Source organism: Salvia hispanica, chromosome 1, assembly GCF_029641045.1.
Source record: "Salvia hispanica isolate PSC_SH4W2 chromosome 1, Shi_PSC_v1, whole genome shotgun sequence".
In the NCBI taxonomy this organism is placed as follows: Eukaryota; Viridiplantae; Streptophyta; class Magnoliopsida; order Lamiales; family Lamiaceae; genus Salvia; species Salvia hispanica.
In genome coordinates, this window is record NC_142692.1 from 18,851,604 (window position 1) to 18,923,692 (window position 72,089).

At 37.7% G+C, this 72,089-nt stretch overlaps 2 protein-coding genes across 2 annotated transcripts; both read right to left on the minus strand.

The window, feature by feature from the left end:
• Positions 1–25,302: 25,302 nt before the first annotated feature.
• LOC125219558 (transcription factor MYB48-like) lies at positions 25,303–26,545 on the minus strand. Its single transcript, XM_048121568.2, has 3 exons — positions 26,287–26,545; positions 26,061–26,190; positions 25,303–25,847 (listed from the first exon to the last, which is right to left on the minus strand). Exons 1-3 carry the CDS (start codon positions 26,405–26,407, stop codon positions 25,415–25,417), a joined length of 684 nt encoding a protein of 227 aa, XP_047977525.2. The 5' UTR covers positions 26,408–26,545; the 3' UTR covers positions 25,303–25,414.
• Positions 26,546–41,985: 15,440 nt separating this feature from the next.
• On the minus strand, positions 41,986–43,357 carry LOC148933386 (uncharacterized). The gene is made up of 3 exons (XM_089059876.1): positions 43,340–43,357; positions 42,164–43,201; positions 41,986–42,081 (listed from the first exon to the last, which is right to left on the minus strand). Exons 1-3 carry the CDS (start codon positions 43,355–43,357, stop codon positions 41,986–41,988), a joined length of 1,152 nt encoding a protein of 383 aa, XP_088916002.1.
• Between the last annotated feature and the right edge of the window lie 28,732 nt (positions 43,358–72,089).

Here is a 72,089-nt window from a genome sequence, read left to right on the forward strand (position 1 = left end):
CAGCGAGCAGGTGGCGGACCGCCGAAGCACATGCGGCGGTCGCCACGAAGAGGTCAGAACCTACGAAAAATTTTCAACGCACAAAAATTAAACTAAAACCAAAAATACTTAAAATTAAAGCAAAAATTGGCGAAAACATAAAAATAAATTGCCTCAAAGTATCCAAAAATATGGTACAAATGCTCATTTAAAGTCATTGAGCTTGACTTCTTCAATCTTGAGGAGGAGGGAAACGGGCGTTGAGGTCGTCGAATGCACCAATAAGATAGGCGATGTCGCCACTCATTGTTTGGCGTTCTTGTCGAGCCTCGGTAGCCATCTGGTGGAGCTCTTCAATCTCACGACGGTGATGCACGTCTTCAAGCCTTTGTTGCTCCCAAAATTGTTGCTCCGCCGTGCGCCAATCGCCTTGAGCCGTCCATCCTTGGCGGTTGTAGGCGTTCTCCCTTTGTTGTTCCGCCCAACGGGTGTCCCAAGTGTTGGACACGTTTTGCATGTAGGAGTAAATATCTCCTAGTTGGGCGGAGGTATTTGCTTGAAACTCCTCATCGGGATTCGGCCTTCCACGGCGGCGGTTTGATCTAGTCCGGCGGCGATGTCCCTCGACTTCCTCCTCTTCTTCTTCTTCTTGGCGGTGTTGGGTCATGGCTCGGTGGAGGTACCGCAAAACCGGGTTGCGGATTGAGGAAGACTTGGCATAGCCCGCGGCATGCTCGTGCTCATTCTTCATCGCACCCCAAATCTCATCAAAGTCATAATCATTGTCGATCTCGGGGTTGGGGTTGAAGCAATGGAAGATTCCGCAAAGATCCTCCATTGTGAGCGAGTGCCATCGGTTGCCTAGGCGGAAATCGATGCTAAGCGGGATGTTTTGCCGGCGATCCTTTGTGATCTTCAACGAGCTTAGGAACTCAAGAGTATACTTCCTAAAAGACGACCACTTCCTCTCGAACATGTATCGAAGGCCGTTCCCGTCACCAACGTCACACAATGCCCAAAAGTCCTCCGCGATCCCCAAAGTTTGAAGAGGGAAATCGTGGGGGTACCTTGAGGGCGCCGTCTCTCGCGCTGACAACTTCTTCCACATAACCTTTTGCTATTCCGAGGCAAGGCTAATGACATAGTTCTTCGCGTTCTCGGGCTTTCGCTTTGATCCCATGTTCCTACAAACGAAAAGTACAATACTTAAATGGTATACCAACAATGAGAAATCAAAGGTTCTCCCAAACTTGCACTCTTATAAGCAATACCAATGAATCAACATGTAAGTGCAAGCTTAGGTGTACAAAACTTCCTAGATGGTAGCATGGAAACATGTAGAACATAAACATCCAAACTAGGAAACACAAATCCATCCCCCAACGTGAATTCATCCCCCATGCACTGACGTATCAACAATAAATCAATACATATCAACAATCTCTATAGGATACTCAAGTATTGCAACTCATGGAAATAATAATAGCCTCACAATGCTATGAATATGATTGCAACATAAGAACAAGTATAAAAAAGAAGGAATCACTATTCACAAAGCTACAAAACTATCACCAAAACACAATATCACCGTGGAAATTCACAAAAAAACATACACAATCATCCCCCATCGCAAAATAAGAGTTTTCACCGAACAATTCATCCAAAACATGCTTAAATCCATGGAAGAAGTAGAGCAAAACTCAGAAATTTAGTTAGGAATCATACCTTGTGTTGAGTGAGAATTGGAGAAGAAGAACTCTAAACTTGGAAAGAATTGAGAGAATGAGAGTGTGGGTGTGTGAAATTGGTGATTTATAAAGGTGGGGGTAGTGTGCAAGGAAGGAATTTGAGAAGGAATGAGAGAAAGAAGGGAAAACTTACCTTTTAAACTTGCAATCCCGTCTCTGGACTGTGCGCGGCGGTCGCCCCATACTGCACGGCGGGCCGCCGCACGGGTCGTTTAAAATAGCGTTTCCCGGCGGGCCGCCGCGGCCTGTTCAGCGGTTCCTTCGGCCCGCCCTAAGCCTGCCCTAGGCCCGACCTGACCTGCACATGTGGAAACACGTGCGGTGACCGCCACGCGTTAATTTTTTTTTTTTTAAACATAAAACGAAAATAAAGAAAATAACAAAACAAATAAATTTGGGTTGCCTCCCAACAAGCGCTTTTGTTTTTAGTCGTTAGCTCGACTTGGAGTGTCCCACTAATTGGGCGGATCAGCGACCCGAGTGTAGAAAATGGGCATAGCGAGCAACTTGGTTCCTAGCTTCTTCCACCACTTTTATTTCCCCTTATTTGTTTTGATAACATAAACCTCGGGGTCCTCCTTGGGTGCTTTCTTCCTCTTTTGCTTCTTTTTCTGCGGAGTAGAAGTAGAGGGATTAGTATCGTCCTTATTGGGAGAGCGTCTTACCTCGTTGATAATGTAAATAGTGGAGGTAGTATGATCCTCCACTTCAAAGGGGTCTTGAGGTTTGGTCAAATTCATGACCATGACTGCCCTACACTGCCGCTCCATCTTCGCCCTCTTTTCTTCCTCAAACTTGAGCATCTCGCTCTCGATCTTATTGGTAGACTGGCTATAGTTATCGCTAATTGTGATCTCGCCACGACCTACATCAATCAAAGCTTTGCAAGTAGCAAGAAAATCCTTCTCTAAGATTAGATGGACGTTCTTGTCTACTTTCATGTCAAGCACAATAAAATCGGCGGGGAAAATAAAATCGTCGACTTTCACTAGGATATCCTCAATCATACCAACGGTTTTTATGGACGAGTTATCAGTCAACCTGAGTGTTATGTCTGAAGTTATCGGCCAACCTGAGTGCCACTAGTACTTTAGTGGTATGAGATTGATGGAAGATCCTAAGTCGCATAGGGCCTTGTCAACCTTTCCCTCTCCAATCTGGCATCGGATATTGAATTGGCCCGGATCTCTCTGTTTCACTGCCTTCTCCTTTTGGATGATCTCGCTGCAATGATGTGGTAGCTTAAGGTCGGCTTTCTCTTCCTCATCACCGCCTCCCTTAGTAGCTTTGCTTACTTAGGTATTTCCTGCAACGATTCAACTAGAGGAATGTTAGTATGGACCTTACAAAACATGTTCGAAAAATCTTTGAACTGCTCTTCAAGCTTAAACTTCCTCTTCGGTTGGAAAGGTAGCACAATCCCATTGTGCCGCATGAGTCCTTTTTGAGTGGGCGCTTCTGCCTTGTCTGTGGCGGCCCACCGTGGTTTGTGTGGCGGCCCGCCGGGGACTGGGCAGACTCCAGTTTTCTGCTTTGCCACCCACTTCTTGTTGATATCATCCACTCGTGCAACTTCCTTTGCCCTGTCCTCATCCAACTTCTTTTGGATTTGCTCCATTTGAGTATTGATGTTGGCTATGGCAGTTGAGATCGTGTTTATTCCCTGCTCGAGGTTGTTTATTCTAGCTTCAACCACTCTGATCTTGGTGTCATTGACTTTCCTGTCTTGCGTGATTACTTCCAAGATCCTTGTGATCCCTTGGTCATACTTCTCCTCCTTCTTGGCTGTCTCAACTCCTCCTCCCTTGCTAACGTTAAATCCTGCGGGGGGTTGCAAGTAATTATTGTTAGAGTAAGAGAGATTAGGATGAGGTCGGTTTGCATTATAATTTTTGAAATTACCGCCCCCTGATTAGGGCAGTAATTGTTGTTGTAATTTCTATTGGAACCGCCTCCTTGCATGTAGTTGATTTACTCCACTATCGGGGCAGGCGTTTCGGGTTTAGAGACCGCTATGATGGAGGTAGGTGGAATCGGATCTTCCTTCCTCGACGTATCCATTTGGTCCACCCTAACTCTTAACTCGGCCAATTCCTTCGCAAAAGAGCTTTCCTCGGCCTCCTCAATTGCAGCTATCCTCTTCATGCTTTGCCTTTCTTTCGACCATCCTCTGCTATTGGTGGCGAATTCCTCTATCACCGCCATGGCTTCCTCACTTGACTTCCTCAAGAATCCTCCATTTACACCCGAATCAAGTATAGCACAAATCTTCTCATTAAATCCATTATAAAGGATTCCTATCTGATGATCCACGGTGAAACCATGGTTGGGGCACTTTCGGAGAAGAGCTTTGAAACGAGCGAACGCCTCGTAGAGGGGCTTGTCATGGCCTTGGATAAACTGGAAAATCTCACTCTTGAGCTTCAAGATTGTGCCTGGCGGGTAGTACTTGTCGAGGAAGGCAGCTACAATGTCCTTCCATGCGGAGACCTTTTCTACGGGCATGCATTCAAATCACTCTTTAGCAGAATCAGTTAATGAAAAGGGAAAGAGTCTTACCCTTATGGCGTCGTCGTCGACACCGTTTAACTTGAGAGTGTTTGAGATCTCCACAAATTTAGAGAGATGACGATTGGCATCCTCTGTAGCTCTACCTGCAAAAGGAGTTTGCTCGACCCTTTGGATAAGAGGCATGCGTAACTCGAAATTGTTAGCATCAATACGAGGTCCCTCGGGAAAAGTAATCACATTCCTATGATCGAACATGTTCATCACGGGTTGTATCTCCCTGGTCTTCTTTTCCAAGGCCTCGCGGGCTGCCCTTTCTGCATCTCTCTCGTCCATCAACAACTTGACCATCTCCTGCAATTTCTCGAGTTCCGTTTTGTCAGCCATCGTTCCTGATCCTTTTTCACTCCTTATTTTCCTACGAGTTCTTTCAAGTTCTAAATCAAGCGGTTCTAGGCTGTGCTTCCCAGAGCGCGTTCGCATACACAACCTGCAAGAACCAAAAACAAAAACAAAATAAAACTAAAAAGAAAAAAAAACTAAAAACAATGAAATTCCAAAGTAGTAAAATTATCTGTTTGACGATATCACTCCAAAGTGAATTGTATTCCCCGGCAATTGCGCCAAAAACTTGATGCACTTTTTATTAGCACTAAATAAACCTGCAAGTATACAGATTATATATAGTATAGCTAAAGGTTAGTACCAGATATCGAACACGGGGAAGGCAAACACAAAGTGTCTATCCTCTACTAATACTCAATTACTATCTGGAAAAACGAAAAGATTGTGGAAAACTTTTGAAAACTAAAAACAATAAAAGCATAGAACAACTAAGAGCAATTAAAACACGGAGAAATACAATAGAGATAAGGGAATCCCAGGGATGTGCTTTCACAGTTATGGTTATACAAAATTCCAACTACAATACCCTAGCACAGTTTATACTTTGGAAGGACGAGTCACCTAGCTTATGCTCATGCGATACAAACGTTGATTACAAAGTTAGGGTTGTCAATCCTAACACGTAACTCCAAAAAGCTCCTAAGACCCTTGAAAAGTCCCCACTCTCAATTAACAGTGCCGTTTTAAGGGGAGCTAACTGTAGCGTCTATTAAGTGGATCTAACTCGCTAGAACTCTGTCACAGTTATGAAGCAAGTTATATTAAATCATACACGATTGTGTCACTCAATCATGCAGCATCAAAACTACTTAGGGAAGAAACAAAGTAAAAACAAAACGGATATTAAATAGAAAAAGGAATTTGTATAACCAAAGTCGTTACTAACACATCCCTAGAATCCTATGAGTTTAGTTACACATAATTGAATAAGCTAAAAACATAGATTGAAGGTAAGAAAAACTGAACATAAAACTAAAGCAAATAAAACCCGTAGGTTGAATCCTTGTCGTTCTTGATGTTCTTGAAATCCTTATCCAACTCCTTGCACAAGTGAAGTACTCTATGCTCTTGATCTCTATGAAGTATTTTACAAGTAGAAGCTCTCTCTTTTTGATGAAGCTTGAGGTCTTATTTATAGGGGAAAGCCAATCCTTGTTGTAGAAGGAAAAGATCTCCAAAATATGGTAAATCTGGGCGCAAATCTAGGGCTTCTCGGATTCGCCGCCTTTCTCCGGCAGGCCGCCGCACCTTGGCCGGCGGTCGCCGCGTTGGACTCCAGAGAGTCTGTTCCCTCGGCGGCGGACCGCCGCACGACTTCCGGTGGTCGCCGGGCGAGACTTCTCTTTCAAGCGTATTTTTCCGAGGCGGACCGCTGCATTGATCTGCCCGCCGGGCGCCGTCTGACTCCAGATTTCCAGATTCTGCGTTTTGGCTCCCTTTTTCTGCTCAATTATGCACGTTTCTCACAAAACACGTCAAAATACCAAAATAGACAAAATATGCAAATAATGGACGTGTAGAGTGACTTTGACAACAAAAACGGACTAAATAATGACCTTAAAATAGTGCAAAATCCGAGCGTATCAGCGTGTGAGTGAAATGGAATGGAATGGCGATTCCTTAGAGCATCCACAATAGAACGGACTAGCCGGCACACTAGCACTAGGATTAGCCAAAAACACCGTCTGCCACGACATTAGGACTACCACTGCATAATAGTGAACTACCACTAGGACATCCCAACAAACAAAATCACAAATTTAAAAATATGGTATTAAAATTTCGACACGAATACTATATAAAATGAAACCATTTTATATAAATTTTAAAAAACATACATAATCAAAATAATAATAAAAATTTAATAAATACAATTCAACAAAAAAACAACGATATCCACAAATTACATTATAAATATCAACGTGCGCTCCTCCGCGCCCACAACTCTTCAATTAAATCCTTCTGGAGTCGAATATGGGCTTCCCCACCGTTACCACCCACACCACTACCACCCGCATCAGCCATTTCCAAATGTAGAGAGAAATGTGGAGTGAGAGAAGAGAAACTCGTTAATACAAGTGGTGCAAATGAAAATAAGTGCAACGGGCTGTATATATAGAGTTTTGAATTTTTTTTTTTAAAATCGCTAGTCCGTCGGGAGCCCACAATAGCGGACTAACGCACGGACTAGCGCCATATCCGACGGACGAGAGGTCGTCCATCACGCTAGTCCGTCAACCGCTAGCCGGTCGCAATAGTGGACTAGTGCGCAAACTAGCGGCTAGTCCGCACGCTAGTCCACTATTGTGGATGCTCTTAGAGCACTCACTATGGTTGGCCGATGGAGAGGCCTTCCCAATTGGCCCACCACTGCGTCGGAGAGGCCGTCGATCGACCCCCTCACCTATCCCTCATATGGCCGATGTATCGGCTCATGCCAATGAGGAGGGCCATTTGATCGGTCCTCCATTGTGGAGCAAGGGCCGATCATCGGTCCTCTCATTATATTTTTTTTTTGTTATTTTTTTTCACATTTTTTATAATTTCCCTATATAAACATCCACTTCCTATCATTTTCAATCATTCCTCCAGTTGACTGATGGGGACATGGAGGGTGATGTAAGAATTTCCAGCTACGCTCAGCTGCATAAGTTCTACAAGCTATATCAAGCTGAACCAGATGATCGTGTCAAGACGGACAATTGGAAAACTATCAGTAGGATCAAGAAACAGCTGGGGTTGCATTTTGATGACGACGACGTTAGAGTCTTTTCTGTGTTTTTCATCAGTGATCATTTCTATGTTTTTATTTGTATTTTTGTTTGTTATTTTCTGTTTTTTTTTTAAATGTAGACTTTTTTTAATTTGCATCCCGTTGTATTCTATTTTCCTATATTATAATACAAAGAAGATTTGCGTATTAATATTTTTTGAATTTAAATTTATTTAATTTGATAACATATTAAATATAGAAGTGCTAAAAAAGTTAAAATAAAATAATGATGGCATGGAAATGAAATGGAAAAGGATAGGCCCTCTGGGAAGGCCCTTCCATTGCAGGGAGATCGGCTCTTTCAAAAAATGATGATGTGGAAATAATAAAAAAAGAAGGGCCTTCTAGGAGAGCCCAACCATTGCTAATACTCTTAGTTAAATGGATGTAATGGCTATTCCCAAGTGGAATGGAATGATGCTTCCTAAGAGAAAAATATATCAAGCAAATGATTGGAATGGAGGTAGGAATCATTCCATTCCTCCATACTAAGTAGGGCATAATGCTTTGTATATTGCATGGATTTTATATCAATAAATAATACTCCCTTCGTCCCACAAAAGATGTCACACTTTCCTTTTTAGTTTGTCCCACAAAAGATGTCACATTTCCCTTTTTGGAAAAATTTCTCTCACATGAATATAAAAATTATATTTTCTCTCTCCATTTAACACACCAAACAAAACCTCCTAAAATCTCGTGCCGTCCCACAAGTGTGACATCTTTTGTGGGACGGACGGAGTACTCCATTTATTATTTTTTCAGCCAATTATATCAAATTCATAAGTTCCTGCTTTATGTTCATTTATACACATGAATATGCGTGACTTCTTTTCTAATGGACTCGCAATCAAACCCATTTACTAAGAGCTATTAAGTCAACAAGTTATATGTTGTGATTTTTAGGGTGCAATTTATGTACACAAAACAAGTTCTAATAGCCTAAAAATACTCTTTGCTAGTTTACAGAAGTGCAGTGCAGTATAAAAGTTGTCTACCCCACAGAAGGAGATTGCTAAAATAATTAAACCTGTCTAAAAAACAGTAAATTTGTTTGATTTTTTTGGGTTTGAGAAGAGACAGAGAGTGAAGCACTGAATGAGAAAGCAAAATGCAAGAGAAACACAATAGAGAGGAAAGACTACTCTTAGCTTGTTTTGGATCACTTGTTCACATGAATCCTAATGTCTATTTACTTTCCATTATTTATCGGGATCGAGTTGATTTTACGCTCTCACGCAGTTGATCACTGGACGTCTCCTAGGCTCTACTCACCATCCCCTCGCTCCTACAGTCACATAGTAAGCTCGGGTTTGGTTTCTAAAAATATTCAACACATAAGATCCAGACCGAGCTATCCCCTGATCAGTGTTAGCCTGGGTTTTTTTTTTTATTTATGTTAGGTCCCTACTCCAAGTTAAAGAGACATTGAAGTTAAGGCCTTTATCGGATTAAGTTTGATAGCAAATTCCAACAAGGATAGAAATAAAGGGACAAATAAGAGCCAAAACATGGAAATCTATCAAAACATAGTCATGGATTCATATTTACAAGCTCCCCTAACAAACTTGAAGTAATCCCTAAAATCTAGTCACTCATTGTGGGCAACAATACAATATGAAGAGTAAATGCTACCGTATGAGGCTTGATTTTAGGTGGAAGAGGGCTTGATCTTCTCTCTTCTTCCAAAATGTCTCTCAGTGATGTGGATCCATGTATTTTGTGATCCATTTCCCAAGAATTTACCCAATTTGTAGGTGATTGATCTAATATTTTTGTGAAGTAGATTTTCTATTGTATCAATAATGGAAACCCAACAAGAAATAGGAAACTAAGATAAACAAAGAAGGAAATAGCATTGGATATGGTGGAAATTGAGATACATAGTCATTGATGAGGCAAGCTAAGACACTTACAACATACTAACATGCATCCATGGCTAGATCTTCAAGGAAACCACAAACCTTGAAGCATACCTCTACTTGATCCATACTTCACTAAGAATTGATGAACCAAGCAACCTAAATCTAGGAATTGGATAGGAAACCCTCTTCAAGAGGAACAAATCTCTCAAGCATATAATTCAGCAAAAACCTAAAGAAAAGAAATGACATCAAGAGGTATTTATACTATGGGTCCAAAAATAGAAGGTTGGCCCACAAAATCTAAAAATTCGGCATAATCGCCCGGTCGGGCTTTTTCACATGCCAAAATGCCCGGCCCGGGCGATTTTCACAAGCGAAACGCCCGGTCGGGCGTTTTTCCCGAAGCTCCCGGCCTTCTCTGCGCGACTTCCGTAAAACCGCCATAACTCCCTCATTCGGACTCCGATTGGGATGTGCAAGATACCCACGCGAAGCTGTTTCCAAGACGAAGACAATGGTGGTAGCTTCATAGCTTTCGGATGTCATCTCAATAGGAAGATTTCCAGTTGAATCCAACTGGTCGGCCCTCGTTCTTCAGCACGATCCTCAACTTTGGCTCATCCGTCCTCCTAGGCTCCTCCCGCTTGGACTTTTGAATGAAAGTTGCGAGTCCATCCCGAAGCCGCCTCGTCATGGCTCTCGTCATGGGTCCAACACGTGAGGTCGTATCACTCAGGCTCTAATTGCCCTTCAACATTCGTCTCCAGCCGCCTCTCCTGCTGTGGAAGTCGTGCCCTAGCTATTTAGATTGTTAGGGCTCAATAACAGACCCAGTAACATTTGCCCGCCGGGCATTTTTTTGGCTCAGAAATCGCCCTACCACAGGTTTTTTGTATCGCGATATGCACCCAAATTGTTTGGTCAGGCAATTTTCGCATGACCGCACGTTTTTTCATTGTAATGCGCAGTCTTCGTAAAACAGTCATATCTTCTTCTACCGGACTCCGATTGAGGCGTGCGAGGTATCCACGCAAAGCTCTTTCGAAGATGAATACAATGGTGGCCTTATAAAAGTATTTGAAGTTAATCTTGGAGGGATGAATATGTTCAGATTTGGACATCTTTTTCTTTTTCCTCTCCCTTAGAGCTTAGTCTTTTGTCCTACAATATATCAAATTGACCCCATTTTTCACCTGAAATGGAGACAATTTAGTAGTGGAATGAAAAGTCCTATTGTATGCAAATTCGGCAATAGGTAGACACTCCTCCCAAGACATATTATTCTCAAATACTAGAGCACGAAGGAGGGTTCCTAAGGACCTATTCACTACTTCCGTTTGTCCATCCGTTTGGGGATGAGCGGTAGTAGAAAAAAGAAGCTTGGTTCCAAGACTTCCCCAAAGGGTCTTCCAAAAGAAACTCAAGAATTTGACATCCCTATCACTTACAATTGTTTTTGGAATCCCATGCAATTTGACCACCTCCTTAAAAAACAAGTTTGCAATGAATTTAGCATCATTCGTCTTCCTACATGGAATGAAATGAGCCATCTTGGAGAACCTATCTACCACTACCAAAATGCTATCATTCTTCCTAGAAGACATGGGTAGGCCTAGCACGAAATCCATGGAAATGTCCACCCAAGGTTGTGTAGGTATAGGTAAAGGAGTATAAAGCCCAAAGTTACTAGACTTAGACTTGGCTTGCCTACACTCTATGCATTGACCACAAAATTTCTCAACATGTTTCTTCATACAAGGCCAAGAGAAATGTTCACTCAAAATGTCAAAAGTTTTTGACACCCCAAAGTGCCCCATCAAGCCTCCAAATTGAGATTCCTTAATCAACAAGTCACGAAGAGAGCAATTAGGAATGCAAAGCTTATTCTCTTTATACAAGTAACCATCCATCCTATAATATTTATCAAAAGATCCTTTTTCACATGCTTCAAAAATAGTGGCAAATTCGTGATCATGTCTATATAAGTCCTTAATGAACTCAAAGCCAACATACTTTGAAGCACACACAACAAGCACTTGTTTTCTCACATGCATCACATGATTATCAATCAAGACATCATCACTTGAAAGAGCATGAGGCTTCCTAGAAAGGGCATCGGCAACAACATTTTCCTTCCCCTTCTTATATTTGATCACATAAGGGAAAGTTTCTAGAAAAGCACTCCACTTAGCATGTCTTTTATCAAGTTTATGTTGTCCCCCTAGGAACTTAATGGATTCATGGTCGGTGTGTATTACAAACTCCCTATGCATGAGGTAATGTTGCCAATTCTCTAAACACCTCACTATAGCATACAACTCCTTGTCATATGTGGGGTAGTTTAATTGGGCTTGGCCAAGCTTTTCGGAAAAATAGGCTATGGGCTTCCCCTCTTGCATGAGCACTCCTCCTACCCCCACTCCACTAGCATCACACTCTAGCTCAAAAGTCTTGTCAAAATTGGGAAGGGCTAACAAAGGAGCATGAGTAAGGTCATTTTTTAAGGTGTTAAAAGCTCTTTCTTGCTCCTCTCCCCACTTAAACTCCACATTCTTTTTCACAAGGTGATTAAGGGGAGATGCCTTAGTAGAAAAATCTCTCACAAACCTCCTATAGAAGCTTGCAAGACCATGGAAAGATCGAACTTCACTCACACTCTTGGGTGTAGGCCACTCCCTAATCGCCTTCACTTTCTCCTCATCTACTTTCACACCATCCCTCCCCACAACGAATCCAAGAAAAACAACCTCATCAACACAAAAAGTGCATTTGGATAACTTGGCATATAAGGCATGCATTCTCAATACTTCAAGCACATCCCTAAGATGATTAGCATGCTCTTCTACACTCTTACTATAAATCAAGATATCATCAAAATACACCACCACAAATTTTCCAATGAAAGGACGAAGCACATGATTCATCAAACGCATGAAAGTGGAAGGAGCATTAGTCAATCCAAAAGGCATAACAAGCCATTCATATAAGCCAAATTTGGTTTTAAAAGCGGTTTTCCATTCATCCCCTTCTTTCATGCGAATTTGGTGGTACCCACTTGCTAAATCAATTTTGGAGAAACAATGAGAGCCACATAGATCCTCAAGCATATCATCTAACCTAGGTATAGGGTGCATATACTTAATGGTGATCTTATTGATGGCTCTACAATCCACGCACATTCTCCAAGTTCCATCCTTCTTAGGTACCAAAATAACGGGGACGACACAAGGTGAGAGAGATTCTCGAATCAAACCTTTGGCAAGGAGTCCCTCGACTTGCCTTTGAAGTTCTTGAGTCTCCTTTGGGTTTGCTTTATATGCCGCCCGGTTGGGAAGAGAGGATCCCGGTACAAAATCAATTTGGTGCTCAATCCCTCTCACGGGTGGGAGCTTGTTTGGAAGCTCGTCCGGGAAGACATCCTTGAAACCTTGCAAAACACTTTTAATCAACAAAGGACAAGGATTAGTGTTAGTATTTAAACATAAATCATTCCGGACCATGAGGAGAATGGTTGAACGGCTTTTTAGTGCCCACCCAAGGTCAGGAGTCCTAGCTAACAAGCAACCTTTTCCCTCCCTTGCTTGTGGTTTTTCTTGTTTAGGTACTTTATTTTTACTCTCACCACCCCCACTCTCACTTGGCTTTTTTAGCTCACCCTCACTCACAAGCCTTTTCTCTCTATCCATTTCCCTTTCCCTTTGTAGATGTTGGTGTGCCTCAAACACATCCTTAGGTAAGAGGGGCTTCAACCTAACCTTCAAACCATTCACCATGTAGAAATATTCATTGGTGAAACCATTCTTATACACCCTCCTATCAAACTCCCAAGGCCTTCCCAACAACACATGACAAGCCGTCATTGCAATGATATCACACATCACCTCATCCTCAAAGACACCATTCTTCAAAGGAACGAGACATTGATCCTTCACTTTTAGCTCCCCGGACTCCCCTAGCCATTGAAGCTTGTAAGGATTGGGGTGTTTGTCAACCTTCAACCCCAACTTGGCCACCAATTGTTCACTCACCACATTAGCACAACTACCTCCATCAATAATCACCAAACAAGTTTTAGAGTATACCTTGCAATTCATATGGAAGATGTTGCACCTTTGTTCTTTATGCTCCTCAAGATCGGGTTGTACATTGAGCATCCTTAGCATCACTAAGGATTTTGACCCCTCATCCTCTTCTTCTCCACTAGAATATGACATTCGTGGCTCTACACTCGCCTCCTTGTCTTCTACCACCACGTCTTCCTCATCCTCACTATATACGCTACCATCTTGCCCAATAACCATGACTCTTTGGTTGGGGCACTCACGAGCATAGTGACCATAGCCCTTACACTTGAAGCATTGTACCTTGCTACTCTCCGTTGAGGAAGGGCTCTTGGTAACTTGTGGACTTGAGCTTGGAGATCCCTTGTATGGTGCTTTGCCTTGAGTAATAGGTGAGCTCTCCATCTTTTTGGAAGGGGTACTCCACTTGTTTCCTCCCATCCCGGTTTGACTAGAAGCCACTCTTGCCTTGCTAAGAGCCACCTCTTTACCTTGCCTCTCAAAAGTCTCGGCAAAACTTAGTACTTCCCCCAATGTGATTCCCCTCAAAGCCTCAATTTGGACTTTATGCTTCAAGGACGTGTTGAGACCATGGATGAAACGGTCTTGAGTGGTTTCCTCCGATTCATTTACTCCAATCTTGTTCATCAAAGCAAGAAGTTCATAGTAGTAATCCATCACACTCATGGATCCTTGCCTTAGGTCTTGAAGCTCCCCACGAAGCTTGAGATAATAGGACCTCGGTACAAAGGACTCCTTCATGATTCAGCACAACTCATCCCATGATCGCACCTCTCCCATCCTAGCTATCCTCCTCTTTCTCAACACATCATTCCACCAAGTGTTAGCATTACCCCTAAATTCGGCCAAAGCAATCTTCACCTTATCTCCCTCGGAATAGTTGTGGAGGGAAAAGATTTTCTCCACTTGAGATTCCCACTCCAAGTAGGCTTCGGGATCGAACTTTCCATGGAATTCGGGAAGGTTGTGTTTCAAGGTCTTGGACGGATCATCAAACCTTGGTCGGGGCTCCTCCTCATAATACCTATCCCTCCTAAATCTATCCCCATAAGGCTCCATCCCTCTATATTGATTTCCTCCTCCATAGCGACCATACCCCCCATTTCCTCCTCCCCCTCGCCTATTGTCTCCATCCCCCCCCCCTCCCCCCCAAACCTTCCATTCTCCAAATTGTTAACCCTATCCCGAACATTCCCTCCTTGCCACCCTTCATACTCCTCCTCTTCAACATTTTCCTCCGGGACCTCATTAGGCACAAAATTGCCCATAGGAGTGGGAGGCCTCGTCCCCCGCTCTCCCTTCCAAGTGTTGAACTCCTCAAATAAAGTGTTTTGGGCGGCAAGCATGCGGGCTTCGGATTCTTTTGATTGAGCAATGGATTCTTTTGCTCGCACATCCATTTGGATCATCATCTCTTGTTTGAATTCCTTCATCATACGGGCATCATGCTCACAAGATCCCCATCGGGTATAGGGTGAGTCATGCTTGTTTCCTCCCCCTCCGCACTTGTCCCCGCCATTTTGTTGGACCGGGTACGAGGAGGCATAGAGTAAGTACCTACAAATCAAACAAACACTAGGAACTGGTCCTAGAGGTTAGTAATAAAAGAAAGTAGAATTTAAGAAGATGAACTCAACCTTGATGTCCCAAACCCCCCTCAAATCACTCCCCAATAACTCTCGACGACGGCTTAGAATATTGTGAGAAAGGTGGATTCACTCACACTCACAACTCCAATTCCAAGATTTAAGTGCTTGAGGTGGATCAATCAAGGTATACTCCTTGGTCAACAAAATCAAGAAGACAAAGCCATAAACACATATTACCAAGATGCAAGTCAAAGAAAAACAAACAAGGGGTGACACTTTTGCTGAAATTTGGTTGATCTTTATGATTTTTTTTGGTATTGATTCCCGCGCCCAATTTGGATGAATTTTGGTGGATAGATTCCCAAACAAGTCTAGATCAAGGGAAAAATGGCCATATACAGTCAGATTTGATGATTGGATATGTTTTGTATGGTTTTCCCCAACTATGCCAAAACAGGGCAATATTGTTAATCTCCACGGTTAACTAGGCAAACGAAGGAATTTTTTGATGAAAATTTTCAGGTACGTAGGTCACATAACATAGATCATACACACCAAATTTCAGCTTAATCTAAGCACAATTGATCAATCCGATCATCCCAACAAAACAGAGCAAAAACAAAGGACAATAACCCAACCCAAAGCAACAATAGATCAAACACCTAGTGGGTACTAGGCTCTAGATACCAAATGATGTGGATCCATGTATTTTGTGATCCATTTCCCAAGAATTTACCCAATTTGTAGGTGATTGATCTAATATTTTTGTGAAGTAGATTTTCTATTGTATCAATAATGGCAACCCAACAAGAAATAGGAAACTAAGATAAACAAAGAAGGAAATAGCATTGGATATGGTGGAAATTGAGATACATAGTCATTGATGAGGCAAGCTAAGACACTTACAACATACTAACATGCATCCATGGCTAGGAAACCACAAACCTTGAAGCATACCTCTACTTGATCCATACTTCACTAAGAATTGATGAACCAAGCAACCTAAATCTAGGAATTGGATAGGAAACCCTCTTCAAGAGGAACAAATCTCTCAAGCATATAATTCAGCAAAAACCTAAAGAAAAGAAATGACATCAAGAGGTATTTATACTATGGGTCCAAAAATAGAAGGTTGGCCCACAAAATCTAAAAATTCGGCATAATCGCCCGGTCGGGCGTTTTTCACATGCCAAAATGCCCGGCCCGGGCGTTTTCCCTGTCCCCGGGTGATTTTCACAAGCGAAACGCCCGGTCGGGCGTTTTTCCCGAAGCTCCCGGCCTTCTCTGCGCGACTTCCGTAAAACCGCCATAACTCCCTCATTCGGACTCCGATTGGGATGTGCAAGATACCCACGCGAAGCTGTTTCCAAGACGAAGACAATGGTGGTAGTTTCATAGCTTTAGGATGTCATCTCAATAGGAAGATTTCCAGTTGAATCCAACTGGTCGGCCCTCGTTCTTCAGCACAATCCTCAACTTTGGCTCATCCGTCCTCCTAGGCTCCTCCCGCTTGGACTTTTGAATGAAAGTTGCGAGTCCATCCCGAAGCCGCCTCGTCATGGGTCCAACACGTGAGGTCGTATCACTCAGGCTCTAATTGCCCTTCAACATTCGTCTCCAGCCGCCTCTCCTGCTGTGGAAGTCGTGCCCTAGCTATTTAGATTGTTAGGGCTCAATAACAGACCCAGTAACATTTGCCCGCCGGGCATTTTTTTGGCTCAGAAATCGCCCTACCACAGGTTTTTTGTATCGCGATATGCACCCAAATTGTTTGGTCAGGCAATTTTCGCATGACCGCGCGTTTTTTCATTGTAATGCGCAGTCTTCGTAAAACAGTCATATCTTCTTCTACCGGACTCCGATTGAGGCGTGCGAGGTATCCACGCAAAGCTCTTTCGAAGATGAATACAATGGTGGCCTTATAAAAGTATTTGAAGTTAATCTTGGAGGGATGAATATGTTCAGATTTGGACATCTTTTTCTTTTTCCTCTCCCTTAGAGCTTAGTCTTTTGTCCTACAATATATCAAAATGACCCCATTTTTCACCTGAAAAAGTTTTTTATAATAATGTAATAAAGGACTATAATTTGATTCACATCAAATGCCCCCAAACACACGTTAAACAATTTAGCACTCTCTAGACCTCTATGATCATTCCTCTCACATCACGCAAACCCACACGAGCCCTCAAAACTTATTGGATTGACCCTGCATTCACTTGCAAACCACCTAAGAGCTTGTCACTCCACTACACCAATCTATGCTCGGGTAGTTGATACGCTCGGATTTTGCACCGTTTTAAGGCCATTATTTGGTCCGTTTTTTATGTCAAAGTCACTTTACACGTCCATTAATTGCATAATTTGTCTATTTTGGTATTTTGACGTGTTTTGTGATAAATGTGCATAATTGAGCCGAAAAAGGGAGCCAAAACGCCAAGTTTGGAAATCTAGAGTCAGACGGCGACCGGCGACGGCCGCGGATGTGTGCGGCAACCACCGGCGCTCGGCGGGCAGATCAACGCAGCGGTCAGCCTCGGAAAAATGTGCTTGGAAGAGAAGTCTCGTCCTGCGGCGGTCCGCAGCCGAGGGAACAGACTCTCTGGACTCCAACGCGGCGACCGCCGGCCAAGGTGCGGCGGCCCGCCGGAGAAAGGCGGTGAATCCGAGAAGCCCTAGATTTGCGTCCAGTTTTACCATATTTTGGAGATTTTTTTCCTTCTACAACAAGTCATGGCTTTCCCCTATAAATAAGACCTCAAGCTTCATCAAAAGAGAGAACTTCCAATTGCAAAAATACTTCATAGAGATCAAGACCTAGAGTACTTCATTGGTGCAAGGAGTTGGAGAAGGATTTCAAGAACATCAAGAACGACAAGGATTCAACCTACGGGTTTTATTTACTTTAGTTTTATGTTCAAATTGTCTTCCATTCAATCTATGTTTTTAGCTTATTCAAGTATGTGTAACTAAACTCATAGGATTATAGGGATGTGTTAGTAACGACTTTGGTTATACAAGTTCCGTTTTCTATTTAATATCCGTTTTGTTTATACTTTGTTTCTTCCCTAAGTTAATCTTGATGCTTCATGATTGAGTGACACAATCGTGTATGATTTATTATAACTTGCTTCATAACTGTGACAAAGTTCTAGCGAGTTAGATCCACTTAGTAGACACTACAGTTAGCTTCCCTTAAAACGGCATTGTTAATTGAGAGTGAGGACTTTTGAAGGGTCTTAGGAGATTTTTGGAGTTACGTGTTAGGATTGACAACCCTAATCTTGTAATCAACGTTTGTATCGCATGAGCATAAGCTAGGTGACTCGTTCTATCAAAGTAATAACTGTGCTAGGATATTGTAGTTGAAATTTTGTATAACCATAACTGTGAACACACATCCCTGGAATTCCCTTATCTCTATTGTCTTTCTCCTGATTTATTTGCTTTTAGTTGATCTATGCTTTTTATTGCTTTTAGTTTTTCAAAAGTTTTCAAAACCCAAATGTTTTTGCAGATAATAATTGAGTCTTAGTAGAGGATAGACACTTTGTGTTCGTCTTCCCCGTGTTCGATATCCGGTACTAACCTTTAGCTATACTATATATACTCTGTATACTTGCATGTTTATTTAGTGCTAATAAAAAGTGCATCAGTAGTGCCTAGAGAGTCTCAAATCATCGTAACTAGATCGCCAAAAGGAGTTCTTTCGTAGATTCTATTTTTAAAGGTACTTACGGTGTTTCCCCCAAACATAAAAATAACTTACTATTGGGGTTTGATGCCCCTTGCATAGTGGAAGTCATGCATAAACAAATAAATCATATGGATCTATTTGACCAATTATGGGATCAATTAACCACATGTTAAACAATTAATTGCATGTTATAACGCACATAAATTCATGCTTAAGGAAATTTAAACCCTAATTCATGAATTTCCTACGGATTAGAATTACCGATCTAATTCTCCAAAGAATAGACGATTGCTTGCGCCTTCTCCACGTGATGTTCTTCATACTCAACCACGAACCTTCTAATTTGTATCCCGAACTCAGATTATGACCTTCAGTGGGCAAAGCTTGTCAGAATCGAAAATGGCTTGATTAGAAAGAAGACAGATATTCAGTTCTTGAGAGAACTAAAAATATCGTTCAGTCCAGATGAGGGGGAACGAAATTTTGAGCTTAATTATTAATTAATCTACCTTCTAATCTCCTTTTATATAGAGTTATGATGAGCTAGATTAGGGATCCATGGAGGTTGGACTCGGGCCAAACCTGTTGGTCTTTTACTAATTAAATTGAGCCCCAATTTAATACAAGCACAAACAAAATATTATTATCATCCACCATAGTATAATAATATTGACTGTCCGTCCAATCCCAAATTATGAGTAATCTGGGCTTTACCTCTTTAATTTATTATTTCCGTGTTTAAGATATAAATATCCATTAATTAATTTAAGTATGCTATTTGACTTTAATTAATTAATATCTTTTTCCAAGAAGAAGGCTCATGGTGTCAAAAGAAGGGTAATTTAGTATAGGCTCAGACAAGGTTGCTAAGGGATGCCCTTACAATGAGATTGGTTCAGATAGTTCGAAAAACTTTGTCCAACTGGTTATTCCTATTGCCTTTAGTCCTCACTAGCATATGTCATTTCCCTCTTAGCATCAAGTGGCAGCCACTCTACTTCTCTGTGTAGTAGAAAGTGTTATACTCTGGCTTTTAACTCACATTTAGAGGGCTTCACAGTTGGTTTAAATATTCTGATATCAACCTATTTAGAATGAGGGGTCTCACAAATCAACATGCAATTTTCTCTTCATTCACTCTTGCTAAGGGTTTTAAGCCTTTCATATTTTCCAGTTCTTACATGCTTCCCTAACACACCTTGGACAGATACACCAGTTGATTCGACATGCTTCGCTCAAATGACCTACCAACTGACCTATCAACTGATCAATTCATGATTCGACATGCTTTGTTCAAATGATCAAGGTAATTAACAGGTTCAGCAAGCAAACATAATTAAGTCAAGTCGTGCTTCTATCCACATACTCCACACTACTCCCCCCCTCTCACTTTATCTCTGCTTGCCCTCAAGCTTGCACGATAAAGATTGTAACTTCATGTTGCCTCTCATTCCATAAGTTGCTAATAAATATAACGTCTCTACTATAATGAAATTTCTCCGGGAAACCATGCATCTTAACAGCTATATCGATGAACAGAGGCACCACTCACGATACATCAAAGCTCGGTGGCAAGGCTCTATGAACTTACTTAAAGAGACGATCCACCAGTACAATCACAACCATATTTTGATGAATCATGACCCAAATCATATTTTGAATCGATAATGGTTATAGCATGCCTAAATATATACAAAGTTGTTTAATTGTTCATAGGCTGATGTGAATTCGGGAAACGCCAAACCAATAGAAGGAGTGAAGGTATATAATGAGTTAAACCGGAGATGGGGTCTAATTCAAATCATTCGTTGCCTGCCAAGACAACGTCAAAATTCCCTTATCTTATCACCATTATCTTCATCTTCGAAAAATAGTCACGTGGGTATCTCGCACGCCTCAATCAGAGCCTAGATAAAGAAGTTATGGTCGTTTGACGAAGGCTGCGTGCAGTAGTGCAAATCCAGCGACCGACTAGGTTCGAAAGCAAGGCATGTGAATCTGGCGACCCACCAGCTGCCTACAGGATTTTTGAAGCATTTCACCAGTAGATCGCCAGCTTCGAGCCCATACCAACCTGGCGAACCGCCCAAATTTTCCGAGGCATGTTTTGGCGTGTGTTTTTAGCTTTTTTTGAACTATTTTCCCACCCTAGTATAAATACTACACTGGGGTTTGTCCTTGGGCAGCTTGAATGATATTTGTAAGTAAAAAGACTCCATTTTGGAGCACCCATCTTCATTTTTAAAGATTTATCAAAATTCCTTTGTGGTTTGATTCCAATCTAATATCGGGCTTAGGTTGAATGTAAAGTATGCTTTACTATTCTTGTGTTGCTAGTTTTGTGGATCCATTAGATTTTTGCTTTGGTGAAAGTTACTTTGGATTGTCTTCATTGTATTGTAGAAGGTCCATAGGTTCCAAGCGTCTATTTGAAATCATAACACCTTCATCTTTTTTCTCTTCCACCTTTATTATTATTTCATTTCTTGTTTGGTTTGCTGTGTTATTGAAATGTTTGCAAGAGCTAGTTCGGGATAAACATATGTGTCTTGAATCCACAAGATTCACATTATGGGCGTCAGCCATGCTACCACTGATTCAATTTTAGTCGAATTTACGCGAAGCTCTCCTGCCGAAATTATACAACCCAAATAGTCAATAGTTTCCACACCAAAGGAGAACTTGGATTGTTTAACATATATAATAATTCCGCGATCAATATCAACAATATTGTCCAGAGATGATCAACATGGTTGCCAAGTGAATCCGAATTGATTAATACTCTCTCTGTCCCAAGAAAGTTAAGTCACTTCTTTTTTGCACTCGTTTTAAAAAAATCATAATAAATAGTTAGAGTGGGTTATAGTAAAGTTAAAACGAGAATACTGTAGATAAGAGTTTTCTTTACATTATTCTCGCTTTTACTTTACTATTTATCTACGTTAACACATTTTTTTTTAAAATGAGTGCAAAAAAGAAGTGATTCAACTTTCTTGGGACATAGGGAGTATATCATAAAATAATACAATCACGAGCTTACGCAAGAATGGTCAAAATATGTTATTCATTGCCACTTGGAAAGTTGATGGCGGATTGGTGAGGCCCAACAACATCGCGAAAAATTCAAAGTGTCCATCGTGAGAAAAGCAAGTTGGTGAACATCATGTTTTCGGATTTGATGATATCCCCGAGTGTAGGTCCAACGTAGAGAACCCGCGAGCCTCATGAAGTTCATCAAAAAACTCATTTTTCGTTCGGATTAGGAAATGATCCAATATTGTGGCTTCGTATATTAGAGTTTGTATACTAGAATCACCTTTTGAGTGATTGAATACTGTAAAAACTCTTATTTTATTTTCCAAGGAATAATGCAGATTATTTTTGTCATAATGTTGTTATGTTTTACATATGGATGTTTATATATTTAAATGTATAAGAACTTAACAAAGTCTAAGTCTTTGTTTTAGTAGACCAGTTGTGGGCGTCGTCCACTTTAAGGTAAAACGGTTAGTTCTGAACAAAGAAAAAAAATAATTTCACAACCCAGATAGGCCTAGACAACCTATCGTGAAAGGTTGCAATATCAGTTCGCATATTTCTAAACCTTACTAAAATAAGATGACATTGGTGTGGTACAACACTGAATGGATCAAAACAACGAGACGTGTCTTTATGCTATCTACTGAAAGATGAGGTCTTGATAAATATTTATTTCTTAATATATACTCCCTCCGTCCCATTTAAAATGAAACGTTTTCCTTTTTGGGCTGCCCCATTAAAAATGAAACGTTTCCTTAAATGGAAACAATTTTCTCTCTACTTTTTCATCTCTCTTACTTTACACTCTCTTCATTAACTCACAAAACAACACTACATAAAATCCCGTGCCAATTTCCAAATGTTTCATTTTAAGTGGCACGGAGGGAGTATATATTAGTATTGAGCATACGATATTGATTATGCACTACTTTGTCTTATCAAATGGTGCGGGTTTTTCGCAACCCAATAATCCTAATATCTTGGTGATTAATATCTAGCAGTGCTAGGATCGTTATTATGTTGAATCGTGCGCAATGTGAGTCTCATTTGATAATGTCCACAAGAGGAGCTCGGAACAATCAGAACCAAGCTAGTTGGAGTTTAATTACTCTATGAATAATAAATAAGCGTTTCATGCTAATTCCACTCTTGGGATTAACAAGATGTTAATTAATTAAGTCCATAGCAACCATTAATTAATTAATGGACATTTATATCTTAAGCGCGGGAAATGAAAGTCAAAATGGAAACTCAGATTACTTGTAATTTCGGATTTGGATGGGCAGGTCAATATTACTTATGTAGTGGTTGTTCGTAATATTCCAATTAAATCTTGTATTAAATTGTGGGTTCAATTTAATTAGTTAAAAGCTAATTGGGGAAGGCCATATCCAAAACACCGTCCCCCTCTCCTCCTTAATATAAATAGGAGAATAAAGGAGACAGAAAATATTATCAGAAAATTTCGTCCCTCTCTCCTACGTGAGATCGATTTATGTCTTCTTTATTTAAGTCCTAGTGTTCTGGAGAGATCAGTTCGCACTGATATCAGAATACAGTTCGGGAACCAATCAGAAAATCCGTGGTCTAGTATTGAAGATCTTCACGTGGAGAAGTCACGAGCAATCTTCGATTTTTAGGAGAATCATCAAGGTATTATTCCTACTCCGTAGAAAAGCATGTTTTAGGTTTCAATTATACTTAAAGCATGTTTTAATTCAAGTTATGAGCATAATACATGTGATAATTACGTGAATAAATTTTGTCTAAATAATCCACTGAATTGATCGAAATTATTATGTGATTTATTTGTATGTGCTTCCGTTGCCAACTCCTTTAGCGTATACACTACCAAAATAACAAATTTACTGACGGAGAATTATTTCGGTAATACCAATTTTTCCGTTGGTAAACTGGTTTTACCGACGGAAAATTTAGTCGGTAATTTGTTTTTAGCTATGGCATACGGAAATTCCGTCGGTAATTTTTGAAATCTATTGGTAACACCTTTTTCCATCAGCAATTACAGGCGGATTGGCTACCGTCGATAATTGCTTTGGTAACTGAGCTTTTTTTGTAGTGATAGTCCACGCAAAAATTATAGGAACCTTCCTTTTTTGCGTATAACACGGATGAAGTGAACGATCTTGTGCTATGTTGTACTCCCTCCGTCCCCCATAATTTGTCACCATTTGACCGGGCACGAGCTTTAAGAAATGTAATAGAAAGTGGGTTGAAAAAGTTAGTGGCATGTGGGTCCTACTTTTATATATTAGTTTTATAATAAAATGTGAGTGAGAATGAGTTAGTGGAATATGGGGTCCACTACCATAAATTGTAAAAGTGAAAGGTGACAAATTTTTAGGGACGGACGAAAAAGGAAATATGTGACAAATTTTCAGGAACAGAGGGAGTATGTTTATTCTTTTTTCTCAATGATTATGACTTCTAAGGATCTTAGTATTTATAGGATCCCACCCTACTTATCGACTCTCTTGATATGATTCTTTTTTTGGAAAAGAATCAAGAAGAAAATCCGAGAAGATATTCACCAATCCTACTTAACATTATTAAAGCAAAAAGATAAGGCAAAAATGGATTACATTATTTAACTCTATCTAGAGCTTTAATATTGGTATTTCGCGGGATCGACTTCCTGTCCGTTTAGGATGGTCACGCACGCTGCGACCGACTTGGGCTCCGTTTGTGCTCGGCTGTGGATTCTCGGATGATTGGTGGGAGGGCCCTATCAGGGGCCACCGCCCTAAATCCACGGCGGAGTAGAACCCATAAAATAATTTAGTAATAAAGAAGTCTACTAGAGGCAACACAATTTAAATTGATGAGGAAAGTTGCTATGGACTACTAAAAATATATTAAAATATGAAGTGGAAATGCGCAAAGGCATTCGCCTCCCTCATTAGCATTATATAACTTGGTTGGATTGCAACTTGAAAATTTTTATAACATTATATTTTATTAAAATTCGAATATATGATTGTGATGCGCCTCTATCCATGGCTCACACACGACAGCCGTCTACCTTGACTTTCAGCTTGCAGACAATCTGTCCATCTCCTTCAAATATTCTATAATAACCTTGAATTGAAATTATGTTACCATTATGAGACATACATGAGTCACACTTGACTCTTGGGTAGGGCTTAAGCTCTTATCCAAACTTTTCTTATTATAAATTTTTTAAAATTTTAGAAAATCACGTTAAGCCCCTTATGAAATCACTACTACATAATTAAGAATAACATCCTACTTGCAGCTGTTACTAGTAACTTTTTTTGCTTCCGCCTCTAGATCCAACACAGTGCTCCGTGAGAATAGAGATACATCATATGTTTACGATATTACTCCCTCCGTCCGCAATTAATTGTCATTCTTTGATTTGACACGAGTTTTAAAAAATGTAATGAAAAGTTGGTTGAAAAAGTTAGTGGAGTGTGAGACCCACTTTTTATATTGGTTTTATAATAAAATGTAAGTGAAGTGAGTTAGTGGAATGTGAGACCTATTTACCATTTATGGTAAAAATGAAGTGTGACAATTATTGAGGGCGAATCGAAATGGAAAAGAGTGACAATTAATCGGGGACGAAGGGAGTATAATATTAGAATCTCACGCATTCATTCTATTATTAGAGAGAAATTAAATATATACAAAAAGTAAGCACCTGCTAGCTTATGCCTGAAATTGATAGCTTAAAAATGAATGGAATTAGCCAGACATATGGTGATTGTAAAAAGGGAAAGAATCGTAGGGGGGAGTCATCAGCATCTTGCTCTCATGGTCATCATGAGACCACAGAGAATCATTTGTGGGGAAATCCCATACTAGAGGAGATGTGATTGGAAAATTGCTACTCTCTTCAGACAGCTCTATGTCCTTCCAGATCTCATCTATGGAATACACTTCTTCCGCAGCCGCCTTGCACTTGTTATTGTTGTTTTGTCCCTCCATCCCGCCAGTGTCATAGAAGCTGGCGATGGAGGAGCAGGATGAGGAAGAGGAGGAGGAGAAGGAGGAGGCATGAGGAATACCGGTGGCCTTCTTCTTCTGTTCCTGAGCCTTCTTCCTTATGTGAGTTCTCCAGTAGTTCTTGATCTCGTTATCAGTGCGACCGGGTATTTTCCTGGCAATTCTTGACCATCTACACATAGAAGAAGGAGGGTTATGAGAATCACCAATATGGGGTTTGTTTGTGTTGACAATTGAAACTAAGAAAATATACTATAATACAACTATCTCATATGGATATACAAAGAGAACTGAAAATCACTATATAAGTCTCATGGGTCTCTTCTCGTATCACCAATTATTTTAGGATGAAACCTAGGGATTTCAATCAGTTTGAATAGCACACCTGTTTCCCCATTTGGAGTGGAGTTGGAGAACGAGGCGCTCTTCGTGAGGGGTGATTTTACCCCTCTTAAGGCCAGGGTGGAGGTAGTTGACCCAGCGCAGACGACAGCTCTTGCCGGTGCGTTTGAGACCTAGAAAAGGGAAGAAAATAAGACAAGGGCGATGGTAGAGGGGAATCCATGCCCAAAACAAGCCTACCTATTTCGCATCTCCCGCCACCTTCAAACCTGATACTTTAGCAATGAAGTCCCAACGCCGGTCGCCGAATAAGTTAACGTAGAACACCAACTGAACGTCCTCTTCTTCGGTCCATGGCCCCTTTCTCATGGCTTCTTCTTTCTCCATCATCTCTTGATTCTACCTAGCTATCTGTCGATGGATCACTATATCTATCTATATATATATATATATATATATATGTATATATATTGAAGCAAATGGAAGGAAGGGTGATATGTGAAGATGGCTATTTTAGCCATTATAAAAGTTTTTGCCTCCTTTCCTTTAGATAAGTGGTTTGATATGTTGATGTAACTTTCATAACTGCCCATCCAATTCTACTATTCCACGTATTTTTGCATAACAATATGTCATAATACATGCATTTCTCATTTATTTATTAATCCTGTTTTTTAAAGAACATCTTTGGAATTCTTTGAATTTAGATTATGCCGAACAGACATCTTTTTTTTTTTAATTTATTTTCAAGGATATAAAGTCAATGAATATATTAGACACTGATTGATAACGAAAAATTAGTAATCATCGAAATTCTATTTTTTTGAAAATATAAATATACTTATTAGACAACCACTAGAAAACTCCTAAAAATAAAATAAAAACTATAAAATTAAAAATAAAATAAAATAAAAACTATAAAATTAAAATAAGTCTAAAACTAATAAATTGTGTTTTTTCCCTCTCAACGTGTCGGATGGGCAAAAACTATTAGGATCCGTTTGGTACACAGAATTGGAATTGAATTGGAATTAGAATTCTATGGAATTGAATTGGAAGGAATTGAATTGGAATTCAATTTCAAATCCTTTGTTTGGCAAAATGAAATAATTGATATGGAATTGAATTTAAAAATTGAATGTGTGTGCGCGCGCGCAGTGTGTGTGTGTGTGTGAATGTGTGAGTTGTGTACTGTGTGTGTTGTGTGTGTGTATGTGCACTGTGTGTGTGAACGTGTGTGCTGTGTGCGTGTGTGTGTTTGAGGATGTGTGTAGTGTGTGTGTAAGAATGTGTGTTGTGTGTGTGAATGTGTGTGTTGTGTGTGTGTGTGCGCGCGCTTGTGCAGTGTGTGTGTGTGTGTGTTTGAATCGTGTTGTGTGTGTGTGCTGTGCTGCGTGCGTGTGTTTGCTGTATGTGTGTGTGAATGTGTGTGTGTGTTTGCTGTGTGTGTGCAATGTGTGTAATAATCATGCATTGTGTGTGTAATTTAATAAATATTTGGAATTCCACTACTTTTGATATGGAATTCAAATTGTGGAATTGGGTTACAATTCCAAATCTAATTTTTTTTATGATACCAGACACTAAATTTGGAATTGAAGGCTCCAATTCCAATTCCACACCTCCAATTCCATATACCAAACACAACCTTACTAATCACCTTTATATTCTTCTTCCGATTTCCATTTTTATTTTAAAAATATACTCCCTTCGTCCCATAAAAATATATGCATTTTCCATTTTCATTCGTCCATAAAATGGGTATTTTCATTTATGGAAAGTTATCTCTATTTATTACCCTTATACATCAAGTTATTCACAACTTATATTACTATTAGAAAACTAATTTATTTTCCACTATCCACTAATACTACTTTCACTACCCTTCCACTCCTCTCTCTTACTTTACCAATTTTGTTTCAATTCTTGTGGCATATCATATGCCCGCATTTTTATGAAATAAAGGGTTTAGGGTTTAATCACGTATGAAGAAGTATGAAGTATCAAAACTTATTAGAAAATCACATGAGAAGTTGCTGACATAAATGTGGCAAAATTCATATGCCGACAAATTTAGGGATTGCGAAAAATGCCCTTCTAAGTGATTTGGGCATTTTCATCCGAAAAGTGGCTAAAAAACTGCATCTGTGATTATATAAAACGTTAGGGTTATCAAGGTATATATATACTTTTAGGGCTCTGTGGTGTAACAACCCTAAAGGTTAGGGACTAATGGTGCAGTTCACTCTATTCTAAATTACATGTTAATTTTTATTTTCAAATTTGATTATTATAGATGTCAATCAGTGTTTTAAAAATCGGACTGGACCGACTGGTTCAACCGATCCGAACACGAACCGACTGACAGTCCAATTCGATTTACTGTTTATACTAGTATGATGTTGAGCCATTGAGAACGCTTGAACCGGCAGGTCGGTCTGGTCAGAAATCGGAAACCAGTTTTTCTTTTTCTTTTTTTTAAAAAGTTTAAAAATTTGTCATTGGAAAGCTTGAACTCATGACCTCCACTCCAATTAACAAGAGCTTTACCACTCTATCACAAACCTTACTCAAAAAAATATGAACATTAAATATTCCTGTACATTGAACATTAAGTTTTTTTTTAAAAAAAACAAACTAATAATTCATTTTATTTTATACTTTATTAATGTAATCGTTAATTATGATACATATAATTATCATGTATGTATTTTAACTCGTTACTAATATATTGTTACTGTTGTTATTGTTATTGTTATATTGTAAGGTTCAATTTCTTTTTATATATTATTCTTTATAGTTTATTTTTTACTAAATATATATTTTTATAGTATATATTTAATTTATGTACCCTGATATTAAAGTATAGTTTTAATTAAAATAATTAATTATTTTTATTTAACACTAACTATATTCGTTATAATATTATTCCACCAGGTACATTTTTTTGAATTGATATAAATTTTATCTACTTTTATACGTAAAATATTAAATTTTTATTTAGACCAACAAAAAATTTATAAGTATATTTTATTATATTCACTAAATTTTTATCTAGACTAACTAATACTCCCTTATCCCATTCAAGATGACCACCTTTCCTTTTTAGTTTGTCTCAATCAAGATGACCACTTTTCAATTTTGAAAATAGTCTCCTCTCTCTTTTCTCATTAAAATATTCAACTATATTTTTTCCTCTCTACTTTATTCCACCTAATAATAACTATGTCACAATTAAAGTGGTTTGTGATTTTTACGTAAAAGGAATTTTTTTTATAGGAAAACGAAAAATAAGATTTTTATTTGCTTTTATGGGTGTATTACACCATATCTTTGATATCATGATATGGACAGTAGTGTAGTTTACACGGCAACAGTGGAAAACAAATCATAAAATAGTGTGTGAGAAAATAGGAAGGCATATGCGTCGTTGGTGTTGGACAGAAAGCTGCGAATGGGGTTACCATATAAACAAATACAATAAATACATCAAAAGGTTTTTGTGGCCTTTCTTTGATTTGTTGCCCGCTAAAAATCTGATTTCTATTACTTATTTTAAAATAATTTGACCCTTCTCTTCTGCAAAGGCCAAACAATACAAACGTAACCTATCAATATTGTCTCTTCTAAGTTCTATCTAATAAATTACCCAAACATTCACAACATTTAATTATTATGTCTCGTTTGTACAGAGTTACAATTAGAACGACTAATAACAATTGGTAAATTTGATAAAACCCTATTTAGGGAGTTTATTCTACTTGGCTTAAAAGGATATATCACTACTTAATATTTTTGACCAAAATACTAGTTTTCTCACACTTATATTTACATTTCGTCTTTAATATAGGGTCTTGTTAGGTTGAGATTTTTGAACCTGATTGAGAATTGAGATGCAATCTCAGCCACTCATTCAGAATATTTGTGAAATGTCAACTAGGGGTATTATCGTCAATAGCTTGCACATCAAATGTCAACAACTTTATTCAATAAATACTTTTTTTTTATTTTAATTTATTTTATTTTTTATTTTTTAATTTTTTTTAAATTTTTTTTAAAAAAAAATCATTTTTTTATTAACTATATATACAAATCATGTCAACTACACATCAAATGTAATGACAACTACATGTACGATTTATGTCAAAAAGTATTTATTGAATATGTAGTTGATATGAATTGTATTTGTGGTTGAAATTTTTTTTAAAAATTTTAAAAAATTTTAAAATAAAATTAAAAAAAATTAAAAAATTAAAAATATAAAATTAAAAACTAAAAAAAATATTTATTGAATAAAATGTACCATGATATTACCATTCTGTCCTTTCATAATTAATTAATCTAAAGATATTTTCTATGTGGAAAAATCTGGACCACTCATTTAATAAAAATAAGGGACTAATATTGCATCTCATTTTTCAATTAGTATAAAAAATCTCAATTGATTACAGTCCCTTTAATATACGTCATATTAACTTTGGACTGCTTGATTGTTTTCAATCTATTTCCTTTAAATTAAATGTGTGTACAAGGTATGCATCTCATAAGATTTAAATCCAGGTGAGGAGTTCATAAAGTAAAAGTGATGCAACATTCTCTATAAATGTTCAACAGTAGACGATGTTTTTCTCTTCTATTTAGTTAGACCATCTACAATAGTACACTAAAATTTAATAAAACGAAGTAGATAATTAGCTCCAATGGAACTTTAAAACAAATACTACTACCATTTTAGGTTTGTTTAAATAAAAACAAACCCAAATCACTTTCTCAAATTTGGTTAGTATTCTTTTAAGTTTGAATTTAATGTAAATGGTTGGAATAAAGATACCATTTAATTTGATTTTTACACTAAAATGGGTTAAAGTTTAGTATAAATAGTTGAAGATATACTTAAAAAAAAATAAAAGAAAATAATTAGACCATTAATTATCATAAGAAAAAGTTAGGGGAATTTGGAGTTAGGAATAAATTAAATGTGGAACAATATTCTAATTAACATGGTAATATATATATATATATATATATATATATATAGAGGGATGTATTAAGATGACAACACTATTTATTGTAACGCCGTACCACCATTTTAGGCCATTGGATCTTAAAATCGTGTGCTTGTCATGCTGCCACGTGTAAAAACGCGGAGGGGTAAAATAGGAAATTTCTAATTTTACGTTACCAGATTGCAGTGTTGTTCATTGAATATTGCAGTCTTACCACAACAATATTGCAGTTTACCACGACTGCAATATCTAATACAGTAGACTGCAAACCCGTGTTTTTTCACGAAACTTAATCCTAGGCGTCCATAAATGAGATCTAACGGACTATATTGGTGGTATGGTGTTATCTTATCTATGGTGGCACTATAGTGCACCATATATATATATATATAGGGGTGCGTTAGGCTCCTTTGCACCCTAAGTGTCCTATTTCCTTCTTAATCTCAGCCCTTGGATCCTTAAATTGGATGGTTGTGATCAATGCATTATTAGTCTATAATGTTGCATTATTAGCCACTGTGCATTATTAGGATGAAAATGTGCATTATTAGTCTATAATGTTGCATTATTAGCCGCTGTGCATTATTAGAATGAAAATGTGCATTATTAAATGACACGTGTCATTAATCTAACCGTCAGATGACAAAATCGTGGGTCTAGGATTAAGAAGAAAAAAGGACAAAAGATATGAAATGGATTTGAATACCTCCCTCTATATATATATATATATATATATATATATAGGTTTGTGTTAAAATGACAACTCTTCTTAAAGTGACACTGTGACACCACTTATACAATAATATTATAAACGCTACACAGCAATATTACAAACACTATACAACAATCTATAGATTGCTGTATAGTGTGTCGGATATTGCTGGACAAAAAAAATTGCTGGATAAAGACCAACAAATTGCTGGCCGTCTTTTTCAGATTTTTTATTTATTTATTTTGCCACGTGGCAGCTTATTATTTGTCCACGTGTACAAATGATTAACTAGGAATGGTGGTATGGTGTTATTTTAAGGGGTGGTGGCACGCTAACACGCCCCTATGTATATATATGGTGATGATATCGTGGAAAAAAGAACTTCCAACATTGAGATAGAAATGTAATAATATATGAAAGTAAACATCAATTTGTGTACTATAAAATATCTAAATGACCACTAATAGATTGACAAAATGTCTCTAATATTCAGTACTAATATTAAAATACACTAATATGACGTTATTCGATTGGCGTGACTCCTTATCCTATGTTTATATATGTCACTAAGTTATGAAATTATTATAGTTGAAGGGGTGATTATGACTAATTATCATATAATTATCTATTTATAATTAAATTATGAGACTCATTTTATGAACTAAACATAATACTTTAAAATATATAATTATGAGATATAATCTTGCCAACGGAACGTGTCATATACATATTACATTAATTCTTCATAATATCAGTCTATGAACTCCACCTACCAATATATATCATGCGCCACGAAGCTTATTAAATGTACGATTGTATTAAATTGTTTATTCACAAGCCAATTTTAAATTTATATAAGAGGAAAATTGTATAAGTTCTCCACTATCTTGGATATAAGTTCTTATATTTTTAGGGTGCGCTTGAACAGGTAGATAGACACATTTAAAGTGTATTTAATAATTTAATCTAGTGTTTGATATGTTAATTTAATTATATGTGTGGTCCATTTAATGGTCAAGGACCCGTTGAATTATGGCTGAAAAAAGGTGTTTTATTGTCATGGAAAACTGGGTGATAATAATATATGCAACACTATATCAATCTTAAATTGTGTGGAATCTGCTAATATAGCCCTCGGGCTTGGAAAAACTGAAAAAGTCAAAGGATAGTTTTAAAATTTCCTACTATAACGTGACTTTAAATAACAAACCAAACATGTGATATTAAGGATTATAGATAGCATACCATTAATTTAAACACTACAAATAGAAATGAAAAACCAAAAAAAAAACATTTTTACAAAATTATTGTATTCTAAAGATAAACTTCAATTCAATTATGCATGTATTACAAAATAAAAGAGATAAAAATTTGTTAAATATATAGATAATAGACTTGGTCTTTTATAAAATTGAATTTGAATTCCCAAAAGCGTTACTAGGACTCCCTATTATAAAATTCTAGGGATTTACACATGAGGTCAGACTTGAGCGCTAGTGAGCCTTTTAAATAATCAAGATTGCACTCCTCAACACATTTTTATTGCCAATTAAACTGAATTAGCAGATATACATGTGATGTGTTTCCTTTAAAGGATAACATAGTATTTATTACACACGAAGTTATCTTCTTATTTTAACCTAATCCCAACTTTTACTCTTAATCTAGTTGTGTAATCTAAGCAATACTAAAAAGGATACGGGATAATTCTTCTTTTGTTCTAACTTGGTAATAGCATTCCATTTTAATGAAGAACAATAGATTTATTCCCAGATAGGGAGTGACGCTTAAAGGTTATGCGTCTTTATAAGTAAAACGCATATCTGTTATGCGTCTTTATTTAATGACGCATAAGGGTTATGCGTCGTCAAGTAAAAACGCACATAAAATTAGCGTTTTGGAGTGACGCACAACAGTTATGCGTCTTTATTCAGTGACGCATAAGCATTATGCGTCTAACGTTAGTGACGCATAATTGTTATACGTCTTTCATTAGTGACGCATAAGGGTTATGCGTCTTCCAGTCGCGATTTAAACCCAGCAGAACAGAGGCAGAAACACATTTCGACAGAGGCAGCGAGCAGGCAGCGGCAAAGTCGCAATTTTCCATCTTCTCCGGCGCAATTGTCCATCTTTTCCGACGAATTTCAAACATATTCGGTATTTGTTCTTCAATTTGGCTACATTTATCCCTTATTGCTTAATTTCTGTATGTTTTCCCTAATTTAACAAAGTTAGGATTTAGGATGAAATTGATGAAATTTCGGACGATTTTTGTTGTTTTGTGGCCTATTTGTGTGTTTCACATGTATATAATTAGGAAGTGATTCAATTTTTTATGAAGTTGGATTGTTGAAGTTGAATTTTATGATTAAGTTGAATTGAAGTGTGTTTTTCAGTTGTAGTTGCAATTTAAGTTGGATTGTTGAGTTTTTATGATTAAAACTGAATGTTGATTAAGTTGGGTGATTATTTTGGGTTATTATTTTGAACTTAAGAATGTTGGAATGTTGATTCAATTAGAGTTTAGAGTTTATGATTATGTTGGAATGTTGATTCAATTTGGGTTATTATTTTGAAGCAGATGGCATCTTCAAGTTCTGAAGAACAGTTATGTTATGGACCTGAGGATCCATCATTACTCTTTCATCAAACCGAACACATTTCAGCCTCCTTGTTGGCGAATGGCACAACAAATGTGTTTAGAGTTCGTCGGAAGGAAAGTAAGGTCTGGACAGTGCAAATACATCCAACTGTGAAACATTGGCTTGATGTATGGGGTTTCAAAGGCTTGTTGGAATGTGGAAGGCCGATGAGGATAGACAACGAGCTTATCACTGCCTTGATCGAGCGCTGGAGGCCTAAGACACACTGTTTCCACCTACCAGTTGGAGAGGTTACTGTAACCTTACAGGATGTGCAAAGCTTGTGGGGCTTGAGAGCAGACGGTCGTGTTTTCACTGGCCGTGACTACCCTATCGGATATGACGATTGGCCCAGCAAGTGTCGAGATATGTTAGGATGGATACCTGACGTAGAAAATGAAACGAAGCAGGGCGGTTTGTTAATGACATCTCTTATCCACCAAACGACGATACCTTTGGAAGATGGGTTGTATGATTATGTATACATGCAAAGGGCACGTATTCATGCGCTGATCTTGTTAGGGGGTCTTATTATACTGGACACCACAGGGTGCAAGGTCCCCTTTATGTGGTTGAATGCCTTTGACGTGTCTAGTATCAGTTGGGGTAGCGCTGCCTTAGCGTTTCTGTATCATTATTTATGCGAGGCATCTATAGGCAGACAGAAAAGAGATGTGGGTGGACCTATGATTCTTTTGCAGCTATGGGCGTGGGAAAGAATGCCCACATTGAGGCCATCCTTTTTTATATCGCCTATGCACACGCCGTATACCCCATCTGGAGCCAAGTAATTTACGTACCTGAGTACTAACCCCCAACTTCCAGATCATGGCCTTCAAACTGGGGCCCTTTTGCTTCTTCAACACATTTGCCCTCACATGGACCAAACAAAATTTGTGGTGTATCTGCGGGGCTCTTGTCATGATTTCAGACTCCATTGCTTTGAAGATTCCTTTATGCCAATCTGATATAATGCACACCTCCCTCTCGTATTTCACCACATGAGTTCTTACATGATCCAAAAACCACGACCAACTGTCATTGGTTTCTTCATCCACCACAGCATATGCAATAGGCAAGCATGTCTTGTTAGCATCAAAACCACAAGCAACAAGCAACTTACCTTTAAATCTTCCTCGGAGGTGAGTCCCGTCTATTGTTAACATCGGTGCAGCCTTCTGGAAAGCATGTATTGCAGGCCCAAATGCCCAGAAAACATAGTTGAACACATTTGTACATCTCTGACTCAACAGCTCATTGTGCTTCCACTTAACAATTGTGCCCGGATTCTGTGACTGGAGTTCAAACATGTAGCCTGGCAACTGCCTAAATGATTCCTCCCATCCACCATATACAAACTCTATAGCCTTTCTCTTTGCATACCATGCCTTCTTATAACTGATTGACACACCAAATCTGTCTTGAACATCAGCTATTATTGAGAAGACCTTGAAATCGGCACATTGTCGCACATGATGTCGAATACACAGAGCAATCATCGCCGATGAGAAGTTAGCATGATCTCTGTTAGCACGATGGCCTACACAAGTATGTCGCCCCACCCACTTTCTAACTTCCCACATATCGTCATGCGCCCTTTGAGTAACTGAAACCTCCCACTTACATTCCCTTGCTTTTTTAGCGTCGGTGGTGTTGATGATGCCAATACCTGTTGCTGTCGTTCCTGCAGGAAATTTGCATACGGCATGCCACCTTCTTAATTTGCTCTCGACGACCTTAAACTGTTTTTCCTGCCACAAACTCCACATAGTTATAGCAATCTTCACATGAAGCTTCGAATCAAATTTTGTTCCCAACACAATCCAATGCAGCTCATTCCCATCCCAATACAAATTGATGTGTTCATTATCAACACCATCATCAGATACTCCAGAAGGACGACTTGGTAATTCGCGAAAGAATTTCAACCCTCTAGTGTTGTATTCCGAAAGTGGTTGTTCACCTTGTACAACAGGTTTACATGGTATTAGCTCATCATCAGAAGAACCATCACCATCATCAGAAGAACCATCACCATCACAGAGATCGGGTTCTGGCTTAGTATCAGATAGTGTTGTTGGCTCATTAAGAACATCTGCTACATCTACCTCATCATTCAATCCACCACCAACATCAACAACATCTACAACATCTCTATGCTCATTCATACTATGATCAAAGTTCATATGTTCACCCCTCGCAGATGATCCAATACCACATTCAGAGCTCAAAAGTTCAACCCTCGCAGATGATCCACTACCAAAATCAACAACTCGTGGGATTTCTGAACTTCTAACAGGTGAATACTCAACAAATAATTCAATACACCCACTTGAATTTTGAGCATTGTTGAACATAAACATTACACTTTCATCATTGCAAATCACAGAACATGTATAACTCATCCCGGAAGCAAACACTATACGTTGTCTCCACAATAATTCTATAGTGTGTTGGTTCACATCTATTCTCATCGCATCACATATCATTGCTACCAATTCAGAATAGAAAACACACGAATTTAATACGATGGAGCTCCTCGCACGAGGTGGATCATAACCAATACCCATATGTGGTAGTTGAACTACTCTACCACCCCAATACAAACTCACAAATACTTGCATGATTTCTGCATCACAAACATTTTCCAAAAACAACAATGAGGGACATTTTTTCTATAAGCCCTAATTTTTAATAAATTGGGTAAAACTAACAAAGTAGAGCAAAATAAACATGAATAATGATGAATGTAGCCAAATTGAAGAACAAATACCGAATATGTTTGAAATTCGTCGGAAAACATGGACAATTGCGCCGGAGAAGATGGAAAATCGCGACTTTGCTCGCTACCTGCTCGGGTGCCTCTGTCGAAATGTGTTTCTGCCTCTGTTCTGCTGGGTTTAAATCGCGACTGGAAGACGCATAACCCTTATGCGTCACTAATGAAAGACGCATAACGGTTATGCGTCACTAACGTTAGACGCTTATGCGTCACTAAATAAAGACGCATAACTGTTGTGCATCACTCCAAAACGCTAATTTTATGTGCGTTTTTACTTGACGACGCATAACCCTTATGCGTCATTAAATAAAGACGCATAACAGATATGCGTTTTACTTATAAAGACGCATAACCTTTATGCGTCACTCCCTAACTGGGAACAAATCTATTGTTCTTCATTAAAATGGAATGCTATTACCAAGCTAGAACAGAAAAAGAATTATCCCAAAAGGATACTCATCATATTTTACTGAATTATTTATATAGAAAACATGGTATCAATGAATAGTCGACATTAGGCAAATGCACAGCTTAGCACCATAATAGACAAATGAATAGCCGCCTTTAGGCAAATGCGAAGCTTTGCACCATAATAGACAAGAGGCAAAAGGCAAATAGAATGACAGCCACTCATTGCTTATATTTTATATATTGTGTATAAAAAGAATTAAAATTTTATTAGTGTTGATCAAATCCATGTTCAATTCTTATTTTTAGAACTACTAAATTATGTACTACTCCCTCCGTCCGCGAATAGGAGTCCCGGTTGAGTTGGGTGCGGGTTTTAAGAAAAGTGTGTAATAATTAAAGTGTGTGATAGTGGAATGTGGGACACATTTATATTATTATTTGATTTATTCTTTGGAATAATGAAATCTAACATTAAGAGATAGAGTGAGAAATTGCAATCAAAGTGGATTAAAATTAATTGCGGCTTCTAAATTAAGGAATAATGGGGTCATTTTTTATACTCCTAAGATAAAATGTCTAACCGGGACTCCTAATGGCGGACGGATGAAAATGGCCAACCGGGACTCCTATTCGTGGACGGAGGGAGTATATAAGTTTGGTAAAAAACTTGAATTTGGTAGGATTTGCAACTTCTTAACCTCCCCATTCCATTACTAATCATTAAGACAATATAATTTCATAAATTTTAAATTATAATTTTGTTTAATTTTTAATCAAATTGGAAAATTAATCAAAATCTTTAAAGCACGAAAAGTGATACTACGAAAAGTGTGACATACCTATTTAGTTATTATTTATAATTTTAATTATTGTATACAATTATTAAACCCTATATTAATATTAACATTAATGTTAACAAAGTCAATATATATAATATATAATATATAATATATATTAATTATTGTTATAAATTAATAATTACTTAAGAAAATTTTGGCCTCATTTTTAAATTATGACTTACACTTGACAATAATAATTAAATAACTAATAGTAATACATTTCATAATTTATAATGAAATAATAATAATAATAATAATAATAATATATAATATACACTAATAGTTATGTAGTAATTTAGTCGTTATTTTATACTCTCTCCGTCCACGAATAGGAGTCTCGTTTACTTTTTTACACTTATTTTATAAAAATGATCATAAATAGGTCACGCAAAGCTGTCAAGTGCAGAATTTAGGCAAAAATTCAAGGAAGAAAAGAAGACATTACCTTGTGAAGCCAAATCTTTTCCTTAACATATGTGGCACGAAAATTCCATATTTACTATTACTTGGAGGAAACCTTTTACCAAGTTTAAATCATTTTCGAGCCTATAAATATCCCATAACCTAATTCATAATATTCACCCATTCATAGCCTCCAAAATTGGGGAGCCCCCAAGGCTACTCCTCCAACCCTAATCCTTCATCTACCATTCCATCCACCATTCTTGGAGATTGGTGCAAGGCAAGAGAAGAAAGACTAAAGATTGCACAACAATTCATCCTTGGGTTTTGCTTTTTCTTTATGTTTTGTACTTTAATTTGTAGTTTTTGCTTTTTGTCCATGACTAATCTATAAGAATTCTTGGGATGTGTTAGTAAATTTTATTGGTTTATATAGTTCCAGTTTTGGTATCCATTTTGTTCATTGAATGCTTATATTCTAACTGTTGGATAATTGTTTCATGTTTGAGTGATGCATTCTGTTATCATATATTGACTTGCAACATAATCGTGAGAGAAGGTTTGCGAGTTAGAAGAGCTTAGTTGACTTAACAATTAGCTTCCCTTAAAACGACATTGTTAATTAAGAACGAGAACATTAGGAGTCTTAGACCATCTCCAATAGTATTGCAAAACCTAAAATGCAGTAGAATAATACCTCCAACGGTACTGCAAAACCAATCCCATTATAGGTTTTTGAAGAAAAAATACATATCATTAAGTTTTGCACTAAAGTCTAAAAGTATACTAAAAATACTTTTCATAGTTTGAGTTATTGCATTTAAGTCCACCAATTCATATTTATCAAAATAGAAGAAAAGGAAGAGAAATTAAAATAAAGAGATTGAAAAACTTACGTAAAGAAATTAAAATAAAGAATATCATATCGTTACCGTATCAAAAGTTTCAGTATATCGAAAATTTCGATATGAAAAAAACTATACCGTTACCGTATCAAAATTTCGGTATATCGTACGAAACTTCGGTATACCAACGGTATATCAAAATTTCGTACGATATACCGAAATTGTATACCATTTCGAATACATGTATACCGAAACTTCGGTATGCCGCTAGAGCTGGATATTTTTTCAATAAATATTTTTTTAAATATATAAATAAATTAATGATATTTATATATGATATTAAACTTTAAATTTTAAAAAATAAATTATATTATTATTATAATCGGTATAAACGGTATGTATTGATAATTTAATATGTATTGAGTTCCGATATATTTCGGCATACTGATAATATCGATAATATCGTGTATTGAGTGAACTGCATAAAAGGTCCTTGACTTTTCGACTTGTTGCACCGTTGACCCCTAACAAAAAAAAATCCCACTTCAGGGGTCTAACAAAAACTAAATTCACAAACCTTGCATATTTTGCCATTTTTCGGACGAAATTGCCCAAATGGCTGGAAGGGCACTTTCGTCCGATTATCCATGAAACCTGCCACTCTGCACCCCTAAGAAGTGACTACTAGGTGGCGTGTGTAAGAGATGACTCAGGCGACGCGACTGAATTCAAATTCGAAGTGATTTTGTGATGTATAAAATTATCTCTCTCCATCCCCTTTCTTCTTCCTTCCTTCTTCGTCCTTCTTCGTCTACCGTTTTCTTTTTTAGAGTGAACTGCTTCCAAATCGATTAGCATGGCAAATTAGGGGTTTAGGGTTTTCAGATTTCTGGGTTATCTACATTGCAAATTTTAGGGGATTTAATTTGACAGTCCATTACTTCCCGATTAGGCAAATCGATAGGCAAAGAGTGAACCGTGATTGTTTTTTTTAGCATATGATTCATTTTAATTTTGCAATTGTGGTAGTAATTTTGGCAAGTTGGGCGACTGGATTTTAGCTTATTATTTGGGGATTTCATGTGTTGTTGTTTTTTTGCTTTTGAATTAAGTTTACAGCTGGTTTGAATTATGTTATGTTGAATTGAATTCAGGCCCAATTGCAATGTCCTCTTCTTCTTCTCAATCTTACGTGTCAAGCTTCAATTGGAATTGGCCTCGTCCTGAAATTGTGAATTGTAATCACGATCTTGAGGCGGAGCTTGTGATATCTAGGACGGCTGCTAACCCGGGTAGACGTTACTATCGCTGCCGTATATGGAAGGTTAACATCTTGTATTGTATTCAATATTTCAAAGGAATTTTGTTGGCAGAAAGTTTAATCACAAAGTTTTCTGTTGTGCAGGAAGATGACTGCAAGTTTTTTCGATGGGTTGATGCGGGTTTGTCCCCAAGCCAAGACAGTTACTTTCAAAGAGTGAAACTTGAACGAGACCAATTCGAGTCTCAGCTTAGAGCGAAATCGTTAATTGAAGGTGTTCTTGAAGAGAAATTGCACAAAAAAAGTGAGGAGTGCGAAGCGTTGAAGTTACAATTGGCAATGAAAACTGACGAGTGTGGAGCATTGACACTGAAAATCGCTAATACAATGAAAACATCCCGAAGGTTTAAATTCACAATCGTGTTGTTATGCATTGTAATATTTCTACTTTTATAACAAATTTATGGTATGTAATTATCTTCTACTTTTGTAACAAATGTATGGTATCTAATTATCCTTCTACTTTTGTTAACCTACTTTTGTAACAAAGCTACTGTCTTCTGTTATCTAATTATTTTATCCTGTTGATTTGTAAAATTTAGCATATGATGAACACCAAATATAATACACTGAACTGCACAAAAACATTTACTGTATAATTACACTGAACTGCACAAAAACATTTGTAATCACTGAACAGAGCAGGTAATAGGATAACAATCACATATGAGGACACACAGTATCGAAAATCACGGATGAAGTTTGCATGTTTTTCAGAAATCACGACTGAGGTTAACCATTCAAATTTGAAGCAACACTCCCAAACCCTCAATCAGTACCAACAAAGATGAAAATTACTCATGAACATTAGCATCACATTCAAATTCGTTAATAACTGTCAGTTTTAAGCATCAGTTCATCACTGCTATGCTACCAAAATATATAAGTTCATCCTTGCCACCAAAATACACCATCATTGTTTAACAAAAATACCATATCAAAAACCACCAAACACCATCAAGGTTATAGGGTTGTTTTGCCATTTGCAACTGATCCAGTGTTGCTTCAATCTTGATCACCGCAGCGGCCACAACGCTGAGGCTGAGACCTGGCCCTTGTTCTGGCGGCCCTAGTGCTAGGTCCCGGATCGGCAACATTAGGCTGCAAGAAAAAAAAGAAATATGATATAAAGCACTTCGTATGTGTATAATTATGCGAGAGCCTGATATGTAATGAATACTACCTCTTGGCTTCGGCGATCCGCTTCGGGCAAGTTACTCCCCCTCGTATCCGTCGTACGCGACCCAGTTTGATGCGAACTCTCCCCAACTTCAGCACGAGCATCTGTCCGTGGATCATTGGTGCAAGTCCTCCTGTTATGCCCTTCTTGGCCGCAGCGGCGACATCTCATGATGAAGGTTCGTCGCAGTGACTCACCTCCGTCCACATGAAGACGAATCTGGGGCTCCTCACGCCTCAATTTCTTCGGTCGTCCACGCTGTCGCTTTGTCCTAGGAGGAGCCAGTTCCAATGCACTATCACAACTCTTGGGCCAGTTGTCAACCCCATTAATTGGGTAAAGGACATTCTCGTATAGCATCGTCATTGTGGACTTCAGATAATAGCGGGAGACGTATCGCATGACATCCTCGCCGTTCTTGTTGATTGTTGCGATGGCATGAGTACATGGAATCCCTGTTAGCTGCCATAGTCTGCAAGAGCATGTAAAATCGCGCATGTTCACAACATATTGCCCAGACGGCCCTGATACTTGGTACGAAGTATCTCCATTCCATGTAGCTCGCCATGAAGAGGCCCTCGCGTACCACTTGTCAACAATCTCCTTGATAACAGGAGGGACTGCGTGATTGTAGCTTTTGATCCACTGGCCTCTGATCTGAAGCCTTTCCATTTGACTCGTTCGGATGTCCTCCAACATACTGATAATAGCTTTTTCTCGCGCCAATGCAATCTTCGAATTAAAAGTCTCACAAATGTTGTTGAGTAGCACATCACAACAAGTATGTGGGGAGAAAAAAGCCTTCACCCATTTTTCTTTGGGAGCAACCCCAGTAAGCCACTGATGTGCTGAAGGGTACTCAATCCGCAGAGCTTCCATCTTGTCCAAGTAATGTTCAAGGGTTGTACTCGCGGCTATCTCCCACAAACGTTCTTTGAAATTTTCTCCGACAAATCTCTTCTCGAAATTATTGTATATGTGCTGAACACAGAAGCGGTGCTCGCTCTGTGGGAATTCCTCAAGAATCACTTTTGCAAGCCCCTGTCAATTCACAATACCATTACCACTGAATCACACATCCAGTACTAAATGTTTGAATAAAATCACAGATAGAGTACTAAACTTTAATCACATCCCCAGTGTAATATGTAAATGCGAAATCACAAAAGAGGTAAATACCTTTTGTTGGTCAGACATAAAGACAAATCGTGGGCCATTTGCATGCAATTCGAGGTCGTTGGCCAAATAATCCAGAAACCACTTCCACTGGACATAGCTCTCCGCTTCGGTCACAGCCCATGCAATCGGCCACCATCCATTGTTGGGATCAATTCCCATTGCTGTCATTAGCTGCCCTCTGTACATTCCTCGCAAGAAACACGCGTCCAAGAAGATTATTGGCCGACATAACCGCGTCCACCCCTTCTTCAATGATCCAAGGCAACAGTAGAACCTCAGGAATCGCGGGCCCACGGCGCCAACATCCCTCGTGTTCTCATAATGGATGTGTACACTGGAATCAGGGTGTGTCCGTTCCAATTCGGCTTTGTAGTAGAACAGGTTCTTGTACTGGGTTGCCGCAGAGCCGAATATGCCATCCAGTGCATGCTCTCTGGCCCGATATGCCTTCATCCTTCCGATCTTCAGGCCAAAATCTTCATCCACACACTACCGTATAGCCGCAAGTGGAATGTGAGGGTTGGCTTTGATCTTCTCAATGTACCGCTCACCTAGCCACTTTGCAGTGAGCCACTTCTGATCCAACACTTGGGAGCATGTGTGCGCGTGATCCCGTTGCATATTCATCAGTACATAATCTGCTACGTTGTTTGTCTCGAGCTTCCTCAAGTATACATACCACTCACACCCTTGCCCTTTACAAACGGCACGTAGTTTGTCGCCGTCATTTCTTTTCACGTGCACCCGCCGTCTAGTCATGATTGCGTACTGTCTCAAGACATCAAACAAAAAATCTCTATGCTTAAAAACATGACCAGGCTTCCAATTCGGGATCTCATTAGGGTTGAGCTTGAACGGGGTATACTTGATGCCTTTCTTCTTCAAACCCTCCAAATCTTCAAGGTCTTCAAGGTCATCAAGATCTTGCAGCTCATCCACAATCTCATCCTCGCATAGTGGGTTCTCTGTCGCCTTCTTTTTTTCCACATAAGGCGAAAATTTCCTCCGCCGTTTCTCCCCTACCCCCGCTTGGTCTTCACCTTCCCCCGTCTGGTGTTCACCTTCTCCAGACTCGTCTTCAGCTTCCTCACACTGGTTGACATTCTGTTGCTCCTGTCCCGGATGTTGTTGTTGGAATATGGATTCATAGTACGACGTAAACAGCTGCTCATCTCGGCACATGTGTGCCAACGAGATAAAATGGTCCATCTCCTCATCTTCATCATCACTCGGAGGTCCCTCGTTGTGCAGATGGCAGCCGTCTGGAACATAATCGAACGATGGCATGTAAACCTCCTCTGGTGCTTCTAGTTCCGGCTCATCATGTACTTCCGGTGCAGCATGTGGTACATCCGGCATTTCAGATACTCCTACAGTTGGTCCATCTTGCACATCACCATTGAAGCCTGACATCAGCATTTCATCCGGTATGTTCTCCACGGTGGGAACTTCCAGATGCGGTTGACAAACCGCTGGGGTTGCAACAAAGTCCATGCTAGGTTGGTATACATCGTCTTCAACTGTTCTTGGCTCTTCTTCAACTGGGGCCATTGGAACTACAACCTACAATGGACAAAAAAGATTATTCACAGATGCAAACCCAACAAAAGACAGAAATCACAAATATAGTTGAGTAGTAACCTCTGCTATGTATTCAGGGACAACTGGCCCACCTTCATCCACTTCTTCAGGGACAACTGGCCCACCTTCATCCACTTCTTCAGGGACCACTGGCCCATCTTTGTCGGCTTCAGCCTCAAATTGAGTATGTGATTCAGATGGCCGCAGTGGAGATAATGACTGCCCAGTTGACTTACTTGAAAATGTGACATCCTACAATAACAAAACATCATAAATCACAAAAGCATACCAAAAACAGTGACATCCTACAATATTTATTGCAATGCAACTCAGAAATCACAAACAACACATCAACCTACCTCTTGCAGGCATGCATTTACGTCTCCTACTACTGCATCAGGCTCATCAACAGCAACCACAACAGCTTCGGGTTGTGCTCCTTCTGCACTCCTACATGATGCAAAAGCTTCCTCCAAATTTTTACGGGCTGCCTCCTCTTCTCTCTTCCATTCCCGACGTTTGTCTTCTAAACTTTTGGTCAAAAACTCTTCAAACTCAACATCCCTAGGGTACCACTCAAGCATCAACAATGGTGACATTGTTTTCTTCAACTCAGCCGCCAGTTCTCTCTTCTTTGTTGGTTTAGGTTTGGGCACAATAATTGTTTCAGGCTCGTCAATCTCCTCAAGCACAACTTTGGATTTTTTCCTATCTTTGACAAACTTTAGAAACTCCTCCGCTTCTTCCCTCCGCTTCTTCAATAAGGCTGCCGCCGCCATCATCTCGACGACGTAAATGGGAACTAGCCTTGTGCTAGTAGCCGCAACCTCGAGAAAAACGGCCAAATGTGGGTCGTCAGTCATGGGCATCAGCTCACCGTGTATGTCAACGCCCATACAATCACCACTATACCTTGGATGAACGTAATAGAACTCGCAGACGGTTTTCCTATCATACTTCAACCTTAACACCATACTGGAGAGATCCAATAGCTCGAATTGGTTAATATTACAATAGTCAAACAATGTCAAGTGACCCCCAACATACTTCTTCTGTCCATTGATTTCGAAGAGTGAACCACCGTGATGAAATGCAACGGAAAACCTCCCAGGATGGTCCCCTTAGAAAAATAGAAAAAATTACCAAAATTAATCCAACAAATGTCACATTAGGCCCTAAACCCTAATCACCGAAGAACACAAGGTAATCAAAACAAATTCCCAAAACTAACAATTTTCGAAACCCTAAATTAAATCACAAAATTGGGTACGTGACCGATTTGTGAAATATAAAATTGAACTTACTGTATTCTTCTTCTGGGTAAAAGATATCCAACGCAGGATTGCGGATGTCCCAGGTTTCTGGGTCGACGTCGAATACATCCGGACGACCGCGTCTAGGAGACGGTGGCGGAGACGAAGACGGAGATGGAGTCGGAGACGGAGACGGAGACGAAGACGAAGACGCCGGCGGGCACGGATGCTTTTTCCGCCGCGACGACGAGGGCGGCGGTGCCGGAGGCTTTTTCCGCCGCGACGAGGACGAGGACGCTCCACCGGTAGCAGTTCGTTTTCGTTTAGGCGGCATTGATGAATGGCGTCTGTGAGAGAGAGAATGGAGGGAATGGAGGGACTAACAGTGAAAGTGAATTGGAGGGAAGTGAAAATAAGTGATTTAATTTATTTCCTCTCTAATATTTCCCTCAATCTATTCATCACAAAAAAATTTCATTTCAGGTAAAACAAAAAATTTCACACTATTCTGCGTGTGAGAAGCCAAACGTCGCACAAGTATAAGTGAGAGAGATGAGAGATTTGACATTTCCATCACATCATTGGGGGCTGTCTGTCAGCATCACTGCATGTTGCAGTGAACATGCAGAGGCGGTGCAACAAATGGGCGAAAATGCCCTTCAAGGGCTTAGGGGTGTTATTGTCCGAAAATACCTGGTTTGTGAATTTAGTTTTTGTTAGACCCCTGCAGTGGGATTTTTTTTTGTTAGGGGTCAACGGTGCAACAAGTCGAAAAGTCAGGGACCTTTTATGCAGTTCACTCTTTTTTTAAATATATAAATAAATTAATGATATTTATATATGATATTAAACTTTAAATTTTAAAAAATAAATTATATTATTATTATAATCGGTATAAACGGTATATATTGATAATTTAATATGTATTGAGTTCCGATATATTTCGGCATACTGATAATATCGATATATATCGTATATTCAATATAAAACGGTATACCGTGGTATGAGAAAATCCATATCGTTATTGTATCGAAAACTTACGATATGGTATTCTTTCATACCGAAAATTTTGGTACACCGAAAATTTGATATTTTTTTATTTTTTTGGTACGATACGATCGATATACCGTTTTTTTGGTATATATTATTATTATATTGTTCAACATAATTGGAAAAAAATCTACAAAATCAAATGTTATTAGATAGATTAAATAACAGACGGTATATACAAATCTATGAAATCAATTATTTTAGGGTTTTTGGCTTTTTAAACCAAAATCTTTCTCCGAATTCCGGTTTTTCCCATGAACTATGAGATTTGTTTTTAAAACCACGAACTTTCATTTCGTTAGGATTTTCCCCTGGTGGGTCAACGACGAAACCCGGGTTGTATACATGTCAATTTTAATCCTATTTGTCACTAAATTGATTACTTAGATACTATTTGGCACAATAATACATACGGTCACAATTATTACATAACAAATGACAACCTTTGAATAAACAAAACACAACTTTAACATTTTAAATTATGATATTCGGGTCGGAAATGTGCTATTCGGGTCGGGTTGGGAAAATTCTAACGAAATGAAAGTTCGTGGTTTTAAAAACAAATCTCATAGTTCATGGGAAAAACCGGAATTCGAGGAAAGGTTTTGGTTTTAAAAGCCAAAAACCCATTATTTTATTAGTAAATTAAATACTATGTGTACATTAGTAATTAAATCTATAGAATCAATTATTTTATTAGTTAATTATTCAAACCAAATATGCTCAGATATAAAAATAAATAGTTCAATATCAGTAATTAATACGATACATAATATGGAAATTTTAAAATAGAGAAACATGAGCCAAATACATAAGCTATAAGCTTTTATAGTATTTTTATTGTATTTAAATTTTCTAAATTTTATAATTTATTATTTAATAAATAATAGGTTTCATATTTAGTTATATTAATTAATAAAACTTATCTTATGGGGTATTATTTAATTTAATTTAAGATATTGACAAAGTGTTAGTGGGTTAGTATATAATTTACAATGGTAGTGAGAAAATGCAAACTTATATATTGTACAAACTCAAAACTCCTCAACACAGCTTCAACAGAGTTTCAATACAATATCAACACAGTGTAAAATTTCAAGATTTTAATGTCAACACAGTATCAACACAATATCAACACAACATCAATCATTGACTACCGTTTAAATTTTGTTGACATTTTTCTTGTTGATGCTTTTTTGTGATCTGTTGACATTTTTCAATGGTCCAGATCATAGTTTTGAGTTTGTACAATATTTAGAGTTTTCATTTGATCACATTTCATTTAGATAAAATATATAGATATGATTGAACAGTATAAAAAGTTAGTGGGTGAGGAATATTCTTTTGGGTTTGAGTTTAGTGTAAATGGTTAGAGCAAAATCAATATTTAGTGTAACATTTACACTAAAATGGGTTTGAGTTTAGTGGAATGGTTGGAGATGTTTTTGAAGGAACTGGCAGCGGAAGCGATTAGAAATTTAAATCGAACAAATAAATCACATAATAATCAGATCTATTTAGCAGATATTTAGACAAATTCTATTCGCGTAACTCACATGTAACATGCTCATAACTTGAATTGATCATGCTTTAAGTATAATTGAAACCTAAAACATGTTTTTCTACGGAGCATAAATAATACCGTATTAATTCTCCAAAGAATTGACGATAGCTAGCGACTTCTCCACGTGACGCTTTGAATACTAGACCAACTGTACTCCAATATCAGTGTGGGCTGATATCACCGGAATACTAGGACTTAAATAAAAAATACATAAGAAATCCTTCTCCAAATAGGAGAAAAATTCGAACTCCTCAATGTAAAGGGGAACGAAAATTTTGGTGATAACAACAACTGATTTTTGTCTCATTTATTCTCCTATTTATATTAAGTTCCTTTTTGGGCCCAGACAGGGATCTATGGAAGGTTTTGGATATGGGTTCACCCAATTTACTTTTTACTAATTAAATTGAACCTACAATTTAATATAAGCTTTAATTGGAATATTACGAGCAGCCACTACAGAAGTAATATTGAACTCTCCCCATCCAAATCTGAAATTATAAGTAATCCGTGTTTTCGTTTTAACTTTCATTTCCCGCACTTAAGATAAAAATGTCCATTAATTAATTAATATTTAATTAATGTCTGCTATGGATTTAATTAATTAACTTCTTATTAATTCCAAGAGTGGACTTAGCATGAAACGCTTATTTATTATTCTTAGAGTAATCAAACTCCAACTAGCTAGGGTCCGAATAATAAAACCTTGTTTCGCGCTCCTCTTGAGGACATTATCAAACGAGACTCACCTCGCGCACGATTCAATATAATAGCAATCCTAGCACCGCTAGATATTAATCACCACTACCCAATATATCAGGATTATTGGGTTGCGAAAAACCCGCACCATTTGATAAGTCAAAGTAATGCATAATCAATATCGTATGCTCAATGCTAACCTACATTGATTAAGAAACAAATATTTATCAAGACCTCGTCTTTCAGGAGATAGCACAAAAACTCGTCTTGCTGTTAGATCCGTTCAGTGCTTTACCACACCAATGTCATCTTATTTCACTAAGGCTTAGAAATATGCGGACTGACATTGCAACCTTTCACGATGTATAGTCTAATTCCATCTAGGTCGTGAAATTCTTCTTTTTCTTTGTTTAGAACTGACCGTGTTACCTTAAAGTGGATGTCGCCCACAACCGGTCTACTAAAACAAAGACTTAGACTTTGTTAAGTTAACTTATACATTTAAACATGCAATTAACATCCATTAAATGTAAAACATAACAACATTATGACAAAAATAATCTGTTTTATTCCTTGGAAAATAAAATAAGAGTTTTACAGTATTTAATCACTCGAAACGTGATTTCTAGTATACAAACTCTAACAGCTTTTAGGATCTTTTAGGAGTTACAAATATAGGGATTGACGCCCCTAGTGTCTGTGATCTACTTTGTGTCGCGTGTGCAATACTTGTGTAGCTCGTTCTAGTAATGTGTGAACTGTGCTATGGTATCATAACTGTGTTTTATGTAACCATAATTGTGAAAGCTCTATCCTTAGAATTCGACTCTTTGCCTGATTTACTTTGGTTATTTGAATGTTTTATTTTATTTGCTTCATTTATTTCTACCTAGTTAATTAATCCAACCCAAAACTCTTGTTTCTCCAGATAGTATTTGACGCTTAGTATGATAGCTAGTTGCAATTATATTCCCCGAGTTCGATATCACGGTACTGACCTTTTGCAATACTATTTCTTCCGTGTATACTTGCAAGCAGTTGTAGTGCTAAAAAATAGTGCATCATTGGTATACAGAAAAATATGTTTCGAGCAGTCCACATTAATATAATTTTGCTTGTGTACAATAAACTCTACGATCCACTTTTAACCTGATTTGAGAAGAAATAATATAATTACATTGTGTTTGTTTGTGCATTTATAAGTTGTTTCTCAATCATTTAAGTGAAAAAGAAGCAAACAAAGTCTAATTCATTTGTTTAGTAGAGACTGGTTGTGGGCATCATTCACAATAAGGTAACAAGTCGGTTATATGCAATGCTTTGCAAAAGAGAAATAGAATTTCACAACCTAGACAATCTTTATCGCGAAAGGTTGTAGTGTCAGTCCACATCTTTCCGACACCTTTAGGAAATAAACGACAATGGTGTGGTATGACACTAATCGGATCTAACAGTGAGCTATGTCTTTCTTGCTATTTACTGAAAGACGAGGTAATGTGAATCCTCTAGATTGAAGACTCATGAACTTGCCCCGGACTTATTCTTGTAAATAAACCCAACAAATAAACAAGATAACCCAAGAAATGGAAAAAAAAAATGGATAAAAGGATAGATGATGGATAAGTGTTATGATTTAGGTGAAGAACAAGAAAGAAATCCCAAAGGCACTTTCACATACAAACACCTAATGGCTCCACAAACTAGCAACACAAGAACTAGCAAGCATACCTTTACAATCAACCTTAGCCCGGCAAAAGATTGAATGCAACCCGAAGGAATTTGATAAGTCTTCAGAAGATGAAGAAGGTGAGCTCTCAAATATGGAGAAATGGTCTCTTACAAATATTCAAAAGCTAATGACAAAAACCTCAGACATGGGTATTTATACTAGAGGTTAAAAGTGCAAAAAAAAAAAGAGGAAAAATGAGCAAAATTCGAAAATCGCACAAAACGCCCGGGTCGGGCGTTTTTCTTCTCTAGGCCGGGCAAATTCTCTGTTGTCGGGCGCTTTGCTTGTTGGACTGCGCGGCTTTTGTAAAACGACCATAACTTCCTCGTCCGGGCTCCGATTGAGGCGTGTAAGGTACTCACGTGAAGCTATTTTGACGATGAAGACAATGGTGGTCTTAGAAGAGAATTTGGACACCATCTTAATAGGCAAATTCTGATTTGAGTCAGACCTCCACATCCGGCTTGGCTCCTTGCCATATCTTCACCTTCTTTTCGGACCCCAATCAACCCATGGCCCTCGATGTCGTTGCATCCTATGATTGTGAATATCCGGATTCACATCACGAGGTCTCGGTGATTGTTAATATTTAATCATTGTTAACATAACATTGATCATATGATATTGGCTATGCACTAGTTTGACTTATAAATAGGTGCAGGATTTTCGTAAACCAAAAATCCTGATATGTAGGTTGTGGTTATTAATGTCTAGAGGTGCTAGATATGATCAAAGAGGTGTGGTTGTTAACGCAATGAATAGTGCACCAGGAGAGTCTAATTTGATAATACGCTCAAGAGGTGTGGGACAGAGGGAGTATGATATTACGACGAATAAAAAATGTCATCGCAACACATCCAATATTTCAAGGCATATCACCTCGTCGTTGTTAGCAACATAATAAAGATCTCCTTAGCCGTAGAATTAGTAAAAAAAAAAACATTACCATGTAGTCTAACCTGTCTGCTTCAGTTGTCATGAAGTAACCGAAGTAATATTCGATGCGAAAAATCTATCTCGTTGTTTCAGTACCATCAAGTGCAGAGGGGCTTACTTGGATTGAGCCGCAGGGACTGAGGCCGGTCGTTGGGATGCCAACAAGAGACTTTGGGCAGCGAGTGCTTGCGGCTATCTATTTATGGCGGCTGACGGACTGACATTGTCCGCGTATGTTGTGACACATACATCAACCGCGATTGCAACACTAGTCAAAATTTTGCGAACTTCTTTATTGACCAAATCCTATCCAATTTGCGTTTTCACAGCCTTTAAGTGCTCATTAAGTGCTCTGGATTGAACCCATTAAGGGCTCAAATTCAGTTAGTTCACCACCGTCTTCGTCAAGTTCTTCCAAGAAATGGCATGGCGGGATCACGTTGGCCCATGAGATCACAATGAAAGCACCAGATGATACGAATTAATTCGTATAGAATTGTTACTACTTTATCAAGGAACGGATGAAACTCAATCCCGACTTTAATTAGCAATGAAAGCATAAACAAAACTATGGTTTCTCTTAGAACCCTAGCTGGTGATAAGAGATAAAATAGAATTTAAGCAGGAATATCAAGTTTATTGTTATATTTCTTGTTGAATAAAGATAACAACCCTCTTATTTATTTTAATGATTTCTAAACCAACGTGGTTCGACCTACTAAGATGTCTGGGAAAAGCCCACAAAGAAAATCCGAAAGAAGTTTATAAAACACTCGACACACTACATCAAAATAACTAATCAAATAAATAAATTAAGACAAGAGTGGTCTAGCGGGGGACATACACCCCATACAGCTCGGGCGACTTCCTCTGGCGCTGCGGTCAATTGTTCCGCACTCCTCTTGCATTGTCGTAGTTGTGTTCTTCAGAATTCTAATACTCTCGGCTAGTCCTCGGTGTCGTCTACCTCATCCCGTTGCTCGGGCAGTGGCCGGGATAAATTCATATCAGATAATTAACTTTCAATAGCTTTTGATTAGCCAACAACTAAATAAGTTATACATTAGTTGCCTTATCTAATCTATAAACAACTCGAACAAGTTATAAGTTAGTTATCTTATCTTATATATGGGATATAATCAAATGCAAACTCTAAATATTGTACAAACTCCAAACTATGATGTGCAAACTCTAAATATTGTATAAACTCTAAACTATGATCTAGACTGTTAGAAAATGTCAACAGATGATAAACTTTCAATAGCTTTTGATTAGCCAACAACTAAATAAGTTATACGTTAGTTGCCTTATCTAATCTATAAACAACTCGAACAAGTTATAAGTTAGTTATCTTATCTTATATATAGGATATAATCAAATGCAAACTCTAAATATTGTACAAACTTTAAACTATGATGTGCAAACTCTAAATATTGTATAAACTCCAAACTATGATCTAGACTATTAGAAAATGTCAACAGATGATAAAATAATAGCAACAAAAAATGTTAACGCAGTGTCAACAGTTGATGTCATTAGGACTTAGTTATAGATTTCATTTTATCACTGCCCTCTTATCTATAGTCATCATTGAGACGAAGTAACATGGAGGCGTATTGGAACAAAAGAGAAGATGAAGGCGGGTTAATTCTTAATTAGTATTCCACTGGACTTTTTTATTAATTCTAATTAGTTGGTCATATTATTTTATTGAGAAATTTTTGCTGAATTTATTAAGCAATATATTTCTACAAATTTGTTGATTTTTATTTGATTTTGTATATTTATATAAGAAATTATATATATATTTTATGCTTTTAGATTTCATATGATGATATTTTTTATCATTTCATAAAATTATTTCACAGTATATAATATGTTGAGGAAAATATAATGCATCGTGCAATGCACTGGTGTGATACTAGCTTCTAATAAAATACAAATTTTAATATTTCTACTTCAAGTCGTACTTTTTTAGCCGTTCCAATTAAAGTGATATATTTTCTTACTTCCGCTTTATTCTTTTCTTTATTTAACTAATAATATTTTCTCGTGCCTAATGGTTATAGTAGAGCCCTTATTGAAAAAAAAATTATCCGTCCAAATTTGAATTCTGAATCTGCTATTAAATTTGCACAAGTTTGATATTTTGGATATTGAGCATATCAATTAATATTCCATATATCAATTAGTTCAAAATAATATGCGACTTCTAATTTTTATAAAAAAAATAAATAAAGTACGTGCAATGTACAAACTTTTAACCCGTAATAATAATAAAAAAAAACATAATTGAAAGAGATTCTAGCATTCTACTATAACCTTTACCGCTGGTTATATGCATCTAAACTACGAAAATATACATGGTTGTGAAGTGTACGCATCTTATTCTTGATATTTATTTATTGGAAGTGTATACATGGTTTGGGTGGCATCTCCCCTCCCCTTGTTGTGGTGGGATTTGGGCTTTAAAAAGATTAACGTAAGTGACGTGTAACGCACCTTGCATTTCTTGACCCATTCCCACTTATGAATAAATATTCCATTTTCATTTATATTATTTTTTATGTAAAACTATTGATATTCTATTGTGCCACAATTACATATCTATACTTTGCTAGTAGTAATTACTAACTTAAAATAAAAGGATTTAAGTTTCATTAATTGATAAATTCAAATATCACTATCATCATCACAATCACTAGAAGATAGGTAGGAGTACTAATTTTATTTGCAACTAACATATACACTGCATATATGCAATCAAAATAAAAAATACCTTCTTCGTATTAATTAAATGGAAATATCATACTAAGTTGTATTCTCGTCGTCATATAAAGGTTACTAACTAATAGCTTTTCATTCACAATGCTAGAAAATACTCCCGTTGTCTCAGAGAAGATGACTCATTCCTCGAATAACACAGAATTTTATGTAATTTTATTTTGTGTGTTGGGTGGAAAAAATAAAGTAAGAGAAAAAGAATAAAATTGAGATAAATGGGTCGAGTGAAACAAATTAATAAGGAAAGTAACATTTTGATTCGGAAAAATTTATTTCACCTTCAGTAATATTATTTTTTTTTTCTGACTGATAATTAATTAATAAGGAAAGTAACATTTTGATTTGGAAAAATTTATTTCACCTTCAGTAATATTATTTTTTTTTCTGACTGATAATTTAATTTGTTTATTCATGAGGTCGTTTCTGGCAAAGTTTTCACATAGTATATAATTGAAGTCTTGTTAAAACTGTCCAGGATTATGCTTTAACAATATAAAAATAAAGGTCCACAGATTCAAATGGGAAAGCCTATGGTACCGAAAAGAAATGAATATTTGTTTCTTGATATGGTATGTGCAAAAATATATTCTTTGGGTTGACCTAGTCATAGCAAAATCAACTACTTTTAGAGATGGGCAGATTTGCTACAGCCTACAGTGACTGCAATTACGCGTTTGCACAACAGTTGATAATCATACTGGGATAACGTTTTTAATGATAAGAATAATAAACTATGGTGAGAAATGTTAACATTTATTTTCTCTTCAAAATAGATTTAACGCTTCATAGTTGAGGTTGCAAATCCTACATGTTGGCTTGTTATCAGGTTAATAATGATCTAACCTAATAAGGTGTAACCCGAATGTGATATGTTTAAAATTTTCAACTCAAACACAAATCAACTTGTGTTATCTTCAAACCCGAATACAACCCGCACACCACATAAATCCGTTAACGACACAATATAATATGGATTTATACTTTATACGATTCGATTACAAAACAATAACGATTTGAACATAATATTACACGATTAATTCCTGATATTATACGATTAAAATTGATTTTCAAACATGACTTACACGATATAAATAGTTTACGGACCTAGAGAATAAAAATTAAAGCATGGAGTATTTAACAAAAATAATAATTAAATTAATAATATTCATTTTATAGGATTATCCGAACCCAACTACACCCAACTCAACCTAACTCAAACCGAACCCATGATTATGGAATTATTAATTTGTAAATTCGTTAAAGATACGAACCCAACAAACTTGACCCAAAGCCATTTATTTTGTGTACGTAGTATCGTATTTTCTTGGTATGCCAAGAATTATCATTCTCACTGTATATATTAGATTTTACTGGGGTTGGCAAATCGTGCAGATTGGATAGTTATCAGGTCAATCTGATATCGATCCAACCCAATAAGGTCAAACCTTAACCTTACCAGAAACCATCAGGTTCTTAATTGGGTCATAACCTATTAACTTCGTGTGTGTTCGATGTATTATTGTGTTATGTAAAAAATATGTCAAACCTACTGTTAATGATAGTAAGTTACTACACAATTTAGCTTCACACGACATGATAACGACCAGAACTTGATATTTCACGATTAAAATCTGATATCATACAATAAAATATGATATAGTAGTATTACACAATTAAAATATGTTACAACCTGATTAAAATTTTATTATGATTTTAATCTAAATTATAAAATTAAATATTAATATGTTTAAAATTAATAAAAAATTAGAATAATAATTTTATTTAAACGATAAAATTTTACTGGATCGACCCTATAAGGACCCAAATCCAAAAATGCGCATTTGTGTCGGATTAACTTCGTGTGTGTTTGTATTCAATTATCGCGGCGGGAAAAATATTGTCGGTCCTACTCCCATCGGTCCCCATTAAATTTCTCATATTTTCTTATTTGGATGGTCTCCAATAAATATCTCATTTCACTTTTACTACTTTTAGTAAATGAACCACATATTCCACTAACTCATTTTACTTCCACTTATTATGAAATTATTATATAAAAGTACTCCAATACTCAATTAAATGAAGCCGAGTTTTCAAACTTTAAAAGAGAAATATTTTTTATTTTGCAATTTGAAATTGTGATAAGCGTCCTTGTACAATAATTTTGAAAGTAATGCTAACGAGCTTATTAATTTACAATTAAAAAAAACTGCCTAATAGGGACCCGAATAATTATTCAAGTACTTAGATCTCTAATTATTTGAATAATTATTCGGGTCCCTATTAAGCGTTAATTATAAGTAAATTACAGCCCTTGCGTGATTGACTCAAAGAAAAATTTTGTCTTTGCATATTCTTTTTATAAGTATATATAAAATAAATGCTAAAAAATATAAATAAGAATATGAGAATTAATTGCATTGAAGGTAAAAATTAGGGGTGGGTAGGTAAGGTATACCTTACCGAAACCACCATACCATATACCTTACCGTAAATACGGTATGCGAAAAAGTCATACCTTTACCTTACCAAAGTTTTCGGTATACCGAACTTCGGTATACCTTATTTTCGGTATGGCGAATTTCCATACCGATACCATACCTCATTTTCGGTATACCGTACCGAAGTTCGGTATACTTTACTTTTGCGGTATACCTGACTTTCAACATCAATTAAAATAGAAAATTAGAGTATTTAGAATATTATTTATATTTTATAATTTTAAAAATAAATTAAATATAATTTATTCATAATTATATTTATATTTCACAATAGATTTTACAATTTAAAAATATATAAAATATATTTTATATATAATTGTGTTTATATTTTTGTGGTATATACCTTAGTTTACGGTATATACCTTAATTTACGGTATATACCGAATTTCGGTATGCAACGGTATACCGCGGTATTTGAAAATTCATACTGTTACCTTACCGGAAGATTCCGGTAAGGTATCATACCGTACCGAAAGTCACGGTATACCGAAAATTCGGTATTTTCGGTATTTTTTCGATACGATAAGGCCGGTATTTCGGTATTTCGGTATTTTTTCCCAGCCCTAGTAAAAATGGCATAATTGAAAGGAAATTGACATATCCCACTTATAGTTCCATCCACAAAAAATATACCACACAATTTTATCTTATTTGGCGTCCAAAAAATAAACAATATTTTAGGATGTGGTTCTGCACTTTTCTTATGTCTTACTGTTAAAAACACATTCTTGCTTACAAAAAGTTACATGAGATCTTTAGCATTACCATTTTATACACTACATACACAGGCACAACAATCAATATTTTCATTAAATTTGTGCCGATTAACTATTGTATACATTTTTTGGAAGAAGGAAGTACATTACCATACTGGTGAAATTGATTTTGTATTATCACTGGATAATGGAAGGAGTACATAAATGGATGACACTTGTTTGTGCAGGTGCAGTCAAATGAACGGGTTTGGATCGGCCGAATGGACTCGGGCCAAATGGATAAAATTCAGCCATAAATTCTCACAGAAATAAAATCAAAATGATCTTATGGATCACACATCAGACATCACATTACAAAATTATATTAGAGTGATTGTAACAATCGTTGTGCGACATGATCTATGAACTTGAGCAGGTATAGTTACATAATTACCCTTCAATATTTTCTTAATACTATGCCATAATTGAGACTTTTTTATCGACACGGTAATTAAGAAAAAATGTTTATTATAGTCTTAAATGGAAGGAGAGAAAATAAGGGAGAGAAAAATAATAGAGAAAAAAAAGCAGAGAAAATAAAATAAAATAGATAATGCAGTATAAATGAAAATTTAAGTTAATTATTTCTATAGGTGTGTTACGGTCAGAACGTCAAATCATGTACATTTTATATACATATAATGTACCACCCCCATATAATGTACATACCACCCTCATATGTAATAATGTACCACCCCCATATAATGTACATTATGATGTACATTATATGGGGGTGGTACATTATATGTGCATAAAATGTACATGGTTTGACGTTCTGACAATATTCAGCGTTCTGACCTGAATACATCCCTATTGTTATATAAGGAAATTAACTATAGTGAAATGGAGGGAGTACTACATTAGAGATTTTTTTCTTATTAAAAAAAAGTGACTAGCGCCTAATTAAAATTCTCTCCGGCCCAGAAATATAAAATATTTGTTTTTTTCATAAAAATTTTAGGTGATGGTGAAATACAATAATAGTGAAATACAATACTATGGTGTAAGTTTAGTGAAATACAATAAAATAAATGAGAGAAAAAGTTAATTATTGAGCACTCATTTTTCTTCCGTCACTGCGTAGTATTTCATTTCATTTTGTGCATTCTTTTCGAAAAAACGATGATAAAATAGTTAACACGGAGAGAGTATAAAGTAAGAGCGATAATGATAGACATGTCATTGGAAATACCAAATAAAATATAAAGTTTGTGATATTGTAGTCTAATTTTAAAGTTCATGGGAAATACCAAACTTTGACCAAATTTTATGATATTAGTAGGAGTGAGAAAAAAACCGAAAACCGAATATCCGAACCGAACCAAACCGAAATTCTGAAATTCAGTTTGGTTTTTTTTGGTTTTTCTGTTCGGTTCGGTTTTAAAAATTATAAAAAAAAAATCGATTTTTCGGTTCAGTTCGGTTCGGCGAAAATAAACCGAAAAACCGAATTATATTTTAAATATAATATTACATATATTTATCTATTAATTTAAATATATTATATCATATATATAATATATATTCTTTTAATATATTTTATATAATATGCATTATATATATTCTATTAATTTTATATTATATATTTATATTATATTAGTATATATAAAATAAAATAAATTATATATATATATTAATATATACTCCATATATTTTTCAGTTTTTTGGTTTTATTGAAAATTTCGGTTTTTCGGTTTAATTCAGTTTTTTTAGTTCGGTTTTTCGATTTTTCGGTTCGGTTCGGTTTTGATTTTCAAGGAAATTCGATTTTTCGGGTTCGGTTGGGTTTGGGCAAAAAATCGAACCGAAACCCGAATGCACATGTCATCGGAAATACCAAACAAAATATAAATTTTGTGATATTGTAATCCAATTTTAAAGTTCATGGAAAATACCAAACTTTGACCAAAGTTTATGATATTAGGGTCCAATATCCCTATATTCTATGATAGTTGAGACACTTCTTTTGGGCATGGAATTTAAGAAATTGATGTATTAAAGAATAATGTAGACAAAATAAAGTAAGATGGAGAATAAATTAAGAGAGATAAAAAAGAGAATAAAGTAAAATAGAAAATAAAGTTTTTAGTAAAAAAGAAAATGATTCAACTGCTTTAGGACAATTCAAAAAGAAATACGATTCAACTATTTTAGGACAGAGAGAGTATTATGATATTAATAACTCTTTTAGTAAAAAAAAGAAGATGATTAAATTCAGAACCATATGACCTGTTTGCTATATTACACAAAAAATAATGACTAGGATAGATTAATTAATGTTGGCCACTAACATTTTTTATCGGACTTAATAATAACATTTCCACAACAAATAAGACAAGCTAGCAGTCCTAATAAGCATTATCGCAATTTGGAAAGTGAAGAGTAATTAGTAATTTTGAATCTAAATAAACCTCTCGAATTAAGGGAATTTTCAATATATAAATATTATTTTTAAAATATATCACCTGTAGCTATTTCATTCACAACATATCTAATCAGTGGTGGAATTAGGGCTGAAAATAGCATATTCCATTTCGAGCCGTATTCATATTCCACTAACTCATTCCTACTCACATTTTATTATAAAACTAATACTTTAAAAGTATGACCCACATCCCACCAACTTTTTCAACTCATTTTCCATTAGATTTCTTAAAACTCGTGCCGAGTCAAAGTGTCCCAAATTATCTGGGACGGAGGGAGTATACTCTTTCTGTCCACGAAAAATAGGACTATCCATTTTTATCTCTCGTTTTGAAAAAATGATAATAAATAGTTAAAGTGGAAAGAAATGAAAGTAAGAGACACTTTAACTATTTATTATCATTTTTTCAAAATGATGGATAAAAATGGAATAACCCTATTTTTAGTGGATGGAGGGAGTATAATTTTGTAGCCCAATGGTTTAATTTTGATCTTTCAACAATAGAACTCTCAATAAGAATATATATTTTTATTTCTTTGTACATTCTAGCTTTTGTCAATTCATATTTCTTATTATCGAGAATATAAATCCAAATATTTACTACCTTACTTATATAATTTTTGTACATTTTAATTAAATTCAATTATATTGATATTTTATTTATTTTAAATTAAAATATTACTCTGGCTTATTAATTATGTCTTTTAGAAAACTCATTAATTAATTAAAACATGACTTATTTACCATTGTAAAATCATTAATTTCTTGTAATGTTAATGAGGAGTGACAATTGATTTGCATTTAGACATTATTTTACAAATAATTATAACAAGAAAGTCAATTATTTCATATATACTAAGTTATAGTAGATGATTAATATGTACGTTCAAACTAATGCATCTCAATAAAAATTTATGCATAATCATATTTTGTTGGGTATATTTTGTTTTAACTAATGTATTTATTTTATTAAAAATTATATTAAGTTAGTATTTAACTATTATTATAAATATTAAATTATATTACGTCCCATTAAATATGAAACATTTGCTTTTCAGCATAGGGTTTCATGCATTATTATTTGGTGAGCTAATGAAGAGAGAGTAAAATAAGAGAAAAGAAAAAGTAGATATGATGTTGTTTCTTGTAACGCCCGACTTTTTCTATCCTTTAGTTATTCTCGAAAGGAGGTGAATTTTTTTTTCAAGTTGATTTCATTAAATCCTTGATTCTTTTCGACTACTAAAATTTTTATTGTCGGACAAGAGGAATTATCTTCATATTTGGGTTTGTCCAAATCAAATAACAATCTTTTGGACCTAACAATTATTTTATTTTCGCTAGCCCAATTCTTTCTTCTTGATAGCTGTTTATTTGAGCCTAGTAGAAGTACATCAATTTATATTTTATGAGAACTCATCATTGCTTCAAATATTTTCTTGTTGTAAGCCTAAATTTTCCTCCCTATAGAGTGGCACCGGCGTGACTCTCTGATCCAACAATCTGGAAATCAAAGTACACAAATTCAATTGACAAATTTAAATCCCTATTCACAACTCCTAGTCTCCAAAAGAAAATCCCACGGCAATTTGTACACACAAAATTTCCAGTTTCTTTTCATGATCACAACTCCTTCACATGACAATTCACGTCCAAATTCACACCAAATATAAAAAAAGGTTGAAGAGAGAACACAGAGAATGAAGACTAGAAGTTCAATCCACGAAACCCAAAGGACTTAGCTTTAGGGTCGAACAGCAGCAGTTATGTCCTGCGAACCCACGGCGGACTGCAGAGGGCGAACAACAGCACGGCGACGGTAGCTTCAGCAGCAACAGCGGTGGTCGACGGACAGCAGCCGAGAAAAATAGCAGCGGCTGATCCTGCCGACAGTGAACGAAAGAGATAGAAGAGGAGACGGAGGCTGATGCCACTTCACGACGGAGGGACAGCAGCTCTAGATTTGACGGTGATGCGAACCGGGCAGCGAGAGAGCGATGGTGAGCGACGGTGAGAGGGAGGGGGACCAATGATCCTCATTTTGTGAATTTGGAGGCTGCTCTTAATTAAATTATTTGTTTCTTTTGGGCCGATGGGAGTGATTCAAGGATTGGGAGTCTAATTAGCTTGCTTACGCCAAATTAAGTCAAATTGTATATGTTTTGGGCCGAAGTAATTAACGTGTTGAGTGCAAGCTGTGAATAGCCGGCCGACATCGCCAGCGACGTCTTTGGCGGCCGCAAAATATCAAAGGAAAATGAAGACGACGTCCAACAATTATTAGAAATGGGACTCCTTAAAATGCCTCATAAGGAGGAGGGTTATCCACACTTATATAGGTGAGCTAGGATCGTTACCAAGCCGATGTGGGACAAGATATTAGAATTTTAACACGCCCCCTCACGTGTGGGCCGGAATGACACATCGGACTTCCATCACGTGGGTAGGCAAGAGAAGAGATAGAGAGATAAATCCATCATCGGCTTGGGCCCGCTCTGATACCATATTAGAAATGGGCCACTCACCCCTTAAAAGGTCTCATAAGGAGGAGGGTTATCCACACTTATATAGGTGAGCTAGGATCGTTACCAAGCCGATGTGGGACAAGATATTAGAATTTTAACACGCCCCCTCACGTGTGGGCCGGAATGACACATCGGACTTCCATCACGTGGGTAGGCAAGAGAAGAAATAAAGAGATAAATCCATCATCGGCTTGGGCTCTGCTACACAAATGCAATGTCGCAGCGATACCTACTTAAAACCTCTCCTGAGATGAGCTGTATACGGCGAGGGGGCAAACAAAACCAAAAAAAAATCATCCGACACAATCGGAAAACAGAGATGGATTAGGGTTTGAGAAAACATATTCTCAAAACGAAAAACTCAACCGATTTTAATCGGAGAGAGACAAACTTGGATCATACAAATCCAGTGAACAAAGGATACAAACCTGGATCATACAAATCCAGAAACAAAGGATGCAAACTTGGATCATACAAATCCAATGAGTAAACGAAAACGAAATTTCAGATCGGCGGAAATTAACGCCGAAAAGAGAGAAAATAGAGAATGAGAAGCAAAAAACGAACCGATTCAAACATATGAATTGAAAAATCAGAGAGATTTGAAGAGAGAAATATCAGAACCTGAAAAAGGATCAACCGCAAATGTAGAGCGGGAAAATTCTACAACAAACCTCACCAAACAACAACTGCAAACCTCACCAAACAACAACTGCAGTGAGCCGAGCACATACTCTCCGGCAACAAGCAGAACCCTACCGAAAAACACTTACAAATGGGCCACTCACCCCTTAAAAGGCCTCATAAGAAGGAGGGTTATCCGCACTTATATAGGTGAGCTAGGATCGTTACCAAGCCGATGTGGGACAAGATATTAGAATTTTAACACGCCCCCTCACGTGTGGGCCGGAATGACACATCGGACTTCCATCACGTGGGTAGGCAAGAGAAGAAATAAAGAGATAAATCCATCATCGGCTTGGGCTCTGCTACACAAATGCAATGTCGCAGCGATACCTACTTAAAACCTCTCCTGAGATGAGCTGTATACGGCGAGGGGGCAAACAAAACCAAAAAAAAATCATCCGACACAATCGGAAAACAGAGATGGATTAGGGTTTGAGAAAACATATTCTCAAAACGAAAAACTCAACCGATTTTAATCGGAGAGAGACAAACTTGGATCATACAAATCCAGTGAACAAAGGATACAAACCTGGATCATACAAATCCAGAAACAAAGGATGCAAACTTGGATCATACAAATCCAATGAGTAAACGAAAACGAAATTTCAGATCGGCGGAAATTAACGCCGAAAAGAGAGAAAATAGAGAATGAGAAGCAAAAAACGAACCGATTCAAACATATGAATTGAAAAATCAGAGAGATTTGAAGAGAGAAATATCAGAACCTGAAAAAGGATCAACCGCAAATGTAGAGCGGGAAAATTCTACAACAAACCTCACCAAACAACAACTGCAAACCTCACCAAACAACAACTGCAGTGAGCCGAGCACATACTCTCCGGCAACAAGCAGAACCCTACCGAAAAACACTTACAAATGGGCCACTCACCCCTTAAAAGGCCTCATAAGAAGGAGGGTTATCCGCACTTATATAGGTGAGCTAGGATCGTTACCAAGCCGATGTGGGACAAGATATTAGAATTTTAACACGCCCCCTCACGTGTGGGCCGGAATGACACATCGGACTTCCATCACGTGGGTAGGCAAGAGAAGAGATAGAGAGATAAATCCATCATCGGCTTGGGCCCGCTCTGATACCATATTAGAAATGGGCCACTCACCCCTTAAAAGGTCTCATAAGGAGGAGGGTTATCCACACTTATATAGGTGAGCTAGGATCGTTACCAAGCCGATGTGGGACAAGATATTAGAATTTTAACACGCCCCCTCACGTGTGGGCCGGAATGACACATCGGACTTCCATCACGTGGGTAGGCAAGAGAAGAAATAAAGAGATAAATCCATCATCGGCTTGGGCTCTGCTACACAAATGCAATGTCGCAGCGATACCTACTTAAAACCTCTCCTGAGATGAGCTGTATACGGCGAGGGGGCAAACAAAACCAAAAAAAAATCATCCGACACAATCGGAAAACAGAGATGGATTAGGGTTTGAGAAAACATATTCTCAAAACGAAAAACTCAACCGATTTTAATCGGAGAGAGACAAACTTGGATCATACAAATCCAGTGAACAAAGGATACAAACCTGGATCATACAAATCCAGAAACAAAGGATGCAAACTTGGATCATACAAATCCAATGAGTAAACGAAAACGAAATTTCAGATCGGCGGAAATTAACGCCGAAAAGAGAGAAAATAGAGAATGAGAAGCAAAAAACGAACCGATTCAAACATATGAATTGAAAAATCAGAGAGATTTGAAGAGAGAAATATCAGAACCTGAAAAAGGATCAACCGCAAATGTAGAGCGGGAAAATTCTACAACAAACCTCACCAAACAACAACTGCAAACCTCACCAAACAACAACTGCAGTGAGCCGAGCACATACTCTCCGGCAACAAGCAGAACCCTACCGAAAAACACTTACAAATGGGCCACTCACCCCTTAAAAGGCCTCATAAGAAGGAGGGTTATCCGCACTTATATAGGTGAGCTAGGATCGTTACCAAGCCGATGTGGGACAAGATATTAGAATTTTAACACGCCCCCTCACGTGTGGGCCGGAATGACACATCGGACTTCCATCACGTGGGTAGGCAAGAGAAGAAATAAAGAGATAAATCCATCATCGGCTTGGGCTCTGCTACACAAATGCAATGTCGCAGCGATACCTACTTAAAACCTCTCCTGAGATGAGCTGTATACGGCGAGGGGGCAAACAAAACCAAAAAAAAATCATCCGACACAATCGGAAAACAGAGATGGATTAGGGTTTGAGAAAACATATTCTCAAAACGAAAAACTCAACCGATTTTAATCGGAGAGAGACAAACTTGGATCATACAAATCCAGTGAACAAAGGATACAAACCTGGATCATACAAATCCAGAAACAAAGGATGCAAACTTGGATCATACAAATCCAATGAGTAAACGAAAACGAAATTTCAGATCGGCGGAAATTAACGCCGAAAAGAGAGAAAATAGAGAATGAGAAGCAAAAAACGAACCGATTCAAACATATGAATTGAAAAATCAGAGAGATTTGAAGAGAGAAATATCAGAACCTGAAAAAGGATCAACCGCAAATGTAGAGCGGGAAAATTCTACAACAAACCTCACCAAACAACAACTGCAAACCTCACCAAACAACAACTGCAGTGAGCCGAGCACATACTCTCCGGCAACAAGCAGAACCCTACCGAAAAACACTTACAAATGGGCCACTCACCCCTTAAAAGGCCTCATAAGAAGGAGGGTTATCCGCACTTATATAGGTGAGCTAGGATCGTTACCAAGCCGATGTGGGACAAGATATTAGAATTTTAACACGCCCCCTCACGTGTGGGCCGGAATGACACATCGGACTTCCATCACGTGGGTAGGCAAGAGAAGAGATAGAGAGATAAATCCATCATCGGCTTGGGCCCGCTCTGATACCATATTAGAAATGGGCCACTCACCCCTTAAAAGGTCTCATAAGGAGGAGGGTTATCCACACTTATATAGGTGAGCTAGGATCGTTACCAAGCCGATGTGGGACAAGATATTAGAATTTTAACACGCCCCCTCACGTGTGGGCCGGAATGACACATCGGACTTCCATCACGTGGGTAGGCAAGAGAAGAAATAAAGAGATAAATCCATCATCGGCTTGGGCTCTGCTACACAAATGCAATGTCGCAGCGATACCTACTTAAAACCTCTCCTGAGATGAGCTGTATACGGCGAGGGGGCAAACAAAACCAAAAAAAAATCATCCGACACAATCGGAAAACAGAGATGGATTAGGGTTTGAGAAAACATATTCTCAAAACGAAAAACTCAACCGATTTTAATCGGAGAGAGACAAACTTGGATCATACAAATCCAGTGAACAAAGGATACAAACCTGGATCATACAAATCCAGAAACAAAGGATGCAAACTTGGATCATACAAATCCAATGAGTAAACGAAAACGAAATTTCAGATCGGCGGAAATTAACGCCGAAAAGAGAGAAAATAGAGAATGAGAAGCAAAAAACGAACCGATTCAAACATATGAATTGAAAAATCAGAGAGATTTGAAGAGAGAAATATCAGAACCTGAAAAAGGATCAACCGCAAATGTAGAGCGGGAAAATTCTACAACAAACCTCACCAAACAACAACTGCAAACCTCACCAAACAACAACTGCAGTGAGCCGAGCACATACTCTCCGGCAACAAGCAGAACCCTACCGAAAAACACTTACAAATGGGCCACTCACCCCTTAAAAGGCCTCATAAGAAGGAGGGTTATCCGCACTTATATAGGTGAGCTAGGATCGTTACCAAGCCGATGTGGGACAAGATATTAGAATTTTAACACGCCCCCTCACGTGTGGGCCGGAATGACACATCGGACTTCCATCACGTGGGTAGGCAAGAGAAGAAATAAAGAGATAAATCCATCATCGGCTTGGGCTCTGCTACACAAATGCAATGTCGCAGCGATACCTACTTAAAACCTCTCCTGAGATGAGCTGTATACGGCGAGGGGGCAAACAAAACCAAAAAAAAATCATCCGACACAATCGGAAAACAGAGATGGATTAGGGTTTGAGAAAACATATTCTCAAAACGAAAAACTCAACCGATTTTAATCGGAGAGAGACAAACTTGGATCATACAAATCCAGTGAACAAAGGATACAAACCTGGATCATACAAATCCAGAAACAAAGGATGCAAACTTGGATCATACAAATCCAATGAGTAAACGAAAACGAAATTTCAGATCGGCGGAAATTAACGCCGAAAAGAGAGAAAATAGAGAATGAGAAGCAAAAAACGAACCGATTCAAACATATGAATTGAAAAATCAGAGAGATTTGAAGAGAGAAATATCAGAACCTGAAAAAGGATCAACCGCAAATGTAGAGCGGGAAAATTCTACAACAAACCTCACCAAACAACAACTGCAAACCTCACCAAACAACAACTGCAGTGAGCCGAGCACATACTCTCCGGCAACAAGCAGAACCCTACCGAAAAACACTTACAAATGGGCCACTCACCCCTTAAAAGGCCTCATAAGAAGGAGGGTTATCCGCACTTATATAGGTGAGCTAGGATCGTTACCAAGCCGATGTGGGACAAGATATTAGAATTTTAACACGCCCCCTCACGTGTGGGCCGGAATGACACATCGGACTTCCATCACGTGGGTAGGCAAGAGAAGAGATAGAGAGATAAATCCATCATCGGCTTGGGCCCGCTCTGATACCATATTAGAAATGGGCCACTCACCCCTTAAAAGGTCTCATAAGGAGGAGGGTTATCCACACTTATATAGGTGAGCTAGGATCGTTACCAAGCCGATGTGGGACAAGATATTAGAATTTTAACACGCCCCCTCACGTGTGGGCCGGAATGACACATCGGACTTCCATCACGTGGGTAGGCAAGAGAAGAAATAAAGAGATAAATCCATCATCGGCTTGGGCTCTGCTACACAAATGCAATGTCGCAGCGATACCTACTTAAAACCTCTCCTGAGATGAGCTGTATACGGCGAGGGGGCAAACAAAACCAAAAAAAAATCATCCGACACAATCGGAAAACAGAGATGGATTAGGGTTTGAGAAAACATATTCTCAAAACGAAAAACTCAACCGATTTTAATCGGAGAGAGACAAACTTGGATCATACAAATCCAGTGAACAAAGGATACAAACCTGGATCATACAAATCCAGAAACAAAGGATGCAAACTTGGATCATACAAATCCAATGAGTAAACGAAAACGAAATTTCAGATCGGCGGAAATTAACGCCGAAAAGAGAGAAAATAGAGAATGAGAAGCAAAAAACGAACCGATTCAAACATATGAATTGAAAAATCAGAGAGATTTGAAGAGAGAAATATCAGAACCTGAAAAAGGATCAACCGCAAATGTAGAGCGGGAAAATTCTACAACAAACCTCACCAAACAACAACTGCAAACCTCACCAAACAACAACTGCAGTGAGCCGAGCACATACTCTCCGGCAACAAGCAGAACCCTACCGAAAAACACTTACAAATGGGCCACTCACCCCTTAAAAGGCCTCATAAGAAGGAGGGTTATCCGCACTTATATAGGTGAGCTAGGATCGTTACCAAGCCGATGTGGGACAAGATATTAGAATTTTAACACGCCCCCTCACGTGTGGGCCGGAATGACACATCGGACTTCCATCACGTGGGTAGGCAAGAGAAGAGATAAAGAGATAAATCCATCATCGGCTTGGGCCCGCTCTGATACCATATTAGAAATGGGCCACTCACCCCTTAAAAGGCCTCATAAGGAGGAGGGTTATCCACACTTATATAGGTGAGCTAGGATCGTTACCAAGCCGATGTGGGACAAGATATTAGAATTTTAACACGCCCCCTCACGTGTGGGCCGGAATGACACATCGGACTTCCATCACGTGGGTAGGCAAGAGAAGAAATAAAGAGATAAATCCATCATCGGCTTGGGCTCTGCTACACAAATGCAATGTCGCAGCGATACCTACTTAAAACCTCTCCTGAGATGAGCTGTATACGGCGAGGGGGCAAACAAAACCAAAAAAAAATCATCCGACACAATCGGAAAACAGAGATGGATTAGGGTTTGAGAAAACATATTCTCAAAACGAAAAACTCAACCGATTTTAATCGGAGAGAGACAAACTTGGATCATACAAATCCAGTGAACAAAGGATACAAACCTGGATCATACAAATCCAGAAACAAAGGATGCAAACTTGGATCATACAAATCCAATGAGTAAACGAAAACGAAATTTCAGATCGGCGGAAATTAACGCCGAAAAGAGAGAAAATAGAGAATGAGAAGCAAAAAACGAACCGATTCAAACATATGAATTGAAAAATCAGAGAGATTTGAAGAGAGAAATATCAGAACCTGAAAAAGGATCAACTGCAAATGTAGAGCGGGAAAATTCTACAACAAACCTCACCAAACAACAACTGCAAACCTCACCAAACAACAACTGCAGTGAGCCGAGCACATACTCTCCGGCAACAAGCAGAACCCTACCGAAAAACACTTACAAATGGGCCACTCACCCCTTAAAAGGCCTCATAAGAAGGAGGGTTATCCGCACTTATATAGGTGAGCTAGGATCGTTTTCAAGCCGATGTGGGACAAGATATTAGAATTTTAACACGCCCCCTCACGTGTGGGCCGGAATGACACATCGGACTTCCATCACGTGGGTAGGCAAGAGAAGAGATAGAGAGATAAATCCATCATCGGCTTGGGCCCGCTCTGATACCATATTAGAAATGGGCCACTCACCCCTTAAAAGGCCTCATAAGGAGGAGGGTTATCCACACTTATATAGGTGAGCTAGGATCGTTACCAAGCCGATGTGGGACAAGATATTAGAATTTTAACACGCCCCCTCACGTGTGGGCCGGAATGACACATCGGACTTCCATCACGTGGGTAGGCAAGAGAAGAAATAAAGAGATAAATCCATCATCGGCTTGGGCTCTGCTACACAAATGCAATGTCGCAGCGATACCTACTTAAAACCTCTCCTGAGATGAGCTGTATACGGCGAGGGGGCAAACAAAACCAAAAAAAAATCATCCGACACAATCGGAAAACAGAGATGGATTAGGGTTTGAGAAAACATATTCTCAAAACGAAAAACTCAACCGATTTTAATCGGAGAGAGACAAACTTGGATCATACAAATCCAGTGAACAAAGGATACAAACCTGGATCATACAAATCCAGAAACAAAGGATGCAAACTTGGATCATACAAATCCAATGAGTAAACGAAAACGAAATTTCAGATCGGCGGAAATTAACGCCGAAAAGAGAGAAAATAGAGAATGAGAAGCAAAAAACGAACCGATTCAAACATATGAATTGAAAAATCAGAGAGATTTGAAGAGAGAAATATCAGAACCTGAAAAAGGATCAACTGCAAATGTAGAGCGGGAAAATTCTACAACAAACCTCACCAAACAACAACTGCAAACCTCACCAAACAACAACTGCAGTGAGCCGAGCACATACTCTCCGGCAACAAGCAGAACCCTACCGAAAAACACTTACAAATGGGCCACTCACCCCTTAAAAGGCCTCATAAGAAGGAGGGTTATCCGCACTTATATAGGTGAGCTAGGATCGTTACCAAGCCGATGTGGGACAAGATATTAGAATTTTAACACGCCCCCTCACGTGTGGGCCGGAATGACACATCGGACTTCCATCACGTGGGTAGGCAAGAGAAGAGATAGAGAGATAAATCCATCATCGGCTTGGGCCCGCTCTGATACCATATTAGAAATGGGCCACTCACCCCTTAAAAGGTCTCATAAGGAGGAGGGTTATCCACACTTATATAGGTGAGCTAGGATCGTTACCAAGCCGATGTGGGACAAGATATTAGAATTTTAACACGCCCCCTCACGTGTGGGCCGGAATGACACATCGGACTTCCATCACGTGGGTAGGCAAGAGAAGAAATAAAGAGATAAATCCATCATCGGCTTGGGCTCTGCTACACAAATGCAATGTCGCAGCGATACCTACTTAAAACCTCTCCTGAGATGAGCTGTATACGGCGAGGGGGCAAACAAAACCAAAAAAAAATCATCCGACACAATCGGAAAACAGAGATGGATTAGGGTTTGAGAAAACATATTCTCAAAACGAAAAACTCAACCGATTTTAATCGGAGAGAGACAAACTTGGATCATACAAATCCAGTGAACAAAGGATACAAACCTGGATCATACAAATCCAGAAACAAAGGATGCAAAC

What these genes read in the sequence shown, in the direction of transcription:
- LOC125219558 (XM_048121568.2), bottom strand. Translation starts at nt 26,407, where the DNA reads ATGATGGAGAAAGAAGAAGCCATGAGAAAGGGGCCATGGACCGAAGAA. An exon ending in CTTCATTGCTAAAGTATCAG is followed by an intron (nt 26,191 to 26,286) that starts GTTTGAAGGTGG and finishes TCCCTTTTCTAG; the next exon opens with GTCTCAAACGCACCGGCAAG. An exon ending in CACTCCAAATGGGGAAACAG is followed by an intron (nt 25,848 to 26,060) that starts GTGTGCTATTCA and finishes TTCTATGTGTAG; the next exon opens with ATGGTCAAGAATTGCCAGGA.
- LOC148933386 (XM_089059876.1), bottom strand. An exon ending in CGGATCGCCGAAGCCAAGAG is followed by an intron (nt 42,082 to 42,163) that starts GTAGTATTCATT and finishes TTTTTCTTGCAG; the next exon opens with CCTAATGTTGCCGATCCGGG.